At 36.4% G+C, this 68,447-nt stretch overlaps 3 protein-coding genes and 1 non-coding gene across 5 annotated transcripts; 1 reads left to right on the top strand and 3 right to left on the bottom strand.

The window, feature by feature from the left end:
- The first annotated feature begins 7,744 nt into the window (after positions 1–7,744).
- LOC141723921 (serine/threonine protein phosphatase 2A 55 kDa regulatory subunit B beta isoform-like) lies at positions 7,745–16,383 on the top strand. 2 transcript variants are annotated; one of them, XM_074525872.1, is made up of 14 exons: positions 7,745–8,091; positions 10,532–10,635; positions 10,758–10,856; positions 11,082–11,201; positions 11,359–11,565; positions 12,136–12,227; positions 13,344–13,462; positions 13,977–14,100; positions 14,184–14,307; positions 14,839–14,907; positions 14,987–15,078; positions 15,155–15,232; positions 15,448–15,518; positions 15,613–16,383. In XM_074525872.1, the coding sequence occupies exons 1-14, from the start codon at positions 7,989–7,991 to the stop codon at positions 15,747–15,749; spliced, it is 1,539 nt and encodes a 512-aa protein (XP_074381973.1). In that variant the 5' UTR covers positions 7,745–7,988; the 3' UTR covers positions 15,750–16,383. The 2 variants fall into 2 exon arrangements, with proteins under 2 accessions (XP_074381973.1, XP_074381972.1); XM_074525871.1 differs by having other exon boundaries at positions 11,359–11,568.
- Positions 16,384–18,670: 2,287 nt separating this feature from the next.
- Positions 18,671–34,577, bottom strand: LOC141723920 (ubiquitin carboxyl-terminal hydrolase 6-like). The gene is made up of 18 exons (XM_074525870.1): positions 34,435–34,577; positions 33,547–33,692; positions 33,404–33,439; positions 33,160–33,267; positions 32,069–32,169; positions 31,807–31,933; positions 31,127–31,186; positions 30,952–31,019; positions 30,468–30,518; positions 29,021–29,129; positions 28,347–28,435; positions 27,956–28,025; positions 27,266–27,346; positions 27,082–27,177; positions 26,949–26,997; positions 26,599–26,718; positions 19,139–19,213; positions 18,671–18,965 (listed from the first exon to the last, which is right to left on the bottom strand). The coding sequence occupies exons 1-18, from the start codon at positions 34,442–34,444 to the stop codon at positions 18,910–18,912; spliced, it is 1,452 nt and encodes a 483-aa protein (XP_074381971.1). The 5' UTR covers positions 34,445–34,577; the 3' UTR covers positions 18,671–18,909.
- Positions 34,578–39,392: 4,815 nt separating this feature from the next.
- LOC141662335 (small nucleolar RNA R71) lies at positions 39,393–39,499 on the bottom strand. Its single transcript, XR_012550456.1, has one exon. It is a non-coding gene; the product is annotated as a small nucleolar RNA R71 (small nucleolar RNA).
- Positions 39,500–51,115: 11,616 nt separating this feature from the next.
- Positions 51,116–51,838, bottom strand: LOC141660010 (uncharacterized). The gene has a single exon (XM_074466966.1). The coding sequence runs from the start codon at positions 51,836–51,838 to the stop codon at positions 51,116–51,118; it is 723 nt and encodes a 240-aa protein (XP_074323067.1).
- Between the last annotated feature and the right edge of the window lie 16,609 nt (positions 51,839–68,447).

Raw genomic sequence — 68,447 nt, 5'->3', positions numbered from 1 at the left:
GCATTAAGCTAAATAACAGACAAAGAGTAAAGTCTGATTCACTTCAGTACATCTTAGAAATAAGGCATAACTAAAATTTTGCTAAAGAGCTGTCATTATCCTGAAACCTACTGATGAATGAGTTCATGCTTGAGGCCACCTCAACTGTTTTGTGCTAATTTTATGCATCTTTTGAAATTCTATTTTACAGTGGCTTCTCAGTGTAAGTGAGTCACGACTGTTTATCAGAATTTATGCTATTATCAGAGTATTTCTCCAGTAATCATAGAGTGTGAAAAGTCACCAAGAAAAATATTTTTGCTTTTCTAATGCATATTTACTTAATACCAGCAATGCACTTGGGTCGTCCCTTTCATATTTTTACTCTAGATCTCAAAGGAGTACCTGATTTTATTCTTTAATCTTTTTGCTTTTTCTTTTGATAAGAGAGGTCTATCAGCACTTAGTGCACTCAGCAGTTTTACTAGTATCAGAACTTAACAGATGAGTAGCATTATTCTAATTTGTGACTTAGTAATAAGATATACAAAGTAAACTTAACTAAGCTCAATTATCAGAATTTGCTAGTGTCATAAGATTTCCACTGAAATAATTACTTCTTCCATGGAATCATTTGTTTATTGAAGACTACTAGGTCAGTATCTAGCACAGTTATCCTCATAGGATTGAATAGGTACTAGAACAAACATATCACTTATCAGAGTTTAGAAACATATATCAGACAACAGTCAGTACTTAAAGACATTTATCAATTAAGCACAGAATACACAATGAGATTAATTCTGTAAATACTGAGCATAAAGTCTGATAACACAGAACAAGTCTAAGCAGATTTAAAGAAAGAACCTGAAACCATTCCAAGTTTATTTACCAATCTTGTAAAAGTAGCTTCACATAATGGTTTTGTGAAGATATCTGCCAACTGTTGATCTGTGGGAACAAAATGCAATTCCACTGTACCTTCATCCACATGTTCCCTGATGAAGTGGTACCTGATGCTGATGTGCTTTGTCATTGAGTGTTGAACTGGATTACCTGTCATAGCAATAGCACTTTGATTATCACAGTAAATAGGGATTTTGAAATATGTTAACCCATAATCCAGTAACTGATTCTTCATCCAAAGAATCTGTGCACAACAGCTTCCTGCAGCAATATACTCTGCTTCTGCAGTTGATGTGGAAATTGACTTTTGTTTCTTGCTGTACCAAGAAACCAATCTGCCTCCAAGAAATTGGCAGCTTCCACTTGTGCTTTTTCTGTCAATTTTGCAACCTGCAAAATATGCATCTGAGTAACCTATTAGTTTAAAATCTGATTCTCTAGGATACCATAATCCCAGAGCAGTTGTTCCTTTAAGATACTTAAAGATTCTTTTTACAGCTGTTAAGTGAGGTTCTCTTGGATCTGCTTGAAATCTTGCACAAAGACAGGTAGCATACATGATATCAGGTCTACTGGCAGTTAGATAGAGTAGAGAGCCAATCATACCTCTGTAGTCAGTAATATCTACTGATTTACCGGTATCCTTATCCAGTTTTGTTGCAGTGGCCATTGGAGTGGATGCACTTGAACAATCTTGCATTCCAAATTTCTTTAGCAAGTTTCTGGTGTACTTGGTTTGACAAATAAAAGTGCCTTCCTCATTCTGCTTGACTTGAAGGCCCAGAAAATAGCTAAGTTCCCCCATCATACTCATCTGATATCTTGACTGCATTAGTTTGGCAAACTTCTTGCAAAGTTTGTCATTTGTAGATCCAAAAATGATATCATCAACATAAATCTGGACCAGAAGTAAGTCCTTTCCATGGTTGAGGTAGAACAGTGTTTTGTCTATTATTCCTCTGTTGAATCCACTTTCCAGAAGAAACTGAGCTAAAGTCTCATACCATGCTCTAGGAGCTTGCTTAAGTCCATAAAGTGCTTTATCAAGCCTGTAGACATAATCTGAATGTTTGGTATCTACAAAACCTGGAGGTTGTTCAACATATACCTCTTCCTCCAATTCTCCATTGAGAAAAGCACTTTTCACATCCATTTGAAAGACAGTAAACTTTTTGTGAGCAGCATAAGCCAAAAATATCCTTATGGCTTCTAACCTAGCAACTGGTGCAAATGTTTCATCATAATCAATTCCCTCCTGTTGAGAATATCCTTTTACAACCAGCCTTGCCTTATTCCTTGTAATTATGCCATCACTGTCAGTTTTGTTTCTGAATACCCACTTTGTACCAACAACAGATCTATTCTTTGGTCTTGGCACTAGGATCCAGACTTTGTTTCTTTCAAATTCATTCAACTCTTCCTGCATTGCTTGCACCCAATCAGCATCTTGAAGAGCTTCTTCTACTTTCTTTGGCTCAGTCTGAGAGAGAAAAGAATTGTATAGACACTCATTTGAAGTACATGTTCTAGTTCTGACACCTGCATCAGGATTTCCAATTATCAAATCAGGTGTATGTGATTTTGTCCACTTCCTTGCAGATGGAATGTTTTCTCTAGAACTAGATGCTCCCCCATGATCCATGCTATCTTCATTTTCATTTTCTGATGCTCCCCCTGAAACTATGCTCTCTGAGTTGGATTCTTCAGTATTTAGATTTTCAGCACTATCAGAACTTGGCTTATCAGAACTTGACGAATCAGAACTTGAAGAGCCAGATGCATGTTCTGATGTTTCTTGAGATGTGGTAGGATCTTGAGTATGCTCCCCCTGCATAGGTGCATCTTCCTTTAACGTAGTCACCACAGTTTCAATAACATCAGAGTTTAATCCGTCAGAGTTTGTAGTATCAGGACTTAGACTGTCAGGTTTTTCAGTATCAGAATATGAGTCTTCATTTTCAAATCTCAGCTGATCATGGTCAACGAAATCTTTAAGACCGGTGATCTTCTTGTCATCAAAAGAGACATTGATAGATTCCATGACCACTTTTGTTCTCAAATTATAGACTCTGAAGGCTTTTGTGGAAAGTGGATATCCAACAAAGATTCTTTCATCAGCTTTTAGATCAAACTTTGATAGCTGTTCAGGATGAGTCTTGAGAACAAAACACTTACATCAAAATATATGAAAATATTTCAGATTTGGCTTCTTTTTCTTCACCATCTCATATGGTGTTTTTCCATGCTTGTTAATGAGTGTTGCATTTTGAGTAAAACAAGCAGTCTGCACAGCTTCAGCCCAGAAATAGGTTGGAAGCTTTGCTTCTTCAAGCATTGTACGTGCAGCTTCAATGAGAGTTCTATTCTTCCTTTCAACAACTCCATTTTGCTGTGGAGTTCCAGGAGCAGAAAATTCCTGCTTTATTCCATGGCTTTTGCAGAACTCTTCCATTATCAAATTCTTGAACTCAGTGCCATTATCACTCCTTAAAATTTTCACAGAATCTTTGATCATTTTATCCAGCTGTTTGACATGATCAATCAAGATAGACGCAGTTTCACTTTTTGTGTGCAAGAAATACACCTATGTGTATCTGGTGAACTCATCCACTATGACCAACGCATACTTCTTCTTTGCAATAGATATGACATTTACTGGACCAAATAGATCAACATGTATAAGATGATAAGGCTCAAGAATTGATGATTCAGTCTTGCTCTTGAATGAAGATTTTCTTTGTTTGGCTTTCTGACATGAATCACAAAGACCATCAGGAGCAAATACTGTGTTTGGCAATCCTCTCACAAGATCTTTCTTGACCAGTTCATTTATATTGTTGAAATTTAAATGAGAGAGTTTCTTATGCCAATTCCAGCTTTCTTCAATTGATGCTCTACTTATCAGACAGATTGCAGAGCCATCAGTACTTGTTGAAAGCTTAGCTTCATAAATGTTACCACGTCTATATCCTTTCAGAACAACTTTGCCTTTAGATTTACTCACAATTTCACAGTGTTCTTCAAAGAAATCAACATGATAACCTCTGTCACAGATTTGACTTATACTCAGAAGGTTGTGTTTAAGTCCTGAGACCAGAGCTACTTCTTTAATGATGACATTCCCAAGATTGATATTGCCATATCCCAATGTTTTTCCAATATTGCCATCTCCATAAGAAACACTTGGGCCAGCTTTCTCCACAAAGTCTGATAGCAGGGCCTTATTTCCAGTCATATGACGTGAACATCCACTGTCCAGAACTAGAATATTTTTCCTGTTGCCCTGCAATCATAAAGACCACTAATTATTAGTTTTAAGGACCCAGACTTGCTTGGATCCTTTGGTCTTATTAAGTTTGTTAACATTTGCAGTGGATTTAGCATCAGAGTTTATGTTAACATTTTTCTTATCAGAATTTACATTATCAGACTTTGAATCAGAATTTATACTAGAAGGAACAATGGAAACTTTCTTCAAAGAAGGTTTTATTTGATAATAATCATAGTACAGACTATGATATTCCTTACAAGTATAAATGGAATGCCATAAACTACCACAATGAAAACAAGGATTTTGTGGTTTGTATCTAACTGACTTACTCTTAACTCCTGATTTCGAAGGTAAGGAGTTAATATTCTTATTTTTCCTGCAAAAAGAAGCCAGATAGTTAGAACTTCCACAGTTATGACATGTTTTCCTAGGTGCATCAGGAACAGGTTTATAATCATTGCTTTTATTCACACCTTTCTTTCCATTCCTATTTTTCCTAGGTGATTTTACCTTGTTTGCATTCTTGACATCTTTCAGATTATGCTTAAGCTGCTTCTTTGTCATTAAGCCTATGTTTACTTCAGCTGTCTTTTCCTGTTTTAGTTTGTCAGAAGTTAATTCCTCTTTAACTTCTGATTTCTCATTATCAGACTTTACAGTTACAAACTTAACAGGTTTTAACTTTGGCTTTTGCTTAACAACAGGCTTAATTTCTTCAGTTCCTTTATCATTCTTATTTTCTCCATAACCTAAGCCCTCTTTCCAATTTTCACTATTTAGCAAATTTTGAGTTATTCTGCCAGAGTTAGTCCAAGTCATGATTATCTCTCTTTCCTTTTCTAACTCAGTTTTTAGAGATTCATTCATTTTTAGCACTTCATCCCTAACATAAAAAGCATCATCTCTATCCTTCTGAGTTTGATGGAATATGACTAACTCTTTTTCTAAGAAATCATTTCTTTTCTTATATGCAAGATTTTCAGAAGTTAATCTTTCACATGTTAAAGTTTGATCTCTATAGCTAACAAACATGGTTTTAAGATATCTTCTCAACTCATTAATATCATCAGTATGAAAAGCATAAGTAGTCTGAGGTACCTTTGTTTCAGCAGCTTCAGAACTGCTCTCAGCACTTTCTTTATCAGCATTTGTCATTAATGCATAGTTCTCCTCACTTTCAGAGTCTGAGGTGTCTGTCCAGCTTTTCTGCTTTGTGACAAGAGCCTTGCCTTTGTCACCCTTTACCTTCTTGCAGTCAGGAGATATGTGGCCTTTCTCACCACAGTTATAGCATTTAACATTGGTGTAATCTCCTCTGTCAGACTTTCCTCCTCTTCCTTCAGATCTTCTGAAATTCTTCTTATCAGAACTTATGCTTTTCCTGGGAAACTTCTTTCCCTTCCTGAACTTCCTGTATGCAATCTTTGTGATTCCTTTCATCATAAGAGCACACAGTTTCATCATCTCCTCATCAGCATCAGTCTCAGGCAAGCTTTCAGAATCTGAGTCATCACCACTCTCAGAACTTGATGACTCAGTATCAGACTTTATGAAAAGAGCTTTACCCTTGTCTTTCTTTGAGGAAGCTGCTTTGGGGAATTCTTCTTCAGCCTTAAGAGCAACTGTCCTTAACTTTCCTCCTTTCCTCTTGCTTCTTTGTTCCATCTCCAGCTCGTGTGTCTTGAGCATTCCATAGATTTCGTCAAGAGTTGTTTTATCAAGATTGTAGTTTTCTCTTATTGTCGTTGCCTTCAAATCCCAGCATTCAGGAAGAGCTAACAGGAACTTAAGGTTTGAATCTTCAAGATCATACTCTTTATCAACCAATGACAAATCTTTCAAAAGTTTGACAAATCTATCATATAAATCATTCAATGACTCATTAGTCTTTGAGTCAAAGTGTTCATACTCTTGAGTGAGTATTGTCTTCCTGTTTTTCTTAATTGTGTCAGTTCCCTGACATCTTGTTTCCAGAGCATCCCATATCTCCTTAGCAGTCTTGCAGTTGATTACCCTGTTTGACATTACATTATCAATGGCACTATGCAGTAAGTGTCGTACCTTAGCATCCTTAGCAATTGATGCTATGTCCTCAGCAGTATAATCACTCTTCTCCTTTGGTACGGTCGTTGCTGCTTCACCTGTAACTGCAACAGCGAGTTTGGTTGGTTTGTGAGGACCTTCCTTGATTCTATCCAGGTATTCTGGATCTGTTGCTTCCAGGAACATGGTCATCCTTACCTTCCATATGAGATATTCAGATGGTCTCAGTATGGGGACTCTGATGGTCTCATACCGACTCTGAATTTGTGTCTTTGGTGGTTCCTCAGTTGTGGTAGGCTTAGTTGGAGTTTCTGTGTCCGACATGATTGTGTTTGGATCTTTAACTATATGTAAGTTAACAGATAGGCTCTGATACCAATTGTTAGGTCACACACACACTGTAGAGGGGGTGAATACAGTGTATAGTACACTCAAATCGAACTTAAAGAACTTGAGTAACAGAAAACAAACTTTATTGAAACAATAAACTCTATTACAATATAGAACTGTTACCTCTCAGTGATGAACAAATATCACGAGAGCTGCTAGGGTTATAAAGAATAATAACTTTGATAATGATAACACTTATAGTGTAAACCCTATGCCTGTGGTTATATACTACACAGTTACAAGATAATCACTAATTGATATGGAATATAATTCTGCTTCCTAAAATATATCAATCAGATATCTTCTATTCCAAGTATTCCATTCTTTACGGAATTCCTTCTCCATGCATATCTCTTCTTATGTTTTATCTCTATCTTCTTTCCTTTAATCAGCTACTGTTCTTATCTGATTGTCCTTCAGCACTTAAGTTCTGATATCTATCTTCTGATGATTATCTCCTGATAATATAAGTACTGATATTCTTAAGTCCTGACTTCCAGTATAAGTACTGATCTATCCTGTTCACACAAGATCTGAAAGCTAAACATAAAACATATTAGCCATGACATTATCAAATATATCTAACACTATAATAACCGAAATGGGGTATAATTTGGTATGCCCTTTTTTGGTTGGTTTGGTTATCCAACACGTTAGATTTACTTATATATAATTTATGATCATCAGATCTTTTTAACCAATTGATCAGCACCATTAGATTTAAATACTAAAAATATATATACTACTCAAACTCACAGGTTCGAACCCCGCCAACAACAAATATTTATATTAATATTTATATATTACTAAAGTTCTCAAATATTTATATTATTATTTATGCACTACCCAATATTCGGATTCGAATCTCGCCAATAACAAATATTTATATTTATTATTTATATATATACTAATAAGTTAATGATCCAAAAAAATATTAAAATTTTAAATAATATAAATATATTAATGAAGTCGCACGGGTTGTTAGGCTAGTTTAATTAAAATATATGTTGAACATTTTTATAATCACAAATTTAATTATGTACCCCGAGCCAACAAAACTAAAAAGACCAAGCCCAAGGGCCGAACGCAATGTAGTATCTGTGCATCCTTCCAGAACGAATAAAATCCCAAAAATACCCTCGAAATTCATAGAAAATCCCGAGTGTTGTACTATTGTTGTCCTCTTCGTAATCGAGAGTGTTTGTAAAAATGATATGATGCTTCAATCTTAACACACACACACACACAAAACAACCATTTCTAGTGCGAGACTCCTCTGGATGCATTTACTTAATCATTAAGCTTCCGATCGACCTCTATACCTAACAATCCCGATCATATACACACAGATTTTGTCTCTATATATCTTTTAACTCGGTTAGGTTTATTGCAATAGGAAATGAACGGTTCTGATGGAGACGTCGTGGCTGCACCGTCGCCGCTGGACTGGAAATTCTCTCAGGTCTTCGGTGAACGCACCGCCGGCGAGGAAGTTCAGGAAGGTATGGAGATCCGAATTTGTGTTTGTCTGTTTTGTTTAATTAGGGTTTCATTTAGTGGTGTTGATCTGTTTTGAGATTGTTTTGGTTATTATTCGTGATTGATTATGTGGATTTGAGCTTTGTTTTAAGTGATTTTTTTATATGTGCTGATTGAGTTCAGAGAGGGAGGGAGAGAGAGAGGGAGGGGGAGGGAGAGAGAGAGGGAGGGGGAGGGAGAGAGAGAGAGAGAGAGTGAGTGAGTGAGTGAGAGAGAGAGAGATTAAAGTATGTGATATGCCTAAATTGACAGAGAGAGATTAAAGTGTGTGATTGCACTTAATTGAGAGAGGAGGGAGGAACTAGGAAGGGAGGGAGATATTAAAGAATGTAACTGGACTTGATTGAGCTAGGGTTCGGCTTTGGATTCGATATTGTGTAAGTAATAATGGGAGAAGTTACAGAAGTGCTGCAGTTTTTTAATATGATTAGTGTTGGTCAAAGCTTAATAGGATGTCTTAGATTCTATATTAGATCTCTGAGTTGAACATTTGTGTCTTGCCCGAATTATTTGATTCTAAATGGCGTTGTCAAATACTAGGAAGCAGGGGTTCTCGTTTACCCAACGTATCTCTGATTCTCCACGCACCCCCGTATTGGATACTCGGATACTTGGGAATACTCGGATATTCACAATCTGAACTACTTCAATAAAAGGCTCTAATGTTTATCTTCAATTCTACAAAAAGAAAAACTATGACTTTAATTATTGGGTATTAGATGCTTATGTTCTGCATTTAATTCACTTTTCTTGTGCTAAATGGATTCTATCAATCATCAGATCAAATATTTATTTATAAATTTATATTTATTATATTTGTATCCCCCGCACTTGAATTCCTATATTTTCATATATGTTGAATCCATATAACCCCGCAACCGTATCCTTGCTTCTTAGGTCATACAAATGTCAGCTCATCTAGGAGCACTCTTTGCCTTGTTGGTCTCTCAGTTGGATTCCTTGCTGCTGGATAGGTTAATTGAGTATTTGTTATTAGTTTATACTGAGAATAAGAAAGTTTTGGTGAAAAATTCTTGTTCGGCTATCAGCCGTACAATGCAGCTTTCTATTCAAAGTAACTGATGTATATTCTTCTGTGCCGTTATGACATTAAAAAAGGAGCCTTAGTTACTTTGACACAATCCCTGAAATTTAATTTATGGGTTCCATATCTGCGGTTTCCGTTTATAGAGATAAACATAGAAGAGTTGTGAGTTCCCAAAGCTACTTTTATATATCAATTTCTTAATTCTAAGGTTCCTTTGACTTCATATTAGCAAGTCTATGAGTATACTTGTTCATTACATTTGCTCTTTAATTTGTTTAGTACTAATGGAACGGTCAGCTGTACAAGAAATGTTTCTTTCAAGTTTTATTGAAAGTAACTCTTTCAAATCGTTTTACATTGGTTAGAGACGCTTGTAATGGATTGCATATTTTCGGGGTTTTTTTTGGAAAGTTAAACCAAACATCATAGTAAGTTTTTAAAGTCACTTCTATAACTGTAGCCTTGCATAATTTTATGGCTTCTTCCACATGGTTAAATATATGTGTCATGACATTCATATGTCCGTATATTGGTCTTTTTATCAGTAGTGATGTGATATATTAATAAGCTAATATTGCAAATTTGAACAATTAATGTAGTGATCAGTAATTTCTCTATTATTAACCCCAGAGTGATTCAATTTGTCAAATTTGAGAGAGTAAATATTCACGTTCCAACTATCATTATTTTGCTTTCTACATAAATAAATTAATCATTATTTAAATTCTAAAAAGATTCATGCAATAATAATAATTTTTTAATGAGTTTTAAAATACATTTTAAAAAATATGAGATTCTAAAACAGATATAAAAGGAATCTCACAAAAGTTTTTTTTCCAAACAGATTGTTGTTAATGATTGAGTTTATGGAAAAACTTATGAAGGGTGTAATAGAATTATTATTTTTTTTAACTTCAAAATTATATCTTTTGAAGTGGTTATCTCGGTTCTCTTTTTAAGAGAGTTCTCTTTAAAACTTGAACCGTAGCCTAGAGAGGAGGCAGAGTTCTCTCTTTTTTGTGCAAGGAGTCTAAAGTTTAACCCTTTCAATGTCTAAGTCATGCACAGAATATCTTTTCCAGTGTGAATGCGTGATAATAATAATTTTAATTGTCTGTAATTCTATAGGATTAATGAAATAATGTTCTTGGATGTTTATTTATTTTAAAGCCATAAAAGACTAATAACTCAAACTAAATACTGTTATGTTCATTACCTTTGTTCACAACTATATATATTAAGCACATGCTCGTGCTGAAAGGATTATGACGTGATAGATCCAAATGGTGTACACTTTGTTGCACATCTTCTGGAACTAGCTGTTTTTAACTTCTTCAATTTTCACGATTTTGCAGTTGATATCATATCAGCCATTGAGTTCGATAAATCTGGTGACCATCTTGCTACTGGTGATCGTGGGGGTAGAGTAGTGTTATTCGAGAGGACCGATACGAAAGAGGTTATTTCCGTATATCCTTTTTATTTTATTAATTGAGTCTTGAGATATATGCATAATATTACATTCCTTTTTTACTCTTAATTTCTTTAACAAATTGTAAATTATAATTTTAATGTACATAGCATGGTGGAAGCAGAAGGGATTTGGAGAGGATGGATTATCTGGTCAGTAGGCATCCTGAGTTCCGCTACAAGACGGAATTTCAAAGCCATGAACCTGAGGTATGTCATTTAATCTCCAAAAAGCAAATTAACCAAAACATATTGCGTTATTACTCCATATTTCTGATATTGAAAACAAAAGACTAAAAGAGAAGTAGAACCTGGAAGAATTCGTGGAATTTGTTGAAGTTGGAAACTTACTTTCTCAAAATAATTTCTGTATTTTATATTGATTTCCAGTTTAGAATGTTTATAATCATTCTTGAGTTACATATTTTCTTTCAGTTTGATTATCTCAAGAGCTTAGAGATCGAGGAGAAAATCAACAAAATTAGATGGTGCCAAACAGCTAATGGTGCGCTATTTCTTTTGTCTACAAATGATAAGACCATTAAATTTTGGAAGGTAGATGATTTCATCTTTTCGTGTTTTTTTTTGTCAAGTATTCTTTCAGTGTACGATCATACAGATAATATCATATAGGTTTTAAGCAGCATCAATAGTTACAGCTACCTAATTATTGGTAACTCCTGTATTTATGTGTGATTTTCACATGTCGTAGGTCCAAGAAAAAAAAGTCAAAAAAATCTCAGAGATGAACACTGACCTTGGGAAAAGTAACGGGAATGGAAGTATTGCCAGCTCAAGTGTTTCTACCAGCCCAAGCTCGTATCGTGCAAATGGAGGATGCTCAGATGCATCCTTGTCTTTTTCGAGCAATGAATTATCATTCCCACCAGGGGGGATTTCATCACTACGTTTACCTGTGGTAGTTGTACTCAACTTACGTTTCAATTTCTTACTGTCATAATTTCTTGAAGCCAATAATGTGAGTAGCATTAAATTATGTCATCTCATAATGTCAATCTGGTCAGTAGCACATTAAAGAGTGGCAAAATTTTGAAGCCTTAAAAGAGGAGTACTTAGGATGACAGAAATTATCGATGGCTTTGTAGTCTGGGTTCTGTAGATTGAATTGGGTGGGCAGCACACTCTTGCAATTAGGATTTCTATATTGTATCTTCATGCATTGAATTCTATTCAAATTATATCTCCTTTTAGGTGCCTTCCCCCTTCACTAGTAGCTTTAATTACTTAAACTTGGTTTCAAACGTCCTGGCATTTGGTTATATTTTTGACATATTTTGGAGGGAGGTGGTAAGAGTAAAGCTGGTATATCCAAGTGATATTCCTCACATTTATCGATTGTTTATATAAATGTTTGTAGAATTCAGTAGTTTCCTTCGCATGTGAGGATGGATAATATTTTTGTTGGATATGCATATCATATATTCCTGTATCTATATTTGCATGTCTAACAAATTACTCCTACTTGTAGGTAACCAGCAATGAGACCAGCCTCATGGCACGATGTAGAAGAGTATATGCTCATGCACATGACTATCATATTAACTCGATTTCGAATAATAGGTGTGGTTCCATGCATGATTGAATTTTTTAGTTGATTTTGAGTTTCCCATTGTTTGGTGTGTTGTTATGCTTTAACCATTCCCTTCATTATAAGTAATTTGTGTCATTCCTCTCCATACTAGATAACAAAGAATCAAATTGGGAAACTGAATATTTAACAGCAGAATATATCCATTTACGTTAAAAGTGGGTCTAGAATATATGGAACCACCAGATTCGTCCCAGTGTGTCATTTTTCTAACTGTGCATACTATGTTATAGTATTCAGTTAAATTATATGATATTCGAAAATATACAACAGCGTGCAAGGTGATTTAATCCCCGATACAGAAATTCTCACATAGGTAGCCCACTATTAAGATATAATAAATGGCTCAGAAGTGAAGGAATATTGATTTTTATAGTTTACGCAGATTAAATGGCTTTGGTTTTTGTAAATTGTCCCCTCAATTGTTTAAGAAATTAAATTAGGATCTTCTTGGCGAGATATTATAGCAATTCCATGAACTCAGAATTGGTGATGTAGTAGCTATGCTTCTATTTGCTTGTATTTTGTTTCTGTACTGCTGATCCTCTCTACGCTCTTATTTTACATGAGGCGCGTGAAGAAATTTATTTTACAACTATTTTGATGTAATTAGAACCTAAAAACACTACTCCTGCATTTCGTCAAAAAAAAAAAAAAAAAAAAAAGAACCTAAAAACACTCATTGGGACTGATAAGAGATTGCTATTCGGTCGTTATATATTTTTGGATCCTGGACCAAAATTTTCACCTCCGCGAATGTTAGGTTAAGTAGCTGTTGGATTTGATTTGTCATATGATTTATTGGTTAATCATTGAATTTGGAGTCATTTTTTTATTGCATTGTTATTTACCGAGACGCAATAGGAAATGAGCCTCACAAATCACTATCTACTTCATACAGGCTTCTTCTCTAGTTTTCTTTATGTGAGTTGATGATTATTTTAAATTTTAATTGATGAACAACTATGGTTCATTTATCTATAACATGTATGGTTAATTGTTAGCTTCATTTTTCTTAGCACTGTACTCAAGTGTATCTTAACCGTGGTTTGTGTATTACTAACGCTCTCCTGTTATTTGCATTTTAGTGACGGGGAAACATTTGTTTCAGCGGATGATTTGCGGATAAACTTATGGAACTTAGAAATAAGTAATCAGAGTTTCAATATTGTTGACGTGAAACCCGCAAATATGGAGGATTTAACTGGTACGATTCTCGAAGTGTGTTATGATATTATGAACATGTCTTTAAATGAAATACTATCATCTTCATGAAGTAATAGCTTTATCCTGCCTTAAAACTCGATAATATGCCCATCAAAAAACACCAGATAAACTCTTAACCAGTTCGACAATTTAAATTCTACTGCATGGGTATAAAAAATTTCAATAATTCTACACAGTTGAAGTTATATTATTTCAATTTATTGGATATGTCTAGGTAGAAAAAATGATATTATTTAATCAATTACTATTCATATTTCATAGAGGTTATTTATTGGCGGGATATGCCTGGTATAAAGCCCCTCGTCATTTTATGAATAGACCAATTTACACATGTATTTTGTATGTTGATTTTCTTTGCTGTCTGATTCAGAATAGTGTGTGTGTGTGTGTGTGTAGTTTGTATCCCCATTGTTCTATAGTGTTCAATGTTTTTGGTATTTGTGCTGTATGGTTTGATTATACAAGTAATTATGTGTACTGGTTTCTTGCTGTAGAGGTGATAACTGCAGCAGAATTTCATCCTACCCATTGTAACACCTTGGCATATAGTAGTTCTAAAGGATCAATCCGGCTTATTGATTTGCGACAATCAGCTTTATGCGATACACATTCTAAACTGTAAGTGTTAGTCCTCATTGTGGTCTGTCTTCTACATTTGTAATTTTGCACAACTTAATACTCTTGGTATTTGGTTTCTACAGATTTGAGGAACAGGAAGCACCTGGATCAAGATCTTTTTTCACTGAGATTATTGCCTCCATTTCTGATATTAAATTTGGAAAAGATGGAAGATACTTATTAAGTCGTGATTATATGACTCTCAAGGTTGGATATGTTATCTTCTTATTAATTCTTTGGTAATTTCCTGTATTGTAGCTTTTTAAATGTGTACACGAGGACTTGGGGAGAATATCATTTATTCATGGGAATCGGATTCCGCATCCATTTGCCTTGTGTCTTTAGGTCGAACATTTACAGAGTGCATAAATGTTTATCCAGTATAGAACATTCTATTAATTTTTGGCCTGGGTGATCTTTTGTATGTGTAACTGTGGTATAAATCACAATTAGGATTCACATTAAATTGTACAACCTTTTACTAGATGAGGTGCAATATGCAGTGCAGTGCTTTTGATTGGATACCATTTAGTAATCACTTGTAAATGGACCACACTAGTATGGTATGAGATGTGTGTTGATAGTAGTTCCTTTGGTTTTTAGTAAATATTTTAATTTCTAGTATAAGCATATGAAACATATATATACTGTGTCGTACTGGATGAATTCTGTTTCGATGTTGTTTTCAAATGACATTGATTTTTATTCTCAAGTCGTTACGTTTTATTGTGATGTTAGTTGTGGGATATCAATATGGATTCGGGGCCAGTTTCAACCTTTCAGGTTCATGAGTATTTAAGACCAAAGGTCAGTTCTTCGGGATCACTATATATGGCTATATATGTTTGCAATTTAATATATGATATTTACCATTTCTCAAGTGCAGCTGTGTGATTTGTATGAAAATGATTCCATCTTTGATAAGTTCGAGTGTTGCTTAAGTGGAGATGGTCAGCGCGTAGCAACTGGTTCTTACAGGTCTGCCACAACTTTTTGGTTGTTTGTAATGTCTTTCTCAGTGCCATACATGTAACTTTATATTATGTGATTTCAGTAATTTGTTCCGGGTGTTTGGATCTACTGCTGGTAGTACTGAAGCGACCACATTGGAAGCTAGCAAAAATCCCATGAGGTAATGTGAACAAAAATATTTATTAACACTTTTTGATACTTTAGATATGCTGGTTTGATACTGTAGGTGCTACTAATTTTTGGACTAGTCACCTACTTAACACTTGTTTACGGCTTTTTTGTCAACATTTTATTGAAATGCATACCTGACCTTTTTCTTATCTTCTTTGGGCTCATTGAAGTACTGATTTCAAATATTTGTATATCTTTTAACAGGCGGCAAGTTCAGACACCCTCAAGGCCTACTAGATCCTTAAGCAGCAGTCTAACTCGTGTTGTTAGACGAGGTCATTGCATTTTCATTTTTTCGTCATCTGTCCTCTCTCCTTTAGCCTTGTTTTCAGAAGTTATCCTAACAATTATCTATATATATTATGGCAGGGGCTGAAAGCCCAGGAATTGATGCCAATGGTAATTCATTTGATTTCACAACCAAGTTGCTCCATCTCGCATGGCATCCAAGTGAAAACTCAATTGCATGTGCTGCTGCGAACAGTTTGTATATGTATTATGCATAATGATGGACTTGGATAGAAAGCTATTCCCTTGGCTTATCACTTTGGATTCTGATGGAGAGTTTTTTCCCAAACATTTTGATAGTTTCACTTTCGCATTCAAATGCCTCATAAAATATGTAGAAAGTGCCCGTATGTTGGTGATCAGATATTAGGCTGTCTTGGAACTGGGAAACAACTTGACAAAAATCATATCTATTCCTTCAGATCTACTTCATGTTTGCTGATCAGGTGCCTATTTAATTTATTCTATCTTTACCTTTGTGCTTGAGCACAGATACAGTTGCCTTGTCATTTTGGGTTGAAGTGAGGAATTAGAATGAGATGTAGCTCTCCTACACCCATAAACTGAGGATGTAACGGTATTGGCCTTGTTTTTTTGGGGTGAACATATTTTCATCAATCTTTTGGGAAGATCTGGCTGCTAACTGCAGGGCACCTAGTTATTCAAGTTCCTCCAATACTTTAAAATTTCATAGAATTGCTGTATTTGCCTTTGTTATAGAAATTTCGTTATTCAGATTATCAAATTATTTTATTTTATTTTGTAGAATGGAAATAAGTGTTTGAAGGATCCTGTAATTGATTTGTAATGTCAACTGTAAAATGAATGTGCTTCCACCATGTTCGTGTGATATTTTGTGTGAGAACTAATTCATAGCACAATAGCTTAAATAAAGTACTAGCAGCTCTTTTTAAGAATCCGCTTCGCTTTTGCTTTCTTTTCCTCTGGCTACTAAGATGTTTCAGTTCGCCCATGAACCTCTGAAGCAGGACGAGCCACCTATTGTTTAGTGCTCGAAGTGTCTGCCCCTTTGTTGGTTAAACCAAAGCAGTATATAGTATTTTTTTGACAAATGCAGAAAATTTTCATTAACTTCAATATAATACAGTCGGGACAAACCCCCAACTGTCGATACAAGGTAAAACAAATATCATACTAAAAATAATTAGATGATTTGTTTCCTGATCGTTTAACACATAGAATTTAAAAATTCTTGAAATTAAAAACGAAATCAAAGACATCCCGAGCAATCCAAATTGTACCAACATCTCTGAAAATAGCAACATCGCAATTGACCATATCACATAAAAACCATTGTTAGCCCAATGTTCAAAAACACCAATCACTGAGATTGGAGAAACGACACCACAGCTATCTACTTGCCGGACACCGGCTATAGACATGCCGAAAACACCCCAGCTATCTACATGCCGGATACCAGCTATAGACATGCCGAAAGTGTAAACACGTGAAAGATGAACAATCTTTGGTTGTGAAAGGCGAGCTCTTGCAATAATCAACACCGTTTCAGATTCGACGCAGGCTTTGCAGATCACCAAGAATATCAATAAACTCGTTCTCAATCGATTCAACACGAAATAAACCCAACCATAATTAAACAAAAACATAACAAAACACTCCAAAAGAAGAGACAAAACACACACTCCAAAAGGAGAGACACACAAACACCCAAAAAATTGGGTTTTATTGTAGGGAAATTAATAAGGACAAAAGAGAATGAAGGGTTGGGGCTTTCCACCGGAGAAAACCAGTGGAAGCCCCTTGATTTACTTAAGCAGTATATAGTATTAAACAAATGACGCTCCTATAGTTCACTGCTTACGATGAATTTCGTTTAAAATTATTAATTGAACCGAGTTCCATTTTTACAAGGAAAAAAACACCTTGTGCAAGTCTAATGCACTCTGCATTCCTTTGTATAAGTGTTTGCTCAGATGAAAAATCTCTATTAGTTAATTCAATTAAGATGTTATTTAACTATTCTGGAACCAAATATATTTTGAACATATCAAGGCTTTGTTGAAACAATTTAAAGTTTCTAAAGATGTACAATACTAGTGTCTAATTTATAAAATAGTTTAAAGATAAAAAGTATAATTTACAATATTTACCCTATATATTTTACTCTCCTACAAAAAAAATATAAATAAAAACGAAACTATTGAGTAATAAATGAATTTAAAATATAATAACAAGTCTCCTTAATTCTTGTGCAAAAGTTTTAAATAACTTGTTAACCGATAACAGAGATTGAATACTCACGCTCAATCACCCATTTGTATACGGATAATTTGGGCACGAAAGATAAAGAATATTTTAAAAAAATATTAGTTTTAGTGGGGGAAAAGGTTTTAAGAAAAATTATAATTCAGATGGAAAAATTAAGAAAAGTGAGTTAGGGAGAGGTGTTAATCAAATATTTTAATATATAAAATGAGTGTAGTGAAATAAAATAGCTAAAGTCGTTGATTTAAGAATCCAACCACTACACCAATGTTAGCAACGTAATTGATTTCTAAAATGTATAGAATCGAAAAGGACCCCAAAAAATGAAAGTGTATACAGGATTCACAAAAGCTGATTACGCGGCCGTTAGGTACTTTGATTCTTTACTAATAGGATGATTAAGCTGTAATCGAATTAAGCAATAAAATCGATTATCACTTGTAAAATTTTATTTCTAAAATATTGATATTTATTTTAATAAAACAATAACCTGGATCAAAAAATTAAAAAAATTGTTAAGAAAAATCTGTGTTAGGATTCTTAATACTTAATATTTTTTTCATAATTTTAGTGTTTTAACATATTATTATTATATTTAAAATTTTAAATAAATATATTCTCTGTCCCATATACACTCACTTTATTCATTAAATATTAATCGTCTCGCCACTTTATCCAACTTAATATTTTTTCTCGCTAAATTATATTTTTTTCCTCTCATCCTACTGTCTAATGTTATTTTAACATATTTCTTGTCCCTAATGTCCAATCCAATTATATACAATGACCCGGACGGAGAGAGTATTTGGTGCATATAGATGAATAATAGGTCATAGGGAGTATAAGCTAAGAGCCCAACACAACAGCCCTCGGCCTGTATGAAACATCGCCAAAAACAAAAAATTCAATTTTCAAATACTTCCATAAACTGGAAAATAGCAAAAGTTGCTAAAAAGGTGTAGGATATCAACCAAACATACAATCGTGTACCTGATCTCAACCAACCTTGAAAAACAAAGACAAACCACAGACAAAATCAGAGAACCTTTACTAGTTCAATAACTTTAGGTTACATTTTGATGTAAAACATATAAAAATCTAAATTACATGAAACATGCACAGATAATAATGTTACTTGGGAATAAAACGAGCCTTGTACATACAAATGTAAGCCATATGCCAATCACCTGCAAAACAATTAATATCAAATTCAGAGTCCGGGAAAGAGGATATGCAATAAGTTAATTCCATATAAAAAAGGCAGGGTTTCTGTTCCTAAAAGTAACACTATACATAAGGTATTCTTCCCTTTTTCTCGAGTAAACCCTGCCTTGCTATAATGTTAACTTAGAGCCCTTACCTCCTCCCGAAAGTTTTACGATATCTTCCTCTCTTTGTGGTATAGGATTATCATCATCATACTGAATCCATTTACCTGTGACAAAGATTAAAAGTAAATCATTTAGAAAGCTAAGAAACCTGATTTAGTTCAACTGTATCTCAAGCACCCTAAAGTTCGATTCTTAAATCTTTAGCACCCTTACTTATTGCTTATTTGTACATGCAACACTTTCTTTTCCTAAAGAACACTCACACAACCATTTTGCCTTCAGCGAGGCTTTAACTTGCCTGCAACACCTTTTATCCCTAAAGATATTGTAATTCTCACACGTGTTGCATTTTTACCTTCAGCATCTTCCTCCAACATTTGAAATTATATCGTTAATACCCCTCCATGAGAGCAACTCCAACCCAACACTATAAAACTGTAAGTTTTACACTATTACAGGGGAAAACCAACTCCAACCCAAGACTATAATATTGTAAAATTTGCACCAAATGAATAGTGACAGCAAATTTGGTGCCAAACATTGGATGTACTTTTACGCCAAATTTGGACCGCCGTGTTTGTTAAGAAAACAAATTCATTCCCTTTATGTCCCATTTATATCCCCTATTATATCCCAACAAAACACTTACATTTGGAAAATTGAGAATATCAAGTCTTCCTCTAGGCAAAAGATTTCTTTTTAGTGTAGATAAAGTGTAAATGGGTTGGTGGCGTAGCAGAAGTGTTGAATTGTCGATCAACGTCGCACAATTCTAGTTCAGCAATATAGAATAAACAAGAACATTGACAAGAGTTTGTATTTTTCTTGATAGTAGTATGAATCCATCAGAAGTACAATAAGTGTTTACACATATTTAAACAATCCTACAATAGTTAACTGTTTAAAGACACTATAGGTTGATTTATTTCAAATAAGTAATAATAACTACTTATACTAACTGCTAGTAACCACCAGGGTGATTTCTCACAAGAATCAGTTTTTAATAACCACTCATAACTGACCAATAACTGAGTGAAAGTTATTATGAATTGATCTGCTGAGAAAATTATGACTTCACTAGTGTTGTACTACATCATCCTCCCTGTCTTTTAAAAGACTTGTCCACAAGTCAATTGAAGGCAGCAAAGGCAGCAGACTTTCCATATCTCCATGATACTCGTAAGGGTCTTTGACGTTAAAACTTTTGGAACTGCCTAATTCTTCAGGAAGATCAACTACATATGCATTGTCATTGATCTTTTTGAGCACACGAACCGGCCCAATCTTTTTAGCTTTAAGTTTGTTGTAGGTTCCTGCTAGAAATCTTTCTCTTCGTAGATGCACCATGACAAGATCTCCTTCCTCAAATGATTTAAACCTACGATGTTTATCAGCCGCCTCTTTGTACTTTGCATTGGCCTGTTCCAAATTCAGTTTAACCTCTTCATGAAGTTTTGCAATCTTCTCAATCATATGATCTGCAGCTATACTCTTTCCGGGGAGTTTTGGTAAAGGTACCAAGTCCACTACATGTTGAGGTATGCTGGTATACACAATTTGAAAAGGAGATTTTTTGTAGATTGATTAATGGAATTATTATAAGTGAATTCTGCTTGAGCAAGCGCCAAATCCCATTGTTTTGGTCTATCTCCCGAAATGCACCTTAAAAGATTACCCAAACTTCAATTTACAACCTCTGTTTGTCCGTCAGTTTGAGGGTGGCAAGTTGTGCTGAATTTGAGACTAGTGTCGAACCTTTTCCATAAAGTCTGCCAGAAGTGACCTAAAAACTTGTTGTCTCGATCAGAAACAATGGACTTTGGAATACCATGCAAGTGAACAACTTCTTTAAAGAATAAGTGTGCAATATGAGAAGCATCTAAAGTCTTTTTGCAGGGTATGAAATGGGCCATTTTAGAAAATCTATCAACCACTACATAGATAGAGTCCATACCTCGTTAAGTCCTAGGAAGACCAAGCACAAAATCCATGAAAATATCAACCCAAGGTGTGTCCGGAACAGGAAGAGATGTATACAATCCAGTGTTGTTTGAACTTCCTTTTGCCGTTTGACAAGTGTAGCATCTTTGAACAAAACGATTCATGTCCCTTTTTACTTGAGGCCAATAATAACGCTCCTCAACTAAAACAATACTTTTGTCTCTTCCCATGTGTCCACTAAGACCACTTCCATAAGTTCTCTAATGATATGCTCACGAAGAGAACTTCTCGGAATGCATAATTTATTCCCTTTGAATAGAAAACCTTCTTCAAGATGAAAATTAACAACTTTCAATCCACATTTAGTAATTTTAACCCATGTTTCGCCAAAATCTTCATCTTCAGCATATAGATCTTTCAAATAATCAATCCCAATGACTTCTGCTTTCATTGAAATCAGTAAAGAAGCCCTACGGCTGACCAGATTTGTGCTTGACAGTGAAAGTGAATCGTTCAATGTAGTCAATCCATCTTTGGTGCATTCTGTTAGAGTTAGAATTGCTTTTGATATTTCTCAAGGCTTGATGATCAGTAAAGAGTACAATCTCTTGATGAATCAGGTAGTACTCCCAATGTTTAAGTGACTGATATATCGCATACAACTCTAACTCATAAGTTGTCCATTTCTTCCGCGCATCACTAAGTTTTTCGCTGTAGTAAGCAACTGGTCGTCCATCTTGAGACAACACTGCCCCAATACCAACAAGGGAAGCATCACAATCAACCTGAAATAATTTCTCAAAGTTCGGTAAAGCAAGAACAGGGGCTGCTGTTAGCTTTTCTTTGAGCAGTTTAAAACTTTTCTCAGCTGCATCCGTCCACACAAAGTGTTTCCCTTTCATGCAATCTGTTAGTGGTGCTGCAATAGTACTAAAGTTACGAACAAAACGCCTATAAAATGTAGCAAGTCCATGAAAACTTCGGACTTCACTAATACTCCGTGGTCCAGGCCATTCTTTAATAGCTTTAACCTTGTCTTCATCAACATCAACATGAATACCATTAGAAGACACCACATAGTCAAGAAAGACTAGGCTGTCCGTAAGAAAGCTACATTTTTTTAGGTTCACATATAAGGTATTCTCACGCAGCACACTAAAAATTTCCCACAGATTGTATAAATGATCTTCTACGCTACGACTATAAATCAGGATATCGTCGAAATACACAACCACAAATCAGCTAATAAAAGGTTTTAATACCTGATTCATAACTCGCATGAAAGTGCTAATTCATAACTCGCATGAAAGTGCTAGGAGCATTTGATAGACCAAATGGCATTACCATCCATTCGTATAAGCCGTCTTTAGTTTTAAATGCAGTCTTCCATTCATCACCCGGTCGAATACGAATCTGATGATACCCACTTTTCAAATCAATCTTCGAGAAAATTTTGGAACCTTCCAAGTCATCCAACATATCGTCTAACCTTGGTATTGGGAACCGATATCGAACAGTGAATTTGTTGATTGCACGACTATCAATACACATCCGCCAACTCCCATCTTTTTTTTGGAGTTAGTAAAGCCGGAACTGCACATGGACTCATACTAGGTCGTATTAGGCCCTTTGATAGCAAATCCTCAACCTTGAAGAATTGCATGTTCTTTTGGACTCAATCTGTAGTGAGGCATGTTTGGCAAGCTAGCACCTGGTACTAAATCAATGCCATGCTGAATATTTCGCATACGAGGAAGAATACTTGGCAACTCATCCGGCACTAAATCTTTGAACTCGTTCAGTATAGGTTGCACCTGAGAAGGAACATCAATTGCAGGTTTGTTGTTTCCCTTGATGACAAGAGCATAAATTTCTCCCGTCTCCTTTGAGTCTTCAAGTATGTTGCTAGAGATCAAAAAATTCTGCCCATCTTTTGGAGGAAATATAGATCCTGATGACCTTCTTAATGGAGCCAATACTATGCGTACCCCATCTTTGTAGAAGCTGATAGTATTATCTCTTCCCATATGAACAGAATTAACATCATATTGCCATGGTCTTCCCAACAACATATGGCATGCATCCATGTCTACAACATCAGATCAAACTTCATCTTTATAACGATTACCAATACTGAAAGCAATATTACATCTACAAGTTACCCTTGTTTCTCCAACCTCTTTGATCCACCGATTGAATATGGTGTAGGATGTCTCCAACCTCTTTGGTCGAAATTTTTCCACCAAAATTGCGGTTTTGAGGCTTCTCAGTCATTGTTTCAGCCCTCAAGGCAAGGCGCACTGCATCTCCCAAGGTATGGGCATTTTGTAAAGCAATTATGTCTTGAATGTTGTACTTCAACCCACTTATAAACCTTGCCGCTTGTTGCGAATCTGATTCAGCAAGGTCATTACGTGAAGCCAGCCTATAGAACTATGTTGTGTAATCATCAACTGAACGGTATCCCTGTTTACAATTATGGTACTGCTGAAATAGAACTTGATCATAGTCCAGAGGTAAATACCTGTTTTTCAACATCCGTTTCATCTTCATCCATGTTCTGACGGGAGGCTTACCCAATCGAGTTCGAGAAAGTTGCATATGATCCCACCATGCTGAAGCGCCGCCCTTCAACTTGTAGGCAACATACTTCACTTGTTTTTCTTCTGGAATTTCCATGAATTCAAAGAACTTTTCTACTTCTGACAACCAGTCAAGGAAGTCTTCCATGTGAAGTTGACCATTGAAAGAAGGCAAGTCCATTTTAACCTTGAAATCATTCCCTTTTTCTCGGTTATAACCAGCTCGTTGAAAATTGTTCCTTCATTAGTTATTTCTTGAATTTTCTGCCATGTTTTCCAGTTTTTCATCACTTGAATCTCCACTATGCATCACATTCTGCCTATTTCTCGTCCTAACAACTGTTTCCCCATTGTTTCGCTGGTTTTGCGAACGATTTTCCCTACGAAAGCCATGAATTCCCCCCTGAAACGCAGGTTGAGTGGTTGTCTTCGTAAGGTTGGTTAAACCCGCTACTAAGGTCTCAATTTGGCGTTGGGTTTGCGTTTGAGACTCTACGAGCCGCTCAACCATGTCGAGGGTTCTTCGAGCAACGTCAGAATCATCCCTCTCACCCCATTACCACCATCGATAGCCATCAGACCAGGAGAAAACAAGGCTCTGATACCTACCACTTGGCATAGCAGAAGTGTTGAATTGTCGATCAACGTCGCACAATTCTAGTTCAGCAATATAGAATAAACAAGAACATTGACAAGAGTTTGTATTTTTCTTGATAGTAGTATGAATCCATCAGAAGTACAATAAGTGCTTACACATATTTAAACAATCCTACAATAGTTAACTGTTTAAAGACACTAGGCAAACTCTTATAGGTTCATTTATTTCAAATAAGTAATAATAACTACTTATACTAACTGCTAGTAACCACCAGGGGTGATTTCTCACAAGAATCAGTTTTTAATAACCACTCATAACTGACCAATAACTGAGTGAAAGTTATTATGAATTGATATGCTGAGAAAGTTATGACTTCACTAGTGTTGTACTACATCAGTTGGAAATACTTGGAATCGGTTGGTGAATAGGGTATCTGACAACTTAATAAACACGTTTGAGGATTTCAATGAAGTTACACATAATGGGTTAAAAAAATGAACCAAGGTGCTAGAGATACACACGTAAACATTAGGGTGGTTGTGGTCATTGTCCTTTAAATAGGCTAGCTCATATTCTGTGCCATGCACAATTTTTTTTATAACCCTTCAACTTGTAGGCAACATACTTCACTTGTTTTTTTTCTGAAATTTCCATGAATTCAAAGAACTTTTCTACTTCTGACAACCAGTCAAGGAAATCTTCCATGTGAAGTTGACCATTGAAAGAAGGCAAGTCCATTTTAACCTTGAAATCATTCCCTTTTTCTCGGTTATAACCAGCTCGTTGAAAATTGTTCCTTCATTGGTTATTTCTTGAATTTTCTGCCATGTTTTCCAGTTCTTCATCACTTGAATCTCCACTATGCATCACATTCTGCCTATTTCTCGTCCTAACAACTGTTTCCACATTGTTTCGCTGGTTTTGCGAACGATTTTCCCTACGAAAGCCATGAATTCCACCCTGAAACGCAGGTTGAGTGGTTGTCTTCGTAAGGTTGGTTAAACCCGCTACTAAGGTCTCAATTTGGCGTTGGGTTTGCGTTTGAGACTCTACAAGCCGCTCAACCATGTCGAGGGTTCTTCGAGCAACGTCAGAATCATCCCTCTCACCCCATTACCACCATCGATAGCCATCAGACCAAGAGAAAACAAGGCTCTGATACCTACCACTTGGCGTAGCAGAAGTGTTAAATTGTCAATCAACGTCGCACAATTCTAGTTCAGCAATATAGAATAAACAAGAACATTGACAAGAGTTTGTATTTTTCTTGATAGTAGTATGAATCCATCAGAAGTACAATAAGTGCTTACACATATTTAAACAATCCTACAATAGTTAACTGTTTAAAGACACTAGGCAAACTCCTATAGGTTGATTTATTTCAAATAAGTAATAATAACTACTTATACTAACTGCTAGTAACCACCAGGGCTGATTTCTCACAAGAATCAGTTTTTAATAACCACTCATAACTGACCAATAACTGAGTGAAAGTTATTATGAATTGATCTGCTGAGAAAGTTATGACTTCACTAGTGTTGTACTTCACTAGTGTTGTACTACATCAGTTGGAAATACTTGGAATCGGTTGGTGAATAGGGTATCTGACAACTTAATAAACACGTTTGAGGATTTCAATGAAGTTACACATAATGGGTTAAAAAAATGAACCAAGGTGCTAGAGATACACACGTAAACATTAGGGTGGTTGTGGTCATTGTCCTTTAAATAGGCTAGCTCATATTCTGTGCCATGCACAATTTTTTTTATAATTTAATACCATTACACAAATTTGTTAGATATATCAGTTTCCTATATTTGCAATAATAAAATTTATGTATATTTAATCTAATAAATATATTTTAGTAACCTGTAATACATATGTTGGCTGTGGTTTTTCTGAATACTACTCCCTCTGTCCCAACCATTTCTTTACACTTTTCTTTTTTGGATGTCCCATCCAATTCTATACATTTCAAAACTTACCACAAATAGTAAATGGGTCCCACCACTTTCCCACTTTTCCTCCCTTTTCACACTACTTTTACTCCACTATCTCATTTTTATACATTAAAAATCAATGGGTCCCACCACATCACCCACTTTTCTTTCTCTTTTTCACTAATTTATACATATTTCTTGACCTCCGTGCCCAAACCAAACGTAAAGAATTGGTTGGGACGGAGGGAGTAGTAAAAAAGTATTATGTGGATGCCAAGTATCAAACCCTAGATCTTTCTTAGTATAGGGAGACAACCATATATCTCTTAAGAGCTTATTATAGTACATAAGATTTTATTTGAACTTGTTATACTATGCTCCTACTACATGAACTAAATTGTATAAGCAATATTTCAAAAGAATTTACCGCTTTCTTGCTTAACCCAAGCAACATAATGGCCAGAATCAGCACTTCTACCCTTGTGAGTCAGCACAGCGACTAAATCATATATTCCGGTCGGCTGCATTTCTTTGTCAGGCAAATCACCTACAATAAGAGCAAAGCAAATGCTTAAATACTTTAAAGAATAAACAATGAAGTTGCATATAGTTGAATCCAAGTTCACTTCCATGTGCTTAAATCTGCAATGACGCCAATTCACTAAAGAACACAATGTCCTTGAAATGATATGCCGCGCCCAAACCAATATTTTAAACCACAAATAAACTAGTTATAAACAAATTATAACATCTTTCCAGATAAAGTACAGCATTAACCTTCCTGAGAAGCAATTTTCGATGATTCTCCACTTTCCTTGGATGATCCCTGCATGAGGATCATGAAAACATTAAGTCTAGAAAAAGTTTAGCATGTATATCTGTAGGTGAGATAGCTCGATCAATTCTCTACCTCAGCATCAGACATCTTGACATCGTTGTCTGCTGAAATGGGGGTCTTTTGATTGGATTTTAAGCCAAGTTTTTTACCTTCCTCGTCTCTTAAAATCTATTAGATGTAAAACAGAAGGCATGAATATTGCAAGTAAAAGATAGATACACCTTTAATACCTAAAAGCATAAGACAAAACACAAACCTGCCGAGGGGTTTGTAAACATTTTTTTAGATCATCTGAACAAAGATCATATATGTCCAACTCCAATGGATAATCTACTTTCTGCGAATATAAATTATACAGTCAGCAGAAAACTCGAGATAGACAAACCAGACATACCCCGGATGTCCCACTAAGAAAAAGGGTTTGGGGTGGCTGAGACGTAAGCAGACCTTTACCCCTACTTGTAAAATGTTTCCGTGAACACTATTTTAAAGAATGTTAATGGAGAGTGCTGAATTTCTTTGAAATTGTCGAAATATTCTGAGAAACTAATGACGATCAAAAAGTAAAAGAAGGTATGGCATGCAATAAAAAGAAAACAAAATGTAAAGCACTAAAGTAACAGCAAAAGATTTATGCTAAACAAAAGACCTATCACCTATCCCTCCTCAGATTATCGTAAACACACTGCTGTCATAACTGGCAGCTCCTCCCCAACTCCATATGTGTTGGCTCTAAAACCCTAAAAGATAATTGCTGCCCTAATCCAACTCGATGTATTCATAAAATGCAGGAACCCAATTAACTTGAGATAATTTATTAAAAAAGTTGCATATGCCAAGCTATGACTCTCAAATCTCAATGCGAGTGTGTAATGCATTCTGTCACCTAGCAGAATCTTCTAAGAATTTAATGATTCGCAAAGAGGAAGTCGGAGACTTGAGTTACCCGTAAGATTTTTGCTTTCTGGTTTGATTCCCTCTTCCAGAAAAAGCGGACAAATTGAACTGTAAGGTACCTGTTTACAATATAGGAAATTATAAGGTAACACGCTACTTACTGTACCTTCCATTATCCCAATCCATAAAATGTGAAGTGCCAGGCTTAAATCAACACCGTATGAATTCCTTTTATTTGGCGCATGTAGTATAGAAGGAAGTTGTATATGTTAATAGGAAAAAAATTCAAGCGGATGGGGAATACAAGATCACCGTATTCATTAGTTATAAGAGCACTAATTACAACTAAAATAAAATTCATCATTTGATGGAAACTGTCATCATTTGTTGACACATGCTAGCAGACATATAAAATCTTTAACGACTGCAATAGATTATACCTTGGCAATCCGTTAACACGTGAATCTTTCACGTATATAGCACTGCGACCCAGTGAAGGAGAAGACTTTTCCAGTTCTGATTTCAGTCCCTGTATTCATTAAATTAGTTTGTATAAATGAATGAATCGTGAACTAGGTCCGCAGTATTGTGGATAAAATATACTCCCTCAGTCCCTTTCAATTGTTTACATTTCTGAGTAAGTGTCCGGCACGCATTTTAAGGTGTATAAAATGTATTGTTATGTAACTTATTTTTACAATTTTTTTCTGAATAAAAGTTAAATGTTTTAATTTTTATTCAGAAAAACAAAATTGTAAAAAAAATTACAGAGTTATACGTAATATGCACCTTAAAATGCGTGTCGGACACTCTTTAAAAAATGTAAACAATTGAAAGGGACGGAGGGAGTACTAGGGAAAAATATGAATGATGTTCATTACAACGTGAAGTTGTACAGAAGTTATAAATATGGAAGCTATTAATAAAAAAAACGTAACAAAAGTTGTGATAGGGGAAGTTCTATTTCCTATTAAAGCGGCCTCCATCAGGAAATCAAGTATTAATGAATTGCGGTGTTAGACAAGCTCAAGATATAACTTTGTTAAGTACATCGCATGAGAACTTAAAATAATGTTCGAAACAGCCCAAAAAGACTTAGCAAGATACAACTCACATGTTTTAACCCTTCATGTAAGTGGTTGACCTCATGTGATATATGGCACTTTAAAGAGTAAACTGACTCCGACTCTGAGCTTTCTTCTCCACTTTCTGCACAGTGCACCCTGTTATCATGGGAAAATAGGTTAATAGATGAACCAACAACCAGTGTCCTAAAAGATGGGACAATGCAAGTTGGCAATAAATATATCTTGAAAATAAAAAAGGTCTATTTTCTTAAATGATATGAGAATGCAAACTGATTCACTGCTTTGATGGCGACAATATTATAGAATTTTAGTTCTGCATTTTCAAAAATAGATATATAATACAAAATAAGCATTATATCCACCAACACATAATCACAGTCTAAGTTACCAAAACTCTTCAATTTTGCCCTCTACCCGTGTCCATCGGACATGAGATGGGTGTGGGTATGGGATCTGAGTCGGATCCTTCAGATGGAAACCAAACACTTAAAACTTACGAAATCTACTTCAAAATGATTTACAAGGCCTCACAACGACTTAATTCTCTCAATTCTATGGAGAGATATCTATGGATTACTATTTTCATGTCATCGTGTTGATTTATTTTATAAATATGACAAACAATTATGTATATGTTTATTATGTACATGTTTACTTTATGTGGTAGAAGACATGAATTTACATATATAATGTATAAAAATAGGTATAATTTCGCTTATTTGGAGGTTATATGCCGAATCCTCGCACCCGTGTCCGATTTTGGATCCATATCCACGAATCCTAAGTTTTTAAAAACTAAAAGTCTCACACTTGGAACCGTACCCGTATCCGACACCCTTACCCGAGTCCGGGTAACTAAGGTCAGGGTTATCTCAAGTGTATAATCATGCCACTGTTATTCAAGTAATCACTTCTACTCAATTATTCAACCATCAGAACTAGTTACAGGAGAAATATCGGAAAAATTACATATACACTCATCAGTCATCAGTATCAGTCATAGTGGAAAATTTGGGAAGAAATGTACCCACATACAAACACATGTAATTGAAAAATTGTAATAGAATATGTACATGGAACGGACAATAATACTTTTTGAATATAACTTAAATTGTTTAATTGAAATGTACGAGTATATTCAGTTAAAATTTTCTAGAAATTACACACCAGTAAAGAGTGGACATATTTCAAAATGATACTACAGAGGACAAACATTTCCAGGAAAATTAGCTATAGTCATAAAAAACAAAAAACTGTACTAATCCGCAATGGTTTTAGAATTAGATTAGTCGAGCACTTGGACACTAGCTGAACCCCAATTTTGTACTCAGGCCCATGCAAATTCCACAATTTAGCTATCATTGTATCAAACGGACACCAGCTTGCAAGGTGAAACCCTTATAACCAGAGATTTAAGGACTCGGTACTCACATTAATCAAAAATGTATTTAAACATTAATCACATGTAAATACCTGCTGACAAGTTCGATGCCAAAAAGCCGTTTGATCGCGTCAAGATTTTCACTGAAATCATTATGATGAAACTTGAAGTTAGAATATAGTTAACAGTTACTGACCTATACTTGGTAACAAGATTTATTCTTAAAAATTGCTCCATTCGTAGAGGAGCTTGAAAAAAGTAATCCAGTTTAGCTAACAGATTACGATTTTATTCCAGAAATGTATCAGTATAAAAGTTTAACCCATAAACTTATTAGCCAAGGTGAGTACTGAATATTTTCACATGCAATTTTGATTTTTACTGGCAAAGAGATTCCCGGGGGGGGGGGTGTGAAAGTAAAGTAATCAACTAAAATTATTATGAGAGAGAGAGAGCCGCGTTTTACAGTTATTCGGTGCTTTTAGAAACTGAGAAATGTGTCCAAAATATGTGTTTTCTTACATATTTTGATAAATATACAACAGCACACCAAATATCTTACAGCTGCAAAGTTACCTATTATTCGGTGGTTTCAGAGACTGAGAAAGTGTGTACAAAATCTGTGTCCAACATTCTTCAGCATCCTGTAGATTATCAATATGTATAAGAAACCACAGGTGCAAGCCAAATAGGCAAATACATTTAGTTATAAATCTAAGATATTTGGCTGCACGGAGAAGAACTAATAGACCTGTTGCATGAAGGCACCATTGTTCAGCTGTCCAAATTGAGGATACTTTTTGCGCAAAACCTGCAAGTGTAGATAAATTATATAGAATCCAAGTATGGTACCAGTACACAAGCTGCCGCAGAAATATCTAAACAAAGTAACTCAAACTATAGAAGAGCTCAACTTGGCAAAAGTACTGCAAGTCTGTAACTTTTTTTTTGCTAAATATGTCTGTAACCTTTACTTGCAATAGGACCATTTTTAGTAAACAAGATTCTACTTTTATGGCCCCTACAGCGAAGGCAAAGTGAATTTTTATTGTTTAATTCATTCAAAAGAAATTATAACACAATCCCCCTTTTTAAGGGACGTAAACTACGTATACCAATAACAAAATTACAAAAAATATGGCCAACAGACCATTTTCATATAACAAATTATCTAAAAGCAGAAAACAATTTTGTTAGAGTAAGCAACTCAAAAATTTGGAGAAATTAAATTCTTGAATTATACCCTCAAGAAGCGAAACATTTCTGCCAGTGCAATTTAACTATTCCAAGACATCTAATAGAGCGTGGTTCATAGCTTATAATTATGCACATTTAACTATTTTTAATAACTCGGACTTAATGACAGATAATGTTTAATCCAATCTAACATCTGACATTGGGAAATCAGAACTCTAAAGGATAGAGACATACTGTCCAAAACTGCATTGGTGCAACTGCTTTGACACTCTTATCAAGTTCACTAAATAAATCCCGTGTTGCAACGGTCAAGAGATGAGATGACTGATCTAAATCGTTGCTTCTACCAGAATGTGGATACCTGACCATAAAATTAGATGATATTAATTAGTGAGAGTTCAGTCTCCTAAGGTAAATTCTACCAACATATGAAAACCAAATATATAATGAAATCAGAACACAAAAATATATATTTATGCTTAAAGAAGGGATTAACTTGATCAAAGCAGACTTCAGCTCTGGAACTGAGTGCAAGCACTGCATAGTGGAATTCATGTAACAGGTATTCCCAAGATTAAATAAGCCAGCAGAATGCCCCTGCAAGCAAATGTCACATTTACTAAAAGATAATATTATTCAAGTGCATAATTAAGCTGTAAACTAGTATGGAAACATCATTAAATTAAATTTGTAATTTGTAGGTGTGGAAAAGGGATTTATGCATATTACTAGTGGTAACAGTTATAGACTGTTAGTGAGGGTAGTCAGGTCATTTCCTAAGCACTCGGAAAGGAACCTCCATAGTCCATAAATCTTAGTTTCAATTTAGTTCTGTGCAAACTATAATTCAAAAAATGGAACTTTTGTCCACCAACTCTTTCTCTCTCTAGTTCTCTGCAATCTGCACTTTCTCTCTCTATAACTGATCTCTCTTTCTAGGGTTTCTATCGCTCTAGATATCTCAATCTCTACCTGTTTTACTTGCATTTCTAGCTATAGTTCTCTGTTCTCTAATAATTTATTATTCTTCTCAATGAAAAACACAGAAAATCTCAAAAACTACAAAGTCAGAAACCTCAGTTCCTGACGGCAGGAGAGAAAAATATAAGTGTCGCTATGATTCTTTAAATATAAAAAAAAAAAATTTAGGCACCGAGAAACCAGTGTATGCAACCTAGACCAGATAATCTGTCCTAGCCTGCCCATCCAAAGAGATACATTTATGTAAGTTTGTGCCAAGCATCTAGTCTTGCATTCGTAGAAAAGGTTGACGTTTTCGATAGGTAACTTCTTGAGAAATAACTTCGCCAGAATTATAATCTTTATGCGTCTGAGGAAGTTACTGGTCGAATTTGAATAGCGAGTCTAAAATTGAATGCTAATGGGAGGAAATATATTATAAACGGAATGAACAATATTAGGGTTCATACAAAATTTGCATTGGTAACAATGATTGAGATAATAGAATAGGAAAAATCATTATTTGCCAATAAGAAAATGTTGTGTAACATGCACTATTTTGGTAACTATTAAAGCAACTAAGGAGGTATTGAAACATCTGTGAGATGCATAGAATAAGAATGTTACCACTGCTACCACTTGTTCTTCTTCTGGAAGGTCCTCCATGAAAACGGGACCCTTCTCAGGTGCCTTCACAATCTCATCTGCTGTTCCCATCATCATTAATTTTTGACCCTGTACAAGAGCACTACATTATTCTACAATAACCAATTATCTTCATCCACTTCAGGTGTGTAATACTGTAATGCCTAGGCAGTCGCCCTCTGTCTGTGCACAAATGCAAAAAGCTATTGACATCAAAATTACCTACCTCTTTCACTCCTAATTTCGACCAATCTGCATCATCCTAAATTGTCAAAGAGAAGACCAAAATTTTAACAAGCGCGCTTGAATATGCCAAACTTACATAGGTATCTATCAGAACCTAATGCACAGAATTTACAAATCAATCACCTTTAACAAACCACCTTTCACCATAATCTTCTGTCTTTCCGGTGGTACTCCTGTTAGGTCATACAACTGAGCTTTGAAAACATATGGTGGCTGGGTAGTGTCAATTTCCACACCTGAAAATAGCTCCTTTTGCCATTTTACACTCACTGCAAAGATATTGACAATATTATTATGTCAACTGAACACAATAGAGCATAGAATAATATTATGCTCCCAACTGCAAGACAAGTGTACCCCTCAAATTTGTTGTAAGAAATTATTTCAACACTCTAATGCTCACCAAAATTTCCAAGTTACGATTAACGGATGGCACGTGACATATAAGCGTATAATGATGTTTATAAATGACCATGAAATTTTAAATTATATTCCGACAAACACACACACTGAACATTTTTGACTTTTGAGTAATGCAAGTTAATCAAGAGCTTAAATTAAGAATTCCTACTCAGACAATGACCATGCACAACTTTCCCATGGGGGCAAGCCGGTGTCCTAGAGCAAATAATCTACAATCCTCAAGGACACAGTTTACAATCTATCGCGTCTAATACAATAATGTTCAATCGATGTTATCACTTAATCGACTATTAACACGAAAAGATCCACATACTATAATTACTTAAACTACCATTTCGCAAGCCCTAAACACAACATATACGCACAAATACGAAACAATACAATCAATTAACAAAAAATAATTAGGGTACATCAAATCATCACAAAATTAAACTAAACCTAATTAAAAATACACACATATATACATACAAAACAAGTAAACTTAACTTGAATCAATTCAATTAATCTCGCCTATATACATAAAATCAATTGATTGAAGAATAAAAGTAAATTTATACAAGCATTGATAAGAAAGAGCTAAAAACTTACCTGTCGGCATAGCTGTAGATACAGAAGTTTGTATGTATCTTCTTCCTCTTTGTATCTACTGTTTGCTTGCAGAAAGGGCAATGTGAATAAAAATTAGATCAGTAATGACAAACGTTTATTTATAGGATTAATAACCCAGTTATGAGTTGTGTTGGGCCGTTAATATTTCAGCCCACGAGCCCAAAATAAAAACAAAGAGCTCTCCTTTTTCAAATTCTGTTTTTTCAGACCATCGATAAATATCAAGAATACAACGCGGAGGGACAGAGTTTCCTTCATTTATCAGAGTATATCATTTAACTAAAAAGTAGGCAAGTGCTCCCAGAAATTTAGACAATATCGCCCTAATGTTCGATCAGATAACCCACAAAAAGGCTTCATTAAAACCCCGCAAGAGTAAAACTCAATGGGGAAAAAACTCAGAAGGGGAAAAAGAGTACCTACTAAAAAAATATTCTATAAAAAATTAAGTAAACTAGTGTATGATTATTGCCCGGATAATCTTGCATATATTCAAAATTATCTTGTAATCCGAGATCTTGGTTGATAATAGAGTTTTAAATCTGATAAGAGAACCTCCATTAAATCTCTTCCAATCATCTATTGTATTCTAAAAATTTTCCGGATCCGTAATCCCTGGATAAATGCTTGTGCTTTAAACGTTTGATAAGAGAAGTATCCTAAAAATAAAACAAATGAACTAGACAAAAATATATTAAAATCATATTCAATAAATTATTCAAAAAAGAAAGAAAATAAATAAAATCTAACCAAAAAAACTCTTTATTTAGACACGAAAACGCCAAAATAAATTGGCACTCAATTTTCTCTAAAATGCCAAATATTTTGCCACCAAAAGACCACCCATGAAAGGTACAAATAAAACCTTCAATCATGGCACCAATGAACCCATAAAAGGTACTTATATAACCTTCAACAAGGCACTAATGAACCCATAAAGGTGCAAATAAAACCTTTAATTAAGGCACTGACGATCTAATCATAAAAAGTAAAATATTAGTCTATATAAAAGGTAACATATTTATATATATAAAAGGTAACCTAATAAAATTAAAATCTATATAAAAGGTAACATATTTTTTTTGAGGAAATCGTACTTGCAATAATTAAGAAATATCAGAATGTAGTACATGATGAATAAACTCAGGAGGGTTAACATTCTACTCTCGCAGGCCAGACATAGAATGAGTAGTTAATAAGTGTGACACGCCATTCGCAGATCTTCGAACAAAGTGCACTAACACATGGTTAAAGTGCTTACATAGATCAACACAATCCGACACAATCGTATGAAAATAACTTGCGCATTCTTCACCATTACAGGCATTTACCAACTGTTGTGAATTAGACTCAAAGATGCAGTAGTCATAATTTAATTCTTTCACCCAGGAGAGAGCTTCCTTGAGGCTTAATGCTTCGGCCTCTCGAGGTTACCAGGTCCCAGCTATGCAACTGGATCTTGCACGGACAAATTGACCAGCTGAATTCCGAATAACTGCTCTCACGCCAACAAAACCATCTCGAGGTAGATAAGCATCCACATTAATCTTAATCCACAACGAAGGTGGTATGTTCCAACCTACATCGTTTCTGAGAACTGAATGCTTTCGACTGGTATCCAGATCACGAGCTCGTCGCCACTCACTTAGTAAACTCACAACTGTAGCTTGGACCCCAAACGCAGATTCATTCACTCGCTCCCACACCCACTTACTCCGTCAATTTCACATACTCCAGCAGGTCATCCCAATCATAGCACATTGATCACATGTAACCACCTAGAAGACTCTAACAAAGAGATCAAAATATGACTCATTTGCATACCTCACCACACAATTCTATAATCCAGTCATAGCCCAAACTGTTACGGTAAAATCACATTCAAACAAAATATGTATATCACTTTCATTATCCATATGGCATCAAGGGCAAGTAGTGTCTAGATGAACATGTTTCGATACCAATGCCATCATCATTAGCAGACGCCCTTTACAGACACGCCACAAAAAACATGCTACTTTGCTCGGAATCTTTAAAGACCATAGTTGATGCCAAAAGCTCTTGAATGTCATATCAGCCAAACCTTGTAACTGCTTATACACACTACGGACTATAAATTGTCCTTTACTGTCCAGCATCCAGAACCACGAGTCACACATACGTCTACTTGAAAGAGGTATTTGTTTTATAAGGTGTTTATCACGTTCAGTAAATAAATTTATTCAGCACATCGTCGTCCCATAAACCCTTGTCATTGTCTATCAGACTTTTAACAGCTATTTCACGCAGCTCAGGCAATGGTCTGTGATTACAAGGCCATTATCTTCACAAGGTAGCCATGGTACCTTCCAAACCTTAGTACTAGCACCATCCCCAATTCTGCGCCTGCAACCCCTCCTAATTGCATCCTGAGCTGATAAAATACTTCACCATGTATCACTTGGATTTACACCCACCCCTGCATTCAAAAAATCCGAATTTGGGAAGTACCTTGCTTTCAGTAGCTTAGAGACCAAGGGTTTGCTTCTGTTAAAATCCTCCCTCCTTGTTTCGATAACATGGTCGTATTAAATTGGCTTAAATTTCTCACCCCTAACCCGCCCGCATACTTCGAAACACACAGCTTATCCCACGCCATCCACCTTATTCCCCGATTGTTCACACCTTGTCCCCACCAAAACCCATTCATTTTCTTCTCCATCGACTGACAAATACTAACAGGAATTTGAAACAGGCTCATCCAGAAGTTGGGTATTACATGTGCTGCAGTTTTTAACAGTGTTATTTTTCCACCCTTTGACAGATGCACATTGTTCCAACCTTAGAATTTATGTCCCACTCGATCAGCCAAAAAACAAAATACTTCATTCTTCCGCCTGCCTACATACATGGGCATACCCAAATACTTACCAGGTATATCAGTTTCATGCACTGCAAGCTGATAAGTGGCATTTTATACCACTTAGAACGTCTTATAATAGCTTAAATTGGTGTCTTGAAATCAAGTATTTTGTGTATTTGATGCGTTTTTCTAGTGTTTGTGCATTTCAGGGTATTAGTTGCACTTCGGGGGAGAATTCATCAATAATATGCCTTGGCATGTGTCTAGCATTGCAAGTGGGAAGAGAGAAGCAGATTACAACGAAGAAACAAAGCAAACAGACCATTTTTCCAGAAGGGGTCTGAGCGCCCGCTCAGCTATGCTGAGCGGCCGCGCAGGAAGCTGAGCGCCCGCTCAGCTATGCTGAGCGGCCGCGCAGGGTCGTAATTTCAGATTTAATATTTTAGACTTCTAATTCTGTTTGGCTTCCAACTTCTGAGTAATCCGGGTTTTATGGGACTCCTATATAAGTAGATTTCAGAGACATTTCACGTGTGTTGGATCATTGTATTAATCAAGGAGCGAAGGAGATAAGGAAGAAGACCGTTTTAGCACATCGCAACGAAGAGGAAGCATATTTTTTTATGATTCTTTATTTCATTGTAACGTTGGATGCTAGTTTTCTTTGCTTTGAACCTATTTACTCTTGTGACGTACTATGGTTTAATATTCTGTACTTCTTTAGTTAGTTGTTTAATACCTTAGCGTGTGATGCTTGTATGATATCTCGTATTGGTTGTGCGTATTCGTCTTATGTGCGTCGCGAACATATAAGATAGGGTGTTAATCTCTTGTGAAGCGACGGTGGATCTTGAGATTTAGAACTTGCCATGCTAGCATAGGTTCATGTACGAGTCTACATGATTAGTGGGTAACTCTAACCATTTTATTCGCCCTGTGTAATTCAAAGGAATAACTTGTTCTTAAATCATTATGTTGTCAATTTCTGTAGACATATAGGGATTCAACATAATTGATGCATATTCAACTTCTATCTTAATTGTGGATGTTTGGTAGAATGGTATTAGTACAATGAAAGTTGGTTTTTATCAGTTTCATGTTATTCGATTAATATCATCGCTGTTGCATGCTAAGGGTAATAACAATAACTACTGAAGGAAGTAGTAATGAAGTTGTGATCTCATGAGTGTTTTAATATTGTTAATTCTAAGTGTTAATTAAGTGTTTAATTCTAGTAGTTAATTATAGTTCATAATTAGTTAATCAAATCTAAGTGTTATTGTCTTAACATTGAGAAGTAATAATACATTGGTGAGTGAGTTTAATTGAACATAATTAGTCTGAGTCTCTGTGGGAACGAACTAGAAAGTATTTTATATTACTTGCGAACGCGTATACTTGCGTGAATATTAGCGCGTATTTTCGCCTTAACAAGTTTTTGGCGCCGCTGCCGGGGACTGGACGTATTTGTTTAGTTTATGTACTTACCATCATTGGTCGTTAGGACTCAGTGATTAAGACGTGTCACTTATTATTTCCGGTTGTGTTTCAGGTACTTTAGCGAGCGTTTATGCAAACTCGTTCTCGTACTCGCAAGAGGACTTTAGATACAGCTGAGGAGACAGACGAAGTTCTTGATATTTCGGAGAAGATAGACTTTGAAAATTCGGATTCAGGAAGTGAGCAGAAAGAGCCAGTAATCATGGGTGATCGTATTGTTCCGGCAGATCCAGCTCTTATGGACTTTTCTCGACCTAAAATTGATGACATTCAGTCAATCATTCTTCATCCGGTTATCCAAGCTAACACCTTTGAAATCAAGTCGGGCACTATTCAAATGGTGCAGAACTCTGTTTCTTTCGGAGGAGCTGTGACTGAAGACCCCAACATGTACATAAGGAATTTTGTCGAGATCTGCAGTACTTTCAAATATAATGGTGTGACTGATGAGGCTATCAAGCTGAGGCTTTTCCCATTCTCACTGAGGGATAAAGCTAAGGACTGGTTACATTCTGAACCAACTGGGTCCATCACTACTTAACAAGATCTTGTGCAAAAGTTTCTGGTGAAGTTTTATCCAATGGCCAAGACTGCTGCTATGAGGAGTGCTCTTACTCAGTTTGCGCAGCAACCTACAGAATCTATGTGTGAAGCTTGGGAACGCTACAAGGAAATGTTGAGAAAATATCCACATCATGGAATGCTCGATTGGATGGTGATCACTAGTTTCTATAATGGTTTAGGGGCCCAATCTCGGCCCATGTTCGATGTAGCAGCTGGAGGCGCCTTGTGGGCCAAAAGTTATACTGAGGCTTATAATCTTATTGAGACTATGGCTGCAAATGAGCATCAAAACCCAACTCAAAGGATGATGCCTGGGAAGGTAGCAGGTATTCTGGAAGTCGATGCAGCCACCGCTATTGCAGCCCAACTCCAAGTGTTGTCTATGAAGATCGATTCTCTAGCTACCTATGGAGTCAATCAAATAGCTATGGTCTGTGAGCTTTGTGCAGGTTCTCATGCTACAGATCAGTGTTCTCTTGTTAACGAATATGTTCAGTATGTGAACAATTTTCAGCGACAACAGCAGCCTGTGCCAGCTACTTATCATCCTAACAACAGAAATCATCCAAATTACAGCTGGGATAATAATCAGAATGCTATTCAGCCACCATATCAGCAAGGTGTGAGTAAACAGTTCAATCCACCTGGATTCCAGCAACCACAACAGTATGCTCAAAGGCAATCATATCCTCAACAGGGAGGTGCAGCTGCACCCACCAGTGCTGATTTTGAGGAACTTAAGCTGTTATGCAAGAGTCAGATGGTGTCGATCAAGACCTTGGAAAATCAAATCGGTCAAATAGCCAATGCAGTGCTCAATCGCCAACCTGGCACACTTCCCAGTGATACGGAAGTGCCAGGCAGGAAGGAAGCTAAAGAGCAAGTCAAGGCTATTACCTTAAGGTCTGGGAAAGTTGTTGATGCTGAAAATGCAAAAGAAGGAGAAGCTGAAGTTGGAGATGAAGAAGTTAAGCAAAAGGAGAAAGCGGCGGGACCAAGGAAGACTACTGTTGAACACACTCTGCCTGAGGGTAATATAGGGGAAAACCGGCTCTATCCTCCACCACCTTTCCCTAAGAAATTGCAACAACAAAAGCTGGATAAGCAGTTCGGTAAGTTTCTGGAGGTGTTCAAGAAACTTCACATCAATATACCTTTCGCTGAGGCTCTAGAGCAAATGCCTAGTTATACGAAGTTTATGAAGAGTATTCTTTCAAGGAAGGTGAAACTGGATGACCTTGAGACCGTTGCTCTAACGGAAGAATGCAGTGTTGTGCTGCAGCAAAAGTTACCTCCAAAGCTTAAAGATCCAGGTAGCTTCACCATTCCTTGCACCATTGGCAAGTTGTCTTTTGACAAATGCCTTTGCGATTTGGGAGCAAGCATCAATCTGATGCCGTTGTCGATCTTGAAAAAGTTGGATTTGCCTGATCCAAAGCCCACCTACATGTCTCTACAATTGGCTGATCGTTTTATTACTTACCCAAGAGGCATAGTGGAGGATGTGCTAGTCAAGGTGGATAAGCTCTTCTTTCCTGCAGACTTTGTTATTCTGGATTTTGAGGAAGATAAGAAGATTCCCATAATCTTGGGAAGACCTTTCTTGGCTACTGGCCGTACCTTGATAGATGTGCAGAAAGGTGAACTTACAATGAGGGTGCAGGATCAGGATGTGACCTTCAATGTATTCAAAGCAATGAAATTCCCTACAGAAGATGAGGAGTGCTTAAAAGTGGATTTGATTGATTCTTCGGTTACTTCAGAACTCGATCATATGCTAATATCTGATGCATTAGAAAAGGCCTTAGTGGGGGATTTTGACAGTGATGATGAGGATGGCAATGAGTAATTACAATATCTTAATGCTTCTCCCTGGAGGCGAAAGCTGGACATGCCGTTTGAATCTATTGGTACTTTTGACCTCAAAAATGCTGAAGGAAAGCTCAAACCATCAATTGAGGAAGCACCCACCTTGGAGCTTAAGCCATTGCCTGAACACTTGAGGTATGCTTTTTTAGGTGATGCATCTACATTACCTGTTATTATTGCATCTGACCTTTCAGGTAGTGAGGAGGACAAACTCTTAAGGATTTTGAGAGAATTCAAATCGGCTATTGGATGGACCATAACAGACATCAAGGGGATCAGCCCTTCATATTGCATGCATAAGATTCTGCTCGAGGAGGGTAGTAAGCCAACTGTTGAGCAACAGCGCAGACTTAATCCTATCATGAAAGAGGTGGTGAAGAAAGAAATTCTGAAGTGGCTGGATGCAGGAATCATTTATCCTATTTCTGACAGTTCTTGGGTGAGCCCCGTGCAATGTGTGCCTAAGAAAGGAGGTAATACTGTGGTAGCAAATGAGAAGAACGAGCTCATCCCCACTCGAACAGTCACAGGATGGAGAGTATGCATGGACTACCGAAAGTTGAACAAGGCCATGAGGAAGGATCACTTCCCTCTTCCGTTTATTGATCAGATGCTTGACAGGTTGGCTGGTCATGAGTATTATTATCTTCTGGATGGCTACTCGGGGTATAATCATATTTGTATTGCATCAGAGGATCAAGAAAAGACTACCTTCACTTGTCCATTTGGCACGTTTGCTTTTTGCAGAGTTTCGTTTGGGTTATGTGGCGCACCGGCCACTTTTCAGAGATGTATGATGGCTATATTTTCTGACATGATTGGCAATAATGTCGAGGTGTTCATGGACGACTTCTCCATCTTTGGACATTCGTATGATGAATGTTTGAATAATCTTCGTGCCGTGCTCAAAAGGTGTGTGGAAACTAATTTGGTGCTTAATTGGGAAAAATGTCATTTTATGGTGCGTGAAGGCATTATTCTTGGGCATAAGGTCTCTAGCAAGGGTCTTGAGGTGGACAAAGCCAAGGTGGGAGTCATTGAAAATCTTCCACCACCTATTTCTGTGAAAGGAATCCATAGTTTTCTTGGTCATGCGGGTTTTTATCGGCGTTTCATCAAGGACTTTTCGAAGATATCTAAGCGGTTGTGCAACTTACTTGAGAAGGATGTGTCTTTCAAATTTGATGATGAATGTTTGACGGCATTCGAGACTCTTAAGAAGAGTTTGATCACTGCACCAGTTATTACAACACCGGATTGGACAGAGCCTTTTGAGATGATGTGTGATGCGAGTGATTATGCGGTAGGCGCAATTCTTGGGCAGCGCAAGAATAATCTCTTTCATGTGGTCTACTATGCTAGCAATACCTTAAATGGGGCCCAAATGAACTACACCACTACTGAGAAGGAGCTCTTGGCTATAGTCTTTGGTTTTGAAAAATTTCGATCTTATCTGCTTGGGACAAAAGTGACAGTATTCACTGATCATGCGGCCATTCGCTATTTGATTTCCAAGAAGGATTCGAAGCCGAGACTCATTCGTTGGGTGCTCTTACTACAGGAATTTGAGTTAGAGATCAAGGATCGAAAAGGTACTGAGAATCAAGTAGATGACCATCTCTCTAGATTGGAGAATCCCGAGTCTACTTCACATGATAAGATATTGATCAACGAATCTTTTCCGAATGAGCAGTTGTTCGTAATTCAAGAGGAAGAACCATGGTTTGCAGATATTGTGAATTATCTTGTCAGCAATATAATGCCTCCTAATTTAACCACAGCTCAAAAGAAGAAGTTTCTGCATGAGGTGAAGTGGTATATGTGGGATGAACCATATTTGTTTAGACAGGGAGCTGATCAGATCATCAGGAGATGTATCCCATTCTGTGAGACGGAGGGGATATTACGAGACTTCCACTCCACAGTTTATGAAGGACACTATGGTGGTGAGAAGACGGCAACTCGTATTTTGCAAGCAGGTTTTTTCTGGCCTACCTTGTTTAAGGATGCTCATCAACTTGTTTTAAGGTGTGATCGTTGCCAAAGAGTGGGAAATTTGACGAGAAAGGATGAGATGCCGTTAAATATGATGCTTGAAGTCGAGGTCTTTGATGTTTGGGGAATCGATTTCATGGGGCCTTTTGTCTCATCCTGCAACAATCAGTACATCTTGCTGGCAGTCGATTATATCTCAAAATGGGTAGAAGTCAAAGCTCTACCGACAAATGATGCAAAGGCAGTGTTGAATTTTCTTCATAAGCAGATTTTCACAAGGTTTGGAACGCCTCGAGTAATCATAAGTGATGAAGGGTCGCATTTCTGCAACCGTAAGTTCACTTCTATGATGCAGTGTTATAACATGAATCATCGAGTTGCTACTGTATATCATCCGCAAACAAATGGTCAAGCGGAAGTATCTAACAGAGAGATCAAGCGCATTCTAGAGAAGGTTGTTTGTCCGTCAAAGAAGGATTGGTCTTTAAAGCTCGATGAAGCTGTTTGGGCTTACAGAACAACATACAAAACTCCACTTGGTATGTCCCCGTTTCAACTGGTGTATGGTAACGGATGTCATTTACCTGCGGAGCTTGAGCATAAGGCCTATTGGGCGTTGAAAAAGTTAAACCTGGATCGAGATGCAGCTGGAAAGAAGCGAATGCTTCAGCTTAATAAACTTGATGAATTTCGACTCCAAGCGTACGAGAACAATAAAATGTACAAGGAAAAGGTGAAAAGGTGGCACGATAGGAAGCTACATCCTAAGTTATTCGTGCCGGGGCAACAAGTTCTCTTATTTAACTCTCGTCTCCGACTTTTTCCTGGGAAGTTGAAATCAAGGTGGTCTGGACCTTTTATTGTCAAAACTGTGTTTCCACATGGAGCGGTGGAGATTTTTGAGAATGATCCGGACCAAGCATTCAAGGTTAATGGTCAGCGTTTGAAGCACTACTATGGGGACACGGCAAATCGAGAAGTGGTTAGTGCCATTTTATTATCAACTTGAGGAAGGTACGCAACGTCAAGCTAATGACGAAAAAGAAGCGCTTCGTGGGAGGCAACCCATGATTTGTTGTTATAGGAACCCTTAACTGTGCCAGAGTTTTTTTTCCCAGTAGCCTCCTGAGCGCCCGCTCAGCTCTGCTGAGCGACCGCTCAGGGGTCGGCTGGGAGAAAAAATTTTAGTTCCATAAAAATCCAAAAAAAAATCAGAAAAATCAGAAAAATAAAAAAAACAAAATACAAACCATAAACCCACGACCTATTTCCCCATTATCCCATGATTTTAACCCTTAAACCCACTCCTAATCAAATTCTACCCTAATCCATACCCTATATATACATACACCTATCCCATATATCTCCCATACTCTTTCTACACTTCAACTCTCTCCCAAACTTTTACATAAATCTCAAGCACTTTTATTCAGATTTGATGGCACCCAAGAGAGCGAGGACTATTGATAGCAGCAGCACTGTCCCTACTGCTGATTCTTCGAGGGGTACTGCTGTGAGGCCTCGTTTGAATGATAGGGCTGCTGAGGAGGAGTACACTAGGCTTCTGGGGAAGCCGATTCTGAAGGAGATGGGCTTTTTACCATCGGGGAGAGATGGTGAGTTGTTGTCTATGATTGTTGAGAAGAGGTGGATAGCTTTTTGTGAGTCACCTGAAGCAGTGCCGATGAGCGTGGTTCGCGAGTTCTATGCGAACGCGAAGGCCGAGAAGAATGGGTATTCTGTGGTCCGGGGGATGACGGTTGATTATCACCCAGCAGCGATTCGCCGTGTGATTGGGCAGAGACAGAGGAAGCCTATGGAGGAGAGCTGGAACGAGAAGACTGCTGAGGATTTTGACTTGGATTTGATTTGTGCTACTCTCTGTAGGTCGGGCACAGTATGGACTTTCAAGACTGGAACTAATGAGTATCGTCACTTTCCGGCGATCGCGATGAACAGGTATGCCCGTGCATGGAATGCGTTTATTTGTGCTAATATTCTGCCTTCTTCGCATGCACATGAGGTCATAGTTGAGAGAGCACAGTTGTTGTGGGAAATTTTGAATGAGGAGTACTATGTGGACCTTGGTGAGTTCATCTACCAAGGAATTCTGAAGTTTTTGAGGGGAGCTAAGCACATAAACATCCCTTATGCATCCACGATTACTAAGCTTTGTCGAGCGGTGGGAGTTCAGTGGCCGTCTCATGAGCAGTTGTAGTTGCCGACCGCTCCTATTGATTCCGGGACTCTGAATGCGATGCAGGAGTGGACCGGTGGTGAGCCCGAGGAGCATGGGCTGGGTTATCGTCTTCCAGGAGGGCGTCCAGCACGAGATGCTACTATGGCGAGGCCAAGGCGTGATAAGGCTGGTTCTTCTAGAGCTCATGAGGGTGCTGGGATGGCTGATGCCCAGTATAGGAGGCTGTCACGGAGGATGGATACGAGACGCAGAGCAGGTTTGCTCAGGAGCTCACCCTTGCGCTAGGAACCGCTTTTCGAGGCCTTGGAGCTGACATCCAGTGGCCAGTTTTTGGTGAGGACTCTGTATATCCTCCTCCTGATACATCACCCACTGAGGGTGATGATGATGATCTCTCCGAGTAGGTATACCCTGTGTTCCTTTCTACTACCTTCACTGGGGACAATGAAGATTTTAAGTTTGGGGGTGGTAGTTAAGGAATATTTTGTGTGTGTGTCATATAGTTGCATATTCAGGATAGTTAGTTCATATAGTTGCATAATTTTTTCCATATAGAGTTTTTTTTATTATTTATAGCTTTATTTGTTTATCATGTCATGTAGCTCATGCATTTGCCATGATCCCTTTTGCGCTGATTTGCCGGCTGATTTGTGATGTTGATGCGAGTGTAGTGATAGCATTAAAGTAATGTTGAATCGTGTAGGTTGATATGCATGCTAGAAACACTTGTAATTTCACTAAGTCTTAGAGAATGCTTAAGGACTAAATTGTTGTTATGGTTCGACGGTTTTCGAGGTTAATCTATTTATTATGCTTAGAATTTTATAATAGGTTCTTAGTGATAAAAGGCATGAAAAGAAAAAATATGGAGTAAAAAATGGAATTTGTTGCTAATTGTGGCTAGGCGTCAAATGGCTAGTAGCCAGCTCGTATGTGTATGCGAGTAGTCTAGGGTTGAGCAGGATGGAGCGAAATGCACTTGCTCAGAAATTTTTGAAAAAAAAATATATATAGAAAAAAAGAGAAAAATAATAATAATAAAGAGTTATGCATAATTGATCATGAGTGGGCTCTTTGGTATTCGAGTTATTAAGTTCTTAGGGGACTTGTGCCTAGTGACCTAAGGCTTTTATAGTCTGGGATCCGCTAACCTAACATTCGCTACATGGATACCATTGTATAAGTCTTTTGTGGACCTCACTCATTGCACGGTCAAATAAGCATTTGTTGTTATAAATAAAAAGCATGATTCCGTAATAAGCTCCAGGATTCTCGAAGTGTTATAAGTCACTTTGTGCCTAGAATTTTTATTCTTTGTATAATCATGCGATTGCCTGGATGATAGTTGAGTCATGATAATTAATCTAGTTGCGAAGCATATATGTTAAGCATCTGCACACACCACGTTTCTGGCTGTATGTTAGTTTGTATGATTCGATTGATCTTTATTCGCCTAATTGCATTTGTTGAGATTTCGTGAGTTGGTTGGTTTGGTCGTAGTAAGGGGGATCGCTGCATTTCATATAGATTGTATTCATGCATATTTTTAGTATTTTTGAGTCTGTGACGCTTGAGGACAAGCATCGATTTAAGTTTGGGGGTGTGATAAGTGGCATTTTATACCACTTAGAACGTCTTATAATAGCTTAAATTGGTGTCTTGAAATCAAGTATTTTGTGTATTTGATGCGTTTTTCTAGTGTTTGTGCATTTCAGGGTATTAGTTGCATTTCGGGGGAGAATTCATCAATAATAGGCCTTGGCATGTGTCTAGCATTGCAAGTGGGAAGAGAGGAGCAGATTACAGCGAAGAAACGGAGCAAACAGACCATTTTTCCAGAAGGGGTCTGAGCGCCCGCTCAGCTATGCTGAGCGGCCGCGCAGGGTCGTAATTTCAGATTTAATAATTTAGACTTATAATTCTGCTTGGCTTCCAACTTTTGAGAATCTGGGTTTTATGGGACTCCTATATAAGTAGATTTCAGAGACATTTCACGTGTGTTGTATCGTTGTATTAATCAAGGAGCGAAGGAGATAAGGAAGAAGACCGTTTTAGCACATCACAACGAAGAGGAAGCATATTTTCTTGTGATTCTTTATTTCGTTGTAACGTTGGATGCTAGTTTTTTTTGCTTTGAACCTATTTACTCTTGTGACGTACTCTGGTTTAATATAATTAGTTTAGTTATTATTCTTTTGTGTTTATTTATCATGTTTTCATATGAACCCATGATGACGATGAGTGCTAACATGGGCTAATCGTGATCATGGGGTCATAACGGATTTACTATGTACTTCTTTAGTTAGTTGTTTAATACCTTAGTGTGTGATGCTTGTATGAAATCTAGTATTGGTTGTGTGTATTCGTCTTATGTGCGTCGCGAACATATAAGATAGGGTGTTAATCTCTTGTGAAGCGACGGTGGATCTCGAGATTTAGAACTTGCCATGCTAGCATAGGTTCATGTACGAGTCTGCATGATTAGTGGGTAACTCTAACCGTTTTATTCACCCACTGTAATCAAAAGGAATAACTTGTTCTTAAATCATTATGTTGTCAATTTCTGTAAACATATAGGGATTCAACATAATTGATGCCTATTCAACTTCTATCTTAATTGTGGATGTTTGGTAGAATGGTATTAGTACAATGAAAGTTGACTTTTATCAGTTTCATGTTATTCGATTAATATCATCGCTGTTGCATGCTAAGGGTAATAACAATGACTACTGAAGGAAGTAGTAATGAAGTTGTGATCTCATGAGTGTTTTAATATTGTTAATTCTAAGTGTTAATTAAGTGTTTAATTCTAGTAGTTAATTATAGTTCATAATTAGTTAATCAAATTTAAGTGTTATTGTCTTAACATTGAGAAGTAATCATACATTGGTGAGTGAGTTTAATTGAACATAATTAGTCTGAGTCTCTGTGAGAACGAACTAGAAAGTATTCTATATTACTTGCGAACGCGTATACTTGCGTGAATATTAGCGCGTGTTTTCACCTTAACACAAGCACCTCACACACACTCCTTCTATCCGAACGAGATGTTTTCGGGCTAAAGGTAATACTTGACTTAGCATATTTATAGATTATCCAGATAGATTTTCATACCAAGATAAGATACCTTTCATAGTCCGTGCTTCCACCCCTGTAGCCCAAAAAAATAGGTAGCAGTCATCTGCAAACAAAAGATGGGATATAGGAGGAGCTCCTCGAGCTATTGCACACCTGAACCAAGCCAATACTCTCATTACGATTTATTATTGCATTTAATCTTTCCGCATAAATAATATATATGTATGGGGAAATTGGATCACCTTGGCGAATTCCCCGTTTCGGCACCACCTCTCTAAATATTTCTCTGTTATGTAGGAACCTATAAGAGACCGTTTTAATGCGTACCATAATCCGCTCAATCCAAGCATTGTGAAAACCAAACTTAAGCAACATATTCTCAATAAAAGTCCATTCGAGTCGATCATACGCATTTGAGATGTCAATCTTCAGACCTGCATTACCATACTTTCCTTGAGTTTTCCTCCTTATGTGATGATTTAACTCATATACAATCAATACAATATTCGTAAGCAATCGCCCTTCCACAAATACACTATGTTTATCCGAGAGTATCGAATTTAAGCATGGTTTCAAATGATTAGTCATAACCTTAGATAGGATCTGCATCAAAACATTACTCAAAGAAATAGGCCTCAGCTCTGTCATATACTGTGGTTTTTTCACTTTCGGAATCAAACAACTTAAAGTACAATTTGTATCAGTTGGCAACTCCCCTGTTTCAAAGAAGGACTTACAGAAGGCCACCACATCGTTACCCACAATACTCCTGTAAATCTGAAAGAATGCAGGGTTAAGGTCATCTAACCCCGGTGACTTACTAGGATGCATATCAAAGACTGCTGCTTTTACTTCTTCCGCAAAAATTGGCATCATTAAGTTTTTATTTTGTTCTTCAGACACAGACAACACTGTCTCCCCACTGATAATCTCCCTTCTGTTAATGAAGCTTGAAACAATGTCGAAAAATATTCTATGATTACCTGTTGCACAACATCTTTGTCTTCAGGCCAAGCACCATTTGAATTCATTAATCCAGAGATATTATTATTCTTCTTTCATTTCGAGGCATATCTATGGAAAAAAACGCGAATTGTCATCTCCCTCTGCTAGCCAGAACCGCTTGGCTCTATGTTGCCAAAAGACTTCCTACTTTTCAAGTAAACGGAGAAAATTCCACCAAGCTTGTATAACTTAAGACCCATATTATCTCGTCTAACACGATAACGCCTCATTTGATTTCTATAGAACTTCACATTTTCTCGCATATCTTTCACTAACCCTCCACCCCATTCTTCAAGTTTTACACAACAATTCGCTAACTTTTGCATTATACCTTCAGCCTCCATATCCATCCAACAAGCATTGATCATATTAAAATAATCCCTTTCTCGGGTCCAAATATTTTCAAATCTAAATCGCCTGCCATTAGGAACATACATTTTTATGCAAATCCAGAAATAGAAGGAGATGGTCTGAAGTGGACACCTCTACCACTTTAATTACTTGCATTTGGGAAAAGCTCCATCCATTCTAGATTTGCCAGGCCTCTATCCAACCGTTCCTGCAACCACATATCCGTACCTCGACATCTCTCCCAAGTAAAACATTCTCCTTTGAAACCTAAATCCATCAAACCACACGCATCAACCGTATCCGAAAAGCCCTGAAGCAAAGGCCTAGGATGACTACGATCACCCCTTTTTTTAGCATCATACATAGGGTCATTAAAGTCTCCAATAATACACCATGGATTTGCTGATTGTTGAGCCAGTCTCCGAATCATCTCCCAAGCCTCTGTTCATCGCATTCACTCTGGATAGCCATATATACCCGTATAGCACCACCTTCCCACTTGCTCATTAGAAACTTCAAAATCTATATAATTATTACAACTATCGATTATTATAATTCCCCCCTCATTCTTCCAAAAGAGAGTTAAACCTCCTTCATGGCCTTGAGGCTCAACAGCAAAGAACCCATCAAAACCTATTTTCTTGCAAACTTTCTCAATTCTTTTTGTTTTAACCATCGTCTCAGACAAGAATATAATATTGGGCCTATAATAAATAATGGTTTCATTTAGAAACCGAACTGTACGTGGTTTGCCCAACTCACGATAGTTTCAGTCCAATAGACTCATAATGTCTGGCGGGCCTGGAGTCCAGAACTCGCCCCATACACATTTTTTGGCCCAATGTTCATATTATTCAATCCAGCGTCATTTACAAGCCCATTAGTACATGTATTATCCTATTCAATAAACTCGCCTAGTAATTCCGCTTCCACTCGCCTTCTTTTCGGATCTAAAATGATCTTTTCATTTAAGCTTAAATTATCCTTATCTGTCATATGCCCTTGATTATGCATTGCCTTCAAACTTTTGTTATCCCTATTGTCTCGCGTAACAATCCTAACAGCCTCCTGATCCCCATGAATCTCGCGAAGAACACCATCAACTTCCATGAATCTCACCCCCGCCTTTCCACCGTCACGAGTGGTGTTGGATGTTCTAGAACGATCATGATGTATTTCCCACTGGTTTTCTCCCATATTTGCATTGCGTAACCACCTAGCACCTGCACCAAACTTGGTACTACGTGTTGGAGCTCTTAATTCAACCCCATATGCACATCAACAATCTTTTCCGGATTTGCATACACCACCCCGTAGTCTCTCTCCGAGTGCCCTATTATTCCATATATAAAACAAAACGATGACAACCTCTCATATTTAAAATTGATCCAGTTCCAATTATTACTATCCCGCTTGAGCTTCATTCTCCGTTTAATCGATTTAGCTACATTCATAGTCACTCTAATACGAACATGATCTTTCCATATGTTATTGAAATTTACAGGATTCGATTTAAGGTAGCATCCAAAGGAGTCTCCTACACTCTTGAGAACAGTCTCAGAAATAAATCCTTTCGGAATATCATATATCTGAACCCACATGCCCGCCTCCTGTAACTGGACCATATACGGATCTTCATTATCCAGCAATCGATGGTAAATCAGCATACTTTGTTCAAACATCCACATCCCTCCTTCTAAAACCTTATGTAAATCCATCATATGGTAGAAGATAAACGAATAGCGAAAATTTCCCAAGTCATGGACTTCCATCCCCTCTTTTGGCCTCCACAGTGATGTCATTACGTTCTGCATTGCAATGAAGTTGATGTTCTTTTCTGTTAGAAATTTTCCGACTAGGACATACTTAGGACTCGTATCCTTCACTATCTCCTTGCTAAATGTTACACCTCTATCCTCTTCATCTTCTAGTATCATATTTGCATACATCTCTTCAAGTGACTTGCCAGTGTCCTCCATAACGATACTCACAAAGTAAGAATAACACGAACTAAACAAAATAAAGATTCACACCTTGTCAAAGATGACAGACAAAACTTGCCAATCAGTAAGACTCATATTTTTGAACTTACTAACATGACTTTTTCTGAAATGTGACTTATTCTTTCTCAAGGAGCAATTGTGTAAAACGAGCAATCATTTGTGAATTATTTAGTAGAATACGTGAATGATTATCTTTACACGCTTTACTTAGATTATACTAAAAATTCAAGATGACAACGAAAATTGCAACTAATAAAAATAATATTTTACTTAATAAAAATAATATTTTGCTTCATAAAAAAAGTAACATATTAATGGCACATAATTAGGATCATTTATTGAAATTGAACAAACCTAAAATCCTAATATAATTAGAGAACAAAATAATTCTAGCAGATATTGGTTTTAAAACATACCACATACCTTTTTAAACTAAATCACCGGCTAAATAGTGCCTAAAAAGTGCTAATCATAATCAATTCACAGTCAAATAATGACATAAAAATTTCAAAATTCACATTTAAAATGTACAAGAGAATTTATAAATCACAAATCAACCATTCAATGCATCAGTTACAAAATATATCAATCCAAATAAATACACCCACAAATCAATCAAAAAATTCGCATGGAATTCATTGGTACCTTTCATTGGTACCTAATAGTTGGAGGATTTCTTCTTCTGTTTAGGCAAAAAAGAAAAAAACTTCTTCCTATTCGTGCACATACATAACATAAAAAGAAGCAAATAATTGCAATTACGCATATCAGTCTACCTAACACATACACAAAAATGTATCTAATTCTTTGTAAACATTAAATATATTGGAACTTATGTGATTATACATATAAAACAAAATATCGAAAAGAATCAAAGAAATGAAAAAACACCTGTTACACAATCACATGGTCTAAATGGTCTTAGTGTTATATATTTTGAAATTATTCGGTTGGGATACCAATTTGTGATTTATCGTATGATTTTTAAAAATCTGGATGATTTATCGGCGATTTAACGACGTTTTTTTGAAAATTGACCGATTTCTATTATATAAGATGGTGTTAAAAAATGTTAATGATGTAGTAAAAAATTATTGGGAAATTATTAAGAGCAACTTTAAGGGAGGTTCCAAATCCTATCGGATTCACAAGGGTGCTCAATAGGGTCTCGTTTGTTTCGTTAACTTTTATAATTACATAGGAACTTGAACTTCCCAGTAACTAAGTTACAACTACAAGTTTCAAGGTAATTAAATATACGTGTTTGGTTTATTAATTTGTAATTAGAAGTTACGTAGTTAATTTTGGTAAGTAATTAATGTTTTTATATTTAATAGCTATATAACTTGTGGTGACCATGGTTGAGCATGGTAACTAACTTCCCCTATATTGTGGTAACTACAAAAACCATGGAACTTGAAGTTCCTTTACTCAATTTAAAATACATTAAACCAAACACTGTAACTCATTCGAATCCAAGGAACTTTAAGTTACGTAGTCGAGTTACATCGAAACAAAGGAGGTATGGGTGTCAAGAACAATTGTCAATTTTTCGCACCCTCTTGGCACCTCCTCTAAATAGAAAAAATCAAATTATTGCACTAAAAGTATATATTGTTCATACACATTATATTATATCTAAATCTAACTTTTTATGTTATTTATTTTAAGATCATTTACGCACCTCAGATGGGGTGAGTTGAAGGATGCTAAATGTGATATAAATGAAGAAACGAATTAAAAATAATTATTTATGATGAGGTGGACAGGTTTAGCACCCGCAAAGGGTGCCTTCGTTGGAGATGTTCTAATAGTAGCCCTTTGGTTTGGGCTTTTATAAATAGTACCCTAACACTTTTTGTCTTATATATGGTAACACTGTATTTGTATACCCATTAAAAGTAACATTATGTCAATTAAAAGTTATGTTAACATTAAAAAAGAAAAGATCATGCATAGTAAAATCAGGTCACCGGAGTAAAATCCGGAAAAGTCAGCTAAATTGGTCAAAAACAGTTCGTATCACAAAATTTTTTCTTCATTTTCTTTCAACACCATATTGGTAATTTGAATTTGAAAACTAGCAAAAATAAACAATGATCTAAACTTTGATTCCGGTAAAAAATTCGAACAATTCCGACAATTTATTAGAATATATTGTCAAAAAATCTACAAAAAACTCAATCAAATTCAATACAAATCAATCATTGTTATCATATCAAATTAACCCACTAACTTAAACTTACAAATAATAAACAATACAAGCGAAAAAATCGAAGAACACCAACGAAAATCCATTTTCCGGCGAGAACAAAATCACAATCGAACAATAAAAAAATCACATGTATTGACTCCAAATCAAATGATCTATCGATACCCATAAATAAAATCAATAAAAATCTACTTGAAATTATAGCCCTAATTCAACTGAAATTTGAAAATTATCAATCGTAAAATCCGAGGTTAGAAAAAGGGGTAGAGTTTGATTGGGGTTTGAATTTGGTTACTATAACTTGTGATTTAGAGTTCACTAACGCCTTCAATCGGGACTTTGATTTCCATATTAGTTCAAAAACTCAAGAACACCCTTTCAAAAAAAAATTGATTTTAAATTGATTTTCTTTCTTTGTTAGATATTAATTATTAAGAAAAATATGTAATTTTTAATATAATACGGGACAAATACGAATTTTTAATTATTTTTTAAAGAAAATAAGGGATAAATACGGTCAACTAATAGTCTATTAACGTTTGTTAGACATAATGGTATTACATGGACGAAGCTATATATACAGTGGTACAACTTAGAAACCGAAAATGTTAGACGTAAAAGCCAATATTAAAGGGGTGTTATTAACAATTTTCTGATTATTGGTTCGAAGTATACTAAGAATAAAATTCAATTTGATTATCACTTAAAAAATATATTTGTGATGTCCTCAAACCCGAGGTACTGATTTAGGGTGCACGACATATATCAAACAACATAATCAATATAAATAAGTAACCCCGAAACTCTTAACAGGATCTATACAGGATAAGGTATGAAACAAGATTACAACTACCAACCAGGAGTTTAAAATTACATAACCAACTTAATTAAACTTAAAACTTCTCAATTCCGAGTTGGAATTTCCAGATAACCCAACTGTATCTGATACTTATAAAGTTTACAAAAACTTAAGCGATCCTCCCACTTGCCATTTACATGCACTAGAACAACAAACCTAACAGTGTACAAGGGGCCACTATAAACACTCTTACGTGTTGTTCGCCTAAGAATTGTCATCTTCTTGCTTAACTACCAAGGTTAGACCAAAACAAAATAAATGAGCAACAGGGCTCAAAAAGTAACTATAATAACAATTATATCCGATAATCTTGGCAGCAAAAGTCTATTTAACCATCTTAATTAAGGTTCAATGTAGTTTAGGGTTTGATCTTGTTAGGCCTCAATGATACTATAGAAGGGGGTTGAATATAGTATCTACAATCAATTCGATTATAAACACAAGTATATAACAGAAAACAAGTTTATTAAATATATCAAACTCTGTTACAGTAGGTTTAATCTACTCTCTCAGGGATGTATGATATCACTAAGAGCTGCTAGGGTTACAATGAATAATATTCTCGTAAATGATAACACATATAGTGTCCTGTTAGATATGAATACAACACAGAGGGGCGGTTAAATGTGTTTTGGCTTAAATGTTTACTTTTTGATGGACTTTGGGTTTAGCAGTTGGTTGTTATCAATGATTTTGTAGAATAGATGTTAAACATAAATAACAATGCAAATATGTAAAACAAAGATCTTCAAAAACTCACTTAATTTTATATTAAAAATCAAGCAGTGTTTTGCTACAAAATATCTAAGTTCTTGGTTTAGAACTTAACTTCTTTTCTTGAGAGAGAATTCAATTTCTAATCTTTTTTTTAGTCTTATCTCAAACAAAGGACCTCAGTTAACTTTATATGATAGTTAACTTTGGTTTACACAGTGAACAATAAGAAGTACTAATCACTTTTCTAACCTGTCACTAATCACTTCTATTTAAAGGAAAAGTGAGATTTCCATATCTAGATTAGCATATCTTCATCCATTGTGTATTGGTTGATCCTCCTTTGTCAGTTAATCTTCACCATTAATTTTGCACATCTCTCAAGCTGCTTTTTGTAGACTTGTCAATTCAGCTGTGTGAATTATTTATTGATTTGCAACCTTAGATATTAAACTGTTCTACAATTTTGTACTTAGAGAAATTTCTTCACTTCGAGATCTCCAATTAAGCTGTAGAGAACTCGACATCTCGATAGGCATGTTGGCTTGTCGATATCTCTGAAACTTCATTGTTGACTTGACTTATCGACAACTCTGAGTTCTCTAGTGAATTTTGGTTTATCGATAACTCAGAGTTCTCTAATGGACTTTGGCTTATCGATAACTCAGAGTTCTCTAATGAATGTATACTTGTCGATATCTCTGAGTTCTCGAATGGGTATCTAACTTATCGATATCTCCAATAGCATTTCCTGAGTTCTCGATAGACAATTCCTGAGTTCTCAATAGGTCGTTCTGAGTTCTCGAATGACTTCTCTATAACACTAATTCTGTGACTTGTAGAGATCTTGACTTAGAATGTTTTTCACCAAACAGAATTATTTAACTCCAAGCTTCTTCATAATTCTTCTGAGGCATGACCTTCTTGATCTTCTTTCAGCTAAAATTCTTAGGCTTGACACTGTTTAGGGAAAAATGCTCCAGTCTGCTCCATTTACATTTCACAGACATTAAGTGTTACAAGTATAAATTACAGATCAAGGTTACAATACAACTAATCTTAGGGTTGTCAATATGACTTAGTCTTGTTATGATACAGGCATGTCTTGCACAACAATCTCCCCCAATTTGTGAGAAGATTGCTTATCACAAATTCATGCCTGTTAACAAGACTAACCCCAAGTTAAAGAATGAAAATAAAATAATACAAAAGCTGATACAACACTTGTACATTGAACATTTGACAGTTTACAATAATTAAGTAAAGACTGAGCTTTCTGATCATTTCTCAATTATGTTCTTAATCTGTACAAGTATTTCCAATTCTTCTAGGATGGGGGTGTCAGTTAGAGCCTCTATTAGTTTCAGCAAATATGGCTTAGGATAACTAGCTAACATCCTTATCTTGTATCTTGATAAAGAGCCAGCTTTTACATTCAGAAATTTTCCATCCTTTGATATTCTGCTCTTGCCTGCTGCCTTCAACTCTTCTGATCTTCTAATATACTCATCAATGTCATGCTCATACTTTCTCCTCTTTTCAGCTAGCAAAGCTTTATGCTCATCTCTCATCTCCTCTCTGTTAACCACAAACACTGCCAATACTGTTCTCCATGCCTTAGTGGCTGAATCTTTACCATTCATCAAGCTTATCACCCTTTTCAGTTCAACAATTGAGAGAGAATCCATTAGTCTATTTCCAAGCTGTTCAAAGGATCCATCACTGTAGTAGATTCTAACTTCTTTGATGTTAACAACCCAAACTCTGACAATTCTTTCAGCAAGCTGTTGGAAGTAGTCTTCATCTGAATCTACAACATTTAGGGTTGGAAATCATCTTGATCATATCTGTTCCAGATGGCCTTTTCACTAAATCCATGATCATTGAGAAATTCAGCTATCAGTTGTCTTCTTCTTTGTCTTCTTTGTCTCCTGAATCTTCTCTTGACCTTGGCTTCTTTTGGACCTATTCCAACTGTTTTGAAGTGTGTTTTATGGGGTGGCTTGAATGAAGGTACAATTTTGAGTCTTTTCAGAGAAGTATGGTTGTGAGTGATTTGAGTTTTGATGAGAGAGTTTGCAGTGAGCTTGTAGAAATATTTAGACTTAGAGGTTTGAGGTTGAGCAGTTTTTGATGAGGTTGAATGTGAAGGTTTAGCAATTGGTATTTGGATATTTAGGGTTTGGAGGGGTTGTGAGGTATCATTCTTTTGTCTTTGTCTCCTTCCACCCCTCCTTTGAGTCTCAGATCCACTTTTCTTCTTCTTCTCTTTCTCACTATCACTTTTTCCACCAATTGCCTTGCTAGATTGACTTGAGTTTGAGCCAGAAGGGTTTTGACCATCTTTCTTCTGCTCATCATCACCCAAGTCATCTGTGTTGATTTGAGTTTTAGGCAAATTGGCTTCAGGGTTATCAATGTATCTCCTCAGAATCTTGATCATAGCTTCATCTTCACCAGTCTTCAATTTCTTACTTTTCAGCTCAGACTCAAGCACCATTATCAGTCTTCTGTTAGCCATGACACAATTTTTAGGTACTTGGAAATGTTTCAGTTGCTTGGTTGTAGAGCAGATATAGTGCACCCCTTTGCTTGGATGTAGATAGCCTTCTGGGAATGCAGCTTCTTGAGCATTCTTCAACTCTGCTAGTAGCATTTTCTCTTCATTGGTGATTATCCTGAAATTGTTAATCAAAATATCCACCTCAGATGCTCTTCTAGAAATTATATAATTGAAATTGACTTGCATACATCTGTCTACACCAGAATTATTAAGATTGATCACTATCTTTTTCTCCAAAAACTGGTCCTTGACTGGGATCTGCAGCACCCTGGTGTAATTGATAGTCTTTTCCAAGGTCTTTTTGTAAGTGAAGAAGTTGTTGTTGAGAGAGTTCCTTAGTCCAGTGAGCAAATTGTCAAACTCTTGTGTCATTCTTGGACCTTGGGCAGCCATAAGGAGCCTCACTTGTTCTAGACCTTGTACTTGACTTTTGAGTTTTGATTGTGCTAGCCTTGCATCTATCTCCCCTTAGTCTTGGTGATAGGAATGAGTAGGGGAGTAGGAATCTCAGGTCTTACATCTTCAGGCAATGCTGGCAGTGGTATGTTGAGTTTTCCCATAATGGCTCCCAAAGCAACTGTATTCTGCATTTGTAAATGCTTATGGGACTCCACTAGGGCCTGAATATCATGCTATTGACTCTCAACCAATGTGGTTAGAGCTCTGACTTGTGAAGATAAATCTGAGTTGGAAGCTTGAAGTGAAGAAATTTGATCTTGAAGTTCTTTTATTTGAGGAGTAGAGATTTTGGTTGAGAAGGACCCAAAGTGTTCATCAACAGCTTTTCTGACACACTACATGAGAAGAAATGAAGGCTCATACCTAGCAGTATGCATTTGATTTAGCTTGACCCTGGTATCATTTGAATTTGTGATATGAGCTTGAACTTGATCAAATAGGGCCTTGAAAGAACTCTTCATATTTGACACTTCCTTCTCTATGGAGGCCAGATTCATCCTTGACATTTGCTCAGTGAAAAACTGGAATTTATCCTTGATGTCCTTTTGAGAAGGCACAATGTCATCCATCTTTTCCTTGATCAGCTTCCTGATTTTATCTTCATGTCCAGTCAATTTTACTTCAAGGGCCTTTCCAAAGAGATGGAAAGCCTTGAGTTGAGCTTTGTGCACATCCATGATGGCATCATAGACTTCAAGAGGAGTGAGAGATTTAGCATTGCTTCCCATGATAGTTATGTACTCCCTTCTGAATCTAGCCAAAACTTCATCCATTTCTGCCATATGGTCATCAGACAACCAGGCATCTACATTGCCATCCTCTTCAGCCTCATCTACTATCTTCTCCTTCTGTTGTTCAACCTCTTCATTGAAGCATAGCAGTCTAGCTTGATAGTCCTGGTTCCCCATGTCTGAAGTGAGCAATTGCTGAGAGAGATTGGCCAAGCCTGAGATTTGATCTACCAACATGTCATCAACTGTAGACGGCTGAGAGTCTATATCTTGTAGCCATTCAGCCATGATATGTGGTTGGCTGGATTGAGATGTGGATGGCTGTTGAAAAATGTCCAGATTACCACCTGTGACTGAAGTCACAGTTTGACTCACAGATAAATATGTGGTTTTGACAGTTTGTTGTTCACCATATGTAGTGGGAACCTCCATTGGAATTGGAGAGGATTTGACTGGGTTACTGTCATGTACACCAGCCTCAAACCTCTGTGCACCTTGCAGAGCACTGTCACATAAATGTGATGAACTTGCCTCTTCCATAACAGGGTCATTGGCAATTGTACTCCTAGCTTCAACTCCCAAGACAATTTCAGCTAGGGTTTTGAGGGGAGTTGTTCCTTCTAGAGGAACCTCCAACTGAATTGGAGAGGATTTAGATAGCTCTCCCTCAAGAGTACTACCCTCAAACCTATTCATCTGTGAAGATGATTGTGCACATGAAGGTGCAAGAGTGGCCATAGGGTCTTCAGTAAAAACTGATGAAACCCCCATGTTTTTGATGGTATCATCAAGGTCTACCCCAGCTAGTAGCCTCTCACCATCTAGATGTTGATTTTGGGTGGTGAGCACAGTTTCATGAACCATGTCACTTGAGTGTTGGTGCACTTGAGAATCAGATTCAAGTGCTCTATGTGATGAAGAAATTTGAGAGATTAGAGAGGTTTGCTCAGTTATGAGTGTTGGCAGCTCCCCCTGAATGGATGAAGGAGCTTTAAATGATATGCCCTCAATGTGTGTGCCATCCTTATTTCTTCTACCATACACTCTAGGTGCAGGTTGTGCTGACTTAGTACAGGATGCATTGGGGTGAATGCTTTTTTCAATAGATACACCCTATTGAGAGGATGCATCTAGTAACTATTTACTCCCCATTTGTTCAACTGTGCCCTTTTGGGAGGACACAGAGGTGTTTTGAGTGGTCAACTCAAGTATCTTACTCTTCTTTGGTCTCTTGACCAAGGGTGACTCTGGTTCAGTTTGAACTGTTTCACTCTCATTTACAACAACAAAGGTTGGTTCCTTTCTCTTCTTTTTACTCACTTCAGTCTTTTAAGAGACTAAAGTGGTTGGTTTGCTAACATCTAGTGGTTTAGAAGAAGGGGCTGCAGCTTTGGAAGGTCCCTGTTGGTGTGCCTGTGTTTGTACTTCCACAGGCTCAGGAACCATAGCTGAACTAACAAATTGAGGAGCCCTCATGTCTGGCATAGGGTAAGGATAAGTCCTGAATCTCTCCAACATAAATGGAGTGATTCTAAGACTTACACTCACCTTATTATTTGTAGTAAGTGAGCCAAATATTATTTTGGACACTTGCTTACAATTGCCAATTCTACTACTATCAATACCAGCTAACAAATGTATGTCATTTACTTTATGAGCTAAAGTAGACGTAATAAACCTTCGCAAAAAGATTTCTTTACCTCTATTCTTCAAAGGCATAGTAAGCCTGGTAGCCAGCTCCTCCAGAATTAGAGCCCCAACATTCAGATGCCTGTTTTGAGCTATTGAGAACACCAGCTTCTGTACCACACTTGAGATGTTGTCAAAGCCAGTTTTTCTGCAGGTGAAAGCCCTCACTATAGAATCAAACACAAAGGACCATTCCTTCCTAAGGTTTGTCCTGTTCAGACTTGCCAAATTGATTGAGCCACTGTAGTTGATGAAGTCCATGAATTTACTCAGCTCATCTGCAGTTGGCATCTCTCCATAGTTCTCAGTTGGCAATCTCAGGGCTGTATTCACATCAGCAGCTGAAAACTCAATTTCTTGGCCTCCAATTGTGCAGGTGACCACCATAAAAGTGACATTCTCTAGAACAATTGTCCTAGTTATAGCTGATGTCCAAAATTAATGAAGAACGTCCAAATACAGCACAGGACTTGCAGTTAAAGCACCTGCAATATAGGATTCAGAAAGAAACTTCACAAATCCCTTGAAACTATCAGGGGCTTGGTTAGCATCAAGAAAAGCAATAAAGTTGGTTCCCTTCTCTGGAATGATAGCTCTAACAATGTTTTGTGCCATTTTAGTGTGTAGAAGTAGTGGGTAAGAAAAAGTTTTGAGAAAGGAGCAAAAACGAGAGAGAAATCGCCTTTTGTCTGAAAGCTAGGTCACTTGAGATCTCGAAAAAGTGTAAGTACAGTGTATGTATCGAGAAGTATGGTATTTATAGAAAAAGTAAAATACTTATCGAGAAGTCAAATAAACGTTTGATATTAAACTTATCGAGAAGTAATTTTGAATTTGGAAAAGGTACATTCGATAAGTCATTTTATTAATTCTTTTCGAGAACTAAGAAATGATTTATCGAGAACTCTGATAAATGCCCAGTTTGTCCGAAAATGGACTAAAAATAATTCTAACTTATTTGAATTGAATCAAATTGAAATCAGAATAAATTTTCCAAAAGTATTTGTCTAAAATAATTCATTGAATTAAATTATTTTAGTTCTGAGTTATTGATAAGTCTCAAAATATCCTTGTCGAGAACTCTGTGAATTAACACTATTAGAGAACTCTACATGGTCTTATCGATAAGTCATAATAGAGCTAATCGAGAAGTCGTTCGAGAAGTATGTAAATAGACTTATCGAGGACTCACTCGAGAACTCTAAAATGACTTGTCGATAAGTCATTTTGACTTATCGAGAACTCAGTTCTCTATACCTTTGAGTACTGTTATTCTGCCTTGTGTTAATTTTACACATTTAAGATGTAAATTAACAATTAAGCAGTTTACTTAGAATTTGAAATATTCTAAGTTAATTTTTGAGTTTTTTTTTAAAAAAAATAAAAATATACAGAGATTCTGAAATATTTATAATTCATATTTCAGTTAATTTCCAATTAAATCAAACTAGGTTGATTTATTAAAATTAATCTGCTACAACACATTAGATGAGTTCTTGCCTTAAGATGAAGAATTGAGCATTCCAATTTCACTCACAAGTCTAGTGAAGGTTGCTTCATCCAAAGGTTTTGTAAAAATGTCAGCTAATTGTTTCTCTGTTGGAACAAAAATGAGCTCAATGGTACCATTTGCAGCATGTTCCCTGATAAAATGGTACCTAACATCAATGTTCTTTGTTCTAGAATGATTAACTGGATTAGCTACTATAGATATGGTACTAGTATTGTCACACATAATAGGAATTTTGTGTAACACTAGACCATAGTCCTTTAGCTGATTTCTACTCCAAAGCACCCGAGCACAACAACTTCCAGCAGCTATATATTCAGCTTCAGCTGTGGAAGTTGACACAGATTGTTGTTTCTTACTATACCCGAATACAAATCTTTGACCAAGAAATTGACAGCTTCCACTAGTACTTTTCCTATCAACCATGCATCCAGCAAAATCTGCATCTGTGTATTTAACAGCTTCAAAACCAGTTCCCTTTGGAGTTCCCTTTAAGTATCTGAAAATGTGATTCCTTTGGATTGGCTTGAAATCTAGCACATAAACAAGTAGCAAACATGATGTCTGGTCTACTAGCAGTCAAATAAAGCAATGATCCAATCATCCCTCTGTATCTTGAAATATCCACACTCTTACCTTTCTTGTCTTCATCCAACTTGGTTGCAGTAGACATTGGTGTAGATGCAGGTGAGCTATCCACCATACCAAATTTCTTCACTAAGTCATTCACATATTTGGTTTGGCTGATGAAAATACCATCACTTCTTTGACTAACTTGAAGGCCAAGGAAGTAACTCAATTCTCCCATCATGCTCATTTCATACTTGTAATAACCCCAATTTTTGGAAATTTTTTGAAAACCTTATGAATAGTGTTTTTGCTGAATGAGAAAACTTTTCATGCCACACTAGGTAGGGGTTCTTTTATGGATATTCTGAGATTTTATTGGCACTCTATATGGTATATAAGTGTATGTAAAGATCGTCAGAATCCAATTCCGAACACTTTGATTTTTCCCGGAAATCCACTAGATACGGAAAGAATTGAGTATAAGGTAACATGATAAAAAGGATTTAAATTAAAGGATTATAAGAGAGGATCATAAAAGGAATACAATATATTGAGAAAGGTTAAGAGAACCTAAGTAATAAGATCCCGAGTATGATCCCTCAAACGATAAACGAAAACGAAAGTTAAGCGAACCGTATAACAGATCAGCGGTCATTAGGCAAACAATTAGAAGCTAATCAAAAAGATTAGAAGGGATGATGACATAACAATGTGACATAAGCATGACATAAGGGGAAGGAGATGTGGTTGATTTAAAACCACACAAAGTCAAGGCTAGAAAGGTAATTAACCAAAAAAACAAGACAAAAAGCAACCAACCAAGCCAAAACATTTCATTTTCATCAAAAAAACACAAACCCCCCATTTTCTTCATGAAGCTCTCGGCTTCTTTTCTTAAAAAATGAAGATCCAAGCTCCACCACTTACTATTTAGCAAGGTAATTATCTAAGCTTCCCCATGGATAGTTACATACTTCCTATAAGTTTAAGCTTCTAATTCCAAGCTAATCTTTTTCTATAAATCATGGAAGAAGATGGTGAATAGTACTTTCTTGAAATTAATTTTTGTGTTCTTGATTTCTTTGAAAGAACAAGCTTGTAGGAGGTTAGATTAAGGCTTCCATGGGCATTTCAAGGATCTTTCATGGATTAAAAGCTCCAAGGAAGGTATAAACTCCAAACCCTAGCTTTGGTTTTGAGTAATTAGGAATGAATATGATTGATATAGTATATGTGAAGCATGAGGCTTGTTTGTTTAAAGTTTGGTTGAGTTTGTAGAGATTAGTTGGTTTTGTGGTGTTTTTGGAGTTGTAAATCTTGTTAATTAGTTAATGAACTTAAGTATAGCTTTTAGTTCATGTTTGAGGGTAGTATAAAGTTGATAATATTGAGTTGTTGGGGCTGTTGGAGTGTGTTTTGGATGGATGTTGGTTGTATGATTGATTTGGGGTTGATTGGTGGTTGTTTTGGAATGGTTTAAATTTGGGAAATCGCGTAAACATAGCCGCCATAATGCCCGATTTACCGTAGACTGTTTTTGTTCTTAACATCAGAACCCTTGAACTCACTGCTAGGTTTTGACCATTGCCATGTTTAGATAGTTCATGTTACGAGTTCGTTTTGATATGTGGTTCGTTTGATTCCGATGAACGGTTTAGGAGAAACAGCCGTTTTAAGTAACGACGTTTCGCGAACGAACCCTTACCACTCGCCTTACTTTGAAACATAGGTTAAAGACCTTAAAGGACTAATTAAAGTATGAAACATTTATGTAAGGTGTAATAGGCAGTTGGTAAGACACTCGCGAAGGAATTGCCTTAAAACTCGTAATGGTTAAATTATTAAAAATGGTGGAGCCAAGGGTACTCGAGTGACTTAAGAGAATCAGTTAGCGCAAAACAAGCGTTAGAGTCTAAGTTAGTTAAAATATAGATTTACAAGTGACTTTGGTTTAATTCCAACTTACTTGTTGCTTATAGGTTACCAGACTCGTCCCGAGCCATTCGTAACCCCCAGTCGCTCAGGCAAGTTTTCTATTCGTTATACTGTTGTTGTGATGTATATATGTATATGCATTATCTTGCGATAGAAGCATGTTGGTTAATTAGCAAATGTTGCGATATATTGAAGCATGCTGATATGGTATATATATGCATGCCTGTTTCGTATTCTTGCCAAATATATCTGTTGGTTCAGTTGATAATACCTATGCTAGAGAATAGCAGTAATTTGCATATATCCTTAGTATAGGGACCCAAAGGTGAAAACATTTTCTAAAACCGGGAGTCGAGGATCCCGAGTAGATTTTATATATATATATTTATATATATATATGGTTATAGTTTTCAAAACTATTAATCGAATAAGGTTTATTCGATAACTTTATTTTATTATTAAATATTATTTCGAATATTCATCCGATGACTTATGACTCATTTATTTTATTATTGAATATTATTTCGAATATTCATTCGAGGGCTTATGACTCAGTTATATTATTAATGATTATTAATTGAATATTCATTTGAGGATGTATGACTCCGTTATTTTATTTAATGAATATTATTTATAATATTCATTCGAGGTATTATGTCTCCGCTTATTATTTAATAATATTCTTTATTTTATTAAAGAATAATGTTTCGATAATCAAACTTATTTTCGATTATTCAAATAAAGATAGTACTTTCATATAAGTATATCTTTGGTTATTTAATACTCATTTCAAGTATAAGTCTTACAACTTCTACTTCAATTATTTGTATAAAGATTATTCTTTATGGGAAAATTATTTAAATAATAATATTCAGACATTTTCTAAATATATTGGGACTGATTTACTTCATTAAATCAGCATTACTCCAAACACTCTTTAAAGTGTTTTCGAGTCTTCAAAATGATTTTTAAAAGTTAGAGTGGATCCCAAAACTCATTTTTATATTTAAGATCTTCCTTTTAAAAAGGGGATTTAAATACTCGCTCAAAACCTGAGGGATCCGGCTCTATGGTGTATTTCATATTCGCAACAAGGTTGCAGTTTTGGTAAATGAATTGATTACTTACCCAACATTCGGGAAGTAAGTCCATCTATCGAGTCGGCATAAGCAACATGGGCTCAGTGGGCATCCATGATAGTGTAAGTGGCTCAGTGGGAGTCCATCAAATGCATAAGTGGCTGAGTGACAGTCCAGCATAAGGTCCTATTGCGACCAGGGTGATGACCAGTGGGGAATTCGTCCATCTACTAGTAGAAAAGGTTACTTATTGGTATCTTTGCCTGATCAGCAAGATATCAGGTTTATGCCAAAATTCTTTCCTTTCCAAATTTATTGGATATTGCAATTCTGTTCATACTTTACATGACAGAGGTTTTCAGGAAACGTATGTATATATATAGGTGTATATATATATCGGGACTTAATGAAGTATATCATAACTTCATTTCCTTCAAAATATTTCAAAGATTGAATCTATTCAAGTCTTATCTTGTAGTCTCATCAGTGTGATGAACTTTTGAAACTAATTATAACTTGAACGGTGGTAGTTCAAGTAGTATTTGGAAAAGATATAAGTATATTGGAGTATCTTGTAACTTCATCTTTTAAACTTATATCTAGTAAATGATTATCTTATGCATGACAAAGATTTTCAGAAAAACGTTGAGACAAGGTTAGATATATGAGATCACCTTGCAACGATATTTTTATACAGTTATAAACTGGAACTCTGTGTATATTATGTATGGAAGAGGACTTCCAAGATTTTGAAAAGTATATATGTATATATACTGAATATTTTGCGACTTCATCGCATTAAGATATCAACTTGGTTCATTTCTTTTGACCAAGACTTTCATGAGTACTATGAGAAGGCTCATATATTGTTAATCATTATACATATTATTTTGGTGGGCTTGCTGCTCACCCTTGCTTTCTTCTTTCATCATACAACAACAGATAGAAAAGATGAACAGGACCAAACTCCTGATTCGCAAGCGATTAGGAAACGTTCCGCAGTTTCCTATAGGCGTTGATGTCGCTGTAGCTGAGGTAGGAACTACCAATAGGCTAGGCTTTCAACTTTTGATGTACCAGACTTATGTATCTTTATCAATTGTAATAATGGCAAAGAAATGTAAATCTATTCAGAAACCTTTTTAAGGTGTGTTGACATATAATTGTGGAATAAAACGACTTGTGATTATTTTTGGATATTCATCTCTGAGACTATAACTTGTGGTGTGTGTGTTTATTGTGGGGTCACAGTACAGAGTAGTTGATTGTGTATTAAGATTGGGTGTTATTAAGGGAAATGGAACTCGTGACAACCCAGATCCCCGACCCCGGATTTGGGGGTGTTACAGAAGTGGTATCAGAGCTAAGCGTTATAAACCTCCGAGATGATGTGACGTTAAGATAATAAGTTCACTAAGATAATAAGAACTCTTGCCAAGTTCATAGTCGGACTACCTAACGTAGTACTGACAGTTAAAACCCTTATGGGAACCCCTATAAATATCGTGATAGTAGCGTAGTTCGTTATCGTATATGGTCGTGGGACTCCGAACCCTGAGGTTGAGAAGTGACAGCGCGATGATGTTTTATTACTAATTGGAGATCGGATTGTGGATCCGATAGAGCGTCCTAACGCAGGACCGGATGATGTTCATATTGAGGATGTAATGGTTGAGGATGTTGTCCTAGATGGGATTGTTGCTGAGGAGGATCTCGTGGAAGATCCTAACAAGAATGAATAAAGGACCATTGAGGAATTGATGACCATGGTTAGGGAAACTACCAGAGGTAGGATTGGCCGGTCACTACCGGAGGTTCGTTCAAGTTTGTAAAGATAGTAGCCCCTATGAAGCGGCTTACTCGTAAGACTAAGAAGTTTGAATGGACAGAGAAATACGAGAAAAGATTTTAACAACTAAAGCAAAGGTTGGTGGCGACCCATATATTGGCGTTGCCGGATGAAAAAGGAGATTTTGTGAATTGTAGTGACGCTTCGCATAAGGAATTAGGGTGCTTCTTATACAGCACAGCAAGGTAATCGCGTACGCATCAAGATAATTAAGGGAATATAAAATTCGATATCCCCACCTATGAGCTTGGGCTCATGGCAATAGTTTTGCCCTAAAGATTGGAGGCACTACTTGTATGGAGAGAAGTGCGAGAATTACCTAAGCCATAAGTGCTCTAGTATATTTTCACGCAGAAAAGAGCTCAACATGTGCCAAATGAGGTGGTTAGAGCTAATCAAGGATTACGATTATGAG

The sequence above is a fragment of the Apium graveolens genome, chromosome 5, assembly GCF_009905375.1.
Source record: "Apium graveolens cultivar Ventura chromosome 5, ASM990537v1, whole genome shotgun sequence".
NCBI lineage: Eukaryota > Viridiplantae > Streptophyta > Magnoliopsida > Apiales > Apiaceae > Apium > Apium graveolens.
The sequence above is the reverse complement of the archived record's forward strand: the minus strand, read 5'-3'. Positions and strand labels throughout refer to the sequence as shown.

Bases quoted from the DNA above. Each gene is read 5' to 3' on its own strand.
- LOC141660010 (XM_074466966.1), bottom strand. From the start codon at position 51,838: ATGGAGGACACTGGCAAGTCACTTGAAGAGATGTATGCAAATATGATA.
- LOC141723921 (XM_074525871.1), top strand. From the start codon at position 7,989: ATGAACGGTTCTGATGGAGACGTCGTGGCTGCACCGTCGCCGCTGGAC. The intron at 10,636-10,757 runs GTTATTTCCGTA...TAATGTACATAG, and splicing joins AGAGGACCGATACGAAAGAG to CATGGTGGAAGCAGAAGGGA. The intron at 15,079-15,154 runs GTCTGCCACAAC...ATGTGATTTCAG, and splicing joins GTAGCAACTGGTTCTTACAG to TAATTTGTTCCGGGTGTTTG.
- LOC141723920 (XM_074525870.1), bottom strand. The intron at 28,026-28,346 runs GTATAATCTATT...TATTGTAAACAG, and splicing joins CGTGTTAACGGATTGCCAAG to GTACCTTACAGTTCAATTTG. The intron at 27,347-27,955 runs GTAACTCAAGTC...TTATATTCGCAG, and splicing joins AGAAAGCAAAAATCTTACGG to AAAGTAGATTATCCATTGGA.